The following is a 71,566-nucleotide window of genomic DNA, read 5'->3' as shown; positions in this document are numbered from 1 at the left end:
CACAAATATTTGTAATTTTTAATTGTCAAATCATTTTGTTACTATTTATATATTTTTTATATTCTACAAGCCATAGTTTAATTTGGTGCCATTTTTTGGGGATTTGTCATTTGCTTGAAAGCTGTGACTTTTGTAACAAGGATATAAGGTTCTAATCCCTTTAATTCATAATCCAGAAGGCTGCTACTTTGCTACTTACCTATTTTATTTAAAGCCTCTCAACTTTGTTTTTCCTTTACCATGTCTTCGAGGAGATTAGTTGCTGCATCGGATTGTTGCATTTTAACAAAGACTGTTGATTCATTAAGCAGGCCGAGCATCCTTTTTTCTTGTTGATTAGATTAGTTTATTTAATTTGTCCTTTTGTATGTTTTAGGTGTTCCATGGACTGAGGAAGAACATAGATTGTTCTTGGTTGGTCTCCAAAAGCTAGGCAAAGGAGACTGGCGAGGGATAGCACGTAATTTTGTTGTGTCAAGGACCCCTACTCAAGTAGCAAGTCATGCACAAAAGTACTTTATCCGACAGAGTAATGCTACCAGGAGGAAGAGACGTTCCAGTCTTTTCGACATGGCTCCTGATGTGGTCAGTATTCATTCATTCATCATTTCTAATTGAGCAATCTTCATGCAGACACATACGTATGTCTGCTACATATATATTGTCTGATAGAGAGTGAAAGTGTCCTCCTATCCTTATTAACACCAGTACACCAGCTTATAAGCAATATATATGTTATCATCACTACCATAACATATTTTTTATCTATGTTTTGAGAAAATACCTTGGTGTGTTTGGCTTGAATCCATATAAACAGAGTACAGTTATAAACTAGACTACTAGAGAAATCTGTTGAGATAGTCTTTCATATTTATCAGAGCATGATGATGCCTTGACTCTGTTGAGTTTCTCAACAATAGTTCTTGCTTCGTAAGACAAAAGATTATTTTTTTTTTAATTATAGTGACACATTTACTGAAGCCTTTATTTGCTAATTACCATAAACGGGTTCATCCTCGTTGTAACTGGATATTGAATTTTTTATTATGAGTTATGTTTGTTGAGTATTATGTAGTCATTTTCCTATCTTATTAACTTTTTTATTTTTTGAAATGATATGTCAGTGTCCAGATTCAACTTCGATGCCAGAAGAGCAAATACTACTTCCACCTTCTGAGAACTCACAACCTTGTAATGGAAAATCACAACCATCACTAAATCTGTCTCTCAAGTCAGAATATGAACCAATGGAAGCTACATCTGAAGAAAATGTAGAAGAGGCCAATGAGACTACAATGGGATCAAATGGATTCACACCAATGACGCAAGGATTCTTCCCACCTTATTTACCTGCCTCATTTTCCATATGGCCATCAATTGGAGCTCCCTTTGAAGAAGTCAACAAAGGAGAGACATCGTATCATCAGGTCCTCAAGCCAATACCAGTCATTCCAAAGGAACCTGTCAATGTTGATGAACTTGTGGGAATGTCTCATCTGAGCATTGGGGAAACACAGGCTCTTGATAGAGAGCCTTCCCCCCTTTCCTTGAAGTTGTTAGGAGAGCCCTCAAGGCAATCAGCATTCCATGCAAATGCTCCAGTTAGCGGTTCTGATCTAAACAGTGGCAAGAACAACGCCATTCAAGCAGTTTGAGGCTTTCAAAGTATGGTGAAGACAGTAGTAACTAAGCCTTCTTTTGGCCATCTTTCATTTGTGCTATAATATATAACTTTTTTTTTTGTTTTCTCTAAGCCATAGTGTTTAACTTCTAAGTAGTAAGAAGTCACATGGTGTTATGTAGCTCAGGTTAGATCAATTCTTGGCAAATATTTATTCTTTCTAACTGTAAACAAAAATCAAGTTTAAATAATCAAATATAGCCAAGAGGTCCATGTTCCTCTCGGTTTGGCTATAATTGTTGGCTGCCCAACACCATGTATTCTTTCTTCCTGCAACGTCCTCCTGGATGATGCCCCGTTCAGTTGATATTCTCAAAATCAAATCAGCAGATGACTAAATCAAAACGACACTCTTAATTTCCCCATCTTCTTCTATAGTTGTATAATTGGGCTAACCAAGCCCATATATCCTCGGTAAGTCACATGAGTCCAATTTGTACCCATAGTTAACTGGGTTGGATCAGCGTTGGGCTGCCTCTTCTCAGTCGATCCGGGTTGGTTGCCCCCGGGAGAGACAGGGTGGCAAAAAATGAGTATGTTAGAAGAAATGTGAGATGAGATCAGTACTCCTGTAGTTTGGTTTATGAGAAGATGAATAAGTGATTAGCTTCATCTAGAGAAAATAATATAATTGATTAGCATATATATTGTAAATACCCGCTTCTCTGATTCAAAGTAATTGTCATTTTAGTGGATTAAATTTGTATCCAATCATTTATCATTTTAAAAAATGTTCATTATTACTATTTAATCTCATGCAAAATATTAAACAAAGAGATGATATCCTCTCAAAAAAAATAAAAATAATGAGGGGGGGTGATATGTTTCAACAAAAAAGCATCAGATGAGATTACTGCCAAAAGTGAATGAGGTTTTGGAATTTACATAAGTCTGTACAATCTTCTAACGAAACCCAGTTTGCGAAACTTGATTACCCCCAAGGTGCTTGCTTTGTTAATCATCATGATTCTGATTTATGAAATATCAAAGCTTGCCAATCATTTGCATTATCTGTATGACTGTGACAGAGTATAGATATCTAATCTAATGTTTGCTTTATTCAAAAAAAGAAGAAAATATCTAATGTTAACAATATAGGACCGTATCGCATCGACCTCTTTCGTATCTTTTGAAAATGCAAACTATTACATGCATTTGGATGCAAAACACAGACAGAGACACAAAAAGGATGCAACAGGATTAGGATATATCCTCTATCAAAAGGTTCATTGAATGTTACTTTTGTTGGTTAGGAGTGTTGTTTGTATCATCAATCATCATGTCTATGCTGGTGCCCCAATTATTATTATTATTTGGTCATTTCGTTTTCCAGGTTTGCAAACAAGGGATCAATGCATTTGGATAAAATTTTGATGGACACAACAAAAGTTGGGTTTAGTGGGCAATGATAGATAGCTGCTTTCAATAAAATCAGTGGATACTTTCTGAAGATGATGATTATTAGTAGAAGAATTGATGCTGCCAGTGCCAGAAAAGAAGAATAACACATAAATGTCTCTTGTTAGTGAGAAAGCAGCCTCAACTAACCCCTCCATGCATGAATGCATCAATTCCCACAGGCTTCGTGTCAGAGCATATTACTTGATGAGGAATGGAAAAGGAAGGGACAGAGATACTTTTTTTAGCAGCTAATTCTATAACGTGTAATCCATCTGATGGACTCTGCATATCACTCATGTCCCTTTCAATGTTATTAGATCTTCTTTGCTTTTCCAAATGGGAGATGCAGACAGGTAGAGAATGTTTTCTGGTATTAAATTGAACATGAAATCACTTCAACATGTTAAGATTCTAAATTTGTGTTATGCTTTTTAGTTACTATACACTTGCAGTCTAATTTTCATATAACCACAGATATTTGTATAGATACTGTAGGAAGTAATATTCAGATGTAACACTATATTGATAAATGATTGAATGTTTGCGTAAAAACAATTATGCTTTCGGTGTATAGTTTTTTATACACCGAAAGCATAATTTTTTTTTACGCAAACATTCAATCATTTCTAGTTCTAAGACATCTAAAGCCTAAATGTCATCTTAATTAGATTGCCATGTGTTTTACTTGTTTTGTAAGTTTGTCTGTTCTTTTTAAGTTTGGTTATGTTGGTAATGAGTGGTTTTGCAAGGGAATTTGTTGTAAATTGTAATGATGCATAATAACATATATGACTGCTGCTAGGCTTGCTGATTCAAAGTTTACATGGATAGGCTAGGCTATCAGTTTCATGCAGGGGAATTCTTATCATAGTCCATGGTGGAATTCTTATCAACATGGGAGATATTGATAAGAGGGGAGAAAAGAAAATCTGAGTCTAGATAAAGACAGAGAAACCAGATTCTGATCCTTTTCCACCCACCTAAAACATTCTACATTCTTAACACGTTACAAAGGAGTACATGTGACCACATAGATATTAAAGAAATTTTATCATTGGAGAAAGGAGAGGGTGTGGTGTGGGAGATATGGACCCATGCACTTTAATATGGATACTTAACACGATACTGACACATATACATTGACATTTTAATGTAAACACTGAGACCCAATACATATTTATTTACTTATTATAACTAAATAAAATGTCAAAATAATCTATAAAATATATTAGTTGAGAATCAAAATATATATATATATGGGATTTGCTAGAACACACCCACTAGTTTTTATGTGGGAGTGTTTTAGCAAAGCTACACCTTAGGGTGTATTTAACCACTTTTTAGTTATTCACTTGCTAAAATATTCCTTCTAAAAAGTAAGTGGGTGTATCCTAGCAAACCCCTATAGGATTTGCTAGAACACACCCACTTGTTTTTGTTAGAAGGTGTGTTATAGCAACATACACCTTAAGGTGTATTTATTAACTTTTTAGTTATAACTTGCTAAAACACTTCCACATAAAAATTAGTGGGTGTGTTCTAGCAAACCCCTATATATATATATGCATTTAAATTGATCAATTTGTTTCATTACCAAAATATTTCTAAAACAAGATATGATAATCTTTCATCTTTGTTCATCTATCTACTACCAAAAAGAAAACAAAATGATGTAATGTCTTTAACCTAATAGATGCATTGAGAAATGTTCAATGAGTATCTAAGGTGCGTTTTGAAGACCCTTAGTAGAAAAAGAAAAATGTTTTTGCGACACTTATTTGAGTTTTCGAACATTGGCGCATGTCAGACATGGAGACGCGGCTAGTCCAATAGGTGTCTGTTATTCATAGTGTGGGAGAGAGTTAGTTAAGCTGTGCTTCAGATATAATACTTTCTTGTCTTGTCACTTCACTATGGCAGCATAAGAATTAGGAATAAAGGAAAGAATGCATAAAGAATCTCTTGTGCAACACTTCTTTCTCCTGTGATAGGAGCCAAATACACTTGTTTCTGTGATTGCATAGAAAGAAATGACGAGGACCACTGAGATGCAGTGCAAAATTCTTATGTCAATCATTGAAAATTTTCCCTCTTATATATATTTTTTTCCCTCTTTTGGTTACATGATTGATTATTCCCCTCTTTTGTTATTCTATGTGCACCATATCTTACTACAGTTTCTAGAGTTAAAATTTTTCAAGAATGTAGCACTTGAGGAAGTGTCGCATGTAATTGAAGTTGTACTAAATTATGAGGTTAACTTAAATATAATTGGCCATGCAATTGGGAAGTTAAGAACCATCACTTTTTCCTTCATTAATTTCCTCTCAATAAAGAGATGTTGATAACTATTAATCCGATCCTTTTTATAATTAACATAAGTTGATGTATTTTATCTATAATATTCGAACTAAATATATCAAATTTTGTTGACTCATATTCTCTTGTAAAAAATATCGAAGTTAGTATATAGTGTTAAAACAGCAAAACCACTAACAACCGAAAATGAAAGAAAATGGACACGATCGATCTTTGTTAACGCAGTTCGGTCAATGATACCTATCTCCGCAACTATAGAGCAACTACAATTACGTTTGTATTACTTGATGAATTAGGGTTTGAGTTTACAATATTACCTATAACGTCTTATATACATGAGTCACACTCAATATACAACACCAACACTTTAGATTGAAGGTTTTGCTAGGTGTTATTTTTTCAAAATATTAGTCTGTTAAGGTTGGCGTTGTGTTTTATTTATGTGCGTGTCAGTCTCAATGGTTCATGGTCGATAACTAAATGGATAAGCAATATCAAAGCAATCTATTAAAGAACATGCATGTTGCAAAAACAAGGCCATCATAGTTCCGCCATCATACAACTTGGTTAATGAACCAATATTGTTCCGTTCCATTCCATGTAAATCATAGACAGTTCGACACATGTCCAGTGAAAAGTTAAGGGGTTGACTTTGTTATTAGAAAATGGGTAAGAGGGAACTGTTCTGTTTACGGTCAAAATCAGTTGTGACCACTCTCTCTTATTCAGTTATTTGTTATTTCCCTTTGCCACTCTTTATTAAGCTTCATCCTTATTTCATTCCCACTCAATTTCATTTAATTTCTTTCTACCAAGAGAAATTCTTGCATGGTCTCTCACCTAACACCTCATATTTAGTCTCAACCAATGAAAATAGGACACATCATTTAAATTTAATGGAGGTGCACTTTCAGTTGCATATCTTGGTAATGGTAACCGCTTGAAAAAATGGTTGAACATGATCTAGAGAGACAACAAAAAAGAAATTGATTTTTTTTTATTTTACAGTTTTTTATATTTAAATGAGAATGTTACAGTGCATATTAAATAGTTTTGCTTTAATTTCTCTATAATTTTTTTCTATAATAATCTTAAATATGAATTATTAATGATTTTGTTGTAAAAAGTATATGGAGAATGTTATTCCAATGATTAATGAGTTTTTTAGTGTACGCAGTGCATCCAAAATCTCAAAGACGACCATATTCATTCGTCATAAAATTGCATTTTCAGAAAACAATAATAGACATGTAAAGACACGATAATTTGGATGTAAAATGATATGCAGTGTGAAGTAAAGAGAACCAAACAAGTTAGAAAGTAAAGAGAACCAAACAAGGTAGAAACAAGAATATTGAAAAGCGGGATTTAAATTTTAATCACACATAGGTTAAAAAAACATCTATCTATATATAAAAGTTAACCCATGCCAATTTTGAAGCCCTAATTTTTCCTAAACCCTAGCTATAATTACTGTTTTACCCTAACTAAATCGTTAATTATGAAAACAAAAAGAAAAAGAGCCGCACAATTCAACTAAGCTTCTTGCTTTCTTCAAATTCTAACTTTTCTATCTCTCTGAATTTCTATCTCTCTGAATTTTCTATCGTCTTCACAAATTAGGGTTTTTGCGAATCTCTTCCAAAAATCAAATCCCAACTGGTTTCCGATTCAATTGCCGCCGTTCCGATTCCTTCCGCCGCTAACACCAAGAACCCAAAAATCAAATCCCAACTGTTCAGCCATGGTTTCCGATTCAATCGCCGCCGTTCCGATTCCTTCCGCCGCTAACACCAAGAACCCTGGCAAAAACAAGAGTTCTTAATGCAAGGAATATCAATAGGACCCGAAAACCACAAATAACATTCTCTAAAACGGTGACTTTTCTTCTTCACTCCTTCTTCTTCGATTTCCTTTTTTATATACTTACTTTTATGTTGTTTTTGCTTCTATTGTTTTTGTCTGATCAATGAAATTGTGTTTTGTAGATAGATTTTTGGGTTTGCGGCTGCAATAGTGAATTTGCATAAGGTTTGTGATATACTTCATTTGTTTATATTTGGTTACCTTTTGTTTTTGTATTTTTTTCCTTTCAAACCCTAATTTCAATTTTTCTTTACCAATCTTTTTCGTGTCACAATTTCAGATTTCTAATTATATTCATTAATGGAGAGGAAAGGAGCTTTCTACATGCACAAGAAGGAGATTTTTCTATTTTATGGTAAGAATACTTCTTCCTTCACATTTTCCTCTAACTATGTGTTGTTGTTTTATTCACAAAATAATCAACATGCCTTTACTGGGAATGTCTCTAAATTGTATCCTTATAGTTACTTAATGCAATGATACAAGTATTATTTTTCCAAAAGGGGAAATTTTTTAGTACAAACGACTGACTTTGAATATTTGTATCATCAAAAAGTATTATTTTTCTAATATGAATGTTATGTTATGCTTCTCCCATATTTATTTTTCTAATTTATGTCCCTAACCTACTTCTTCATTGCTTTAGATATGAATGGTTGTGAGTGCTTTACAAGCGGTGTTGAATTGATGTTATTGTTGTAAAGGTAATGTTTCAGAATTATGATTATAACAAAAGTATTTGAGGCTCTTAAAAATCATATTGTACTCCTATGTGCAAATTACTACACGTAATTATGAACCTTTAATATTATTAGAGGATTGTTAGGCATTGTTGGAAACAACAAAGTTTGTGAAAACATATTTGCAATTTGCAGCCAAAAATGCAGAAAATGGATGATTACCATGATATCAAGCATCAAAATGAGAAAATAAGCAGGATCTCATAGTTGTCTCAAGCTCAAAATTAACTTAACAAATTCTAAAAACAAAGTGCTAATTATACTTTCAAAAGCAGAAGACAAATTTTTAAGAGTAATCTTTCAATTTTGGAAGTGATAAAATATTGACATGTATTGCTTGCTGCCACAAATAAAATGAACTTGATGTCATAATCATAATCGAACTATCGACTATATGTGATCCTCATACATCAATCTGCATATTTGTAAGCATAACCGGTAACCATAATTCTAAATTGAGAAAATGACGACAATAGTTGTGGTAAGGTTGCTACAGAAAATGTTTCAATTTATTTTTCTCTTTTGCAATAGTTGGTGGTGAGGAAATTATAGTTTATGTCCAATGTACTTCTGTTCATTCTGAGGTTTTGTCCTTTACTGTGTGATCTTTCTCTTTTGAAATAGTTTTTGTCCATTTTGAGAGTTTATTTTACTCATAAAATTCGGTTCTAATTTTTCACTATTATCCTTTAGTTGAGATTGTTATTGACTAAAATGAGATATATGTGTTTGTAGAAGTTGAAGAATAGATGGCAACAAAGTTTGTATTCTAATTACTTCAAGCCCTTCAAGAAAAGTTTTCGCAAAACCCATATTAGTAGATCTCTTAAGAACGAGGTTTATTTGAAAGGTGGTTATAGATATAAGACTTGCCGCAGTGACCATAACTTGCGACGAACTTACACTTTCATTTTCAATTTTCTTTTACAAATCAAGGAAATGATGATTGTTGATGTTTAGTTTGTTTGTCAATTTAGGAATTTTCATATCAAAGTCCGACTAACTTATTTGTAACCATCTTTCCTATTGATTTTGTTTTTAATTTATTCAGTGATTTGTTGTTAAAATTGTGTAGTTTGTTGGTTTTTTTTGTTGAAGAAATGTAGTTTGTTGGTTTAGTCTTGAATTCCTTAGGTTTGCTTATCCCATTATCTTCCATGAATTTTTTTTCCATAACCTGCATTCATATCTTTTGTAGGACTAATATACTATGGTTTTTACTTCACTCTTATATTGCATGAATGTTGGAATCAATAAGTATTTATACTGCCTAATACTCTCCAACCATGAAGAATGGTGAAATAAGTTCTTATTTTTTGGGAGATCATATTAATTAGGATAGTAAAAACTGACAGGAGTATTTGTTAGATCTATGAAGATGAATTTGTAATTGTAATTTACCAGTTTTCTAAGTAAAACAAAAATTAGCGTTCTTTAAAAGGTATGTTTGAAGTAGGGACTTTGGTTCGGGTTTTTTTTCTTTTCCGGGGGCTTCTGTAGCAGTTAGTTGCTGCTGTTGTATGCCTTCGGTTGTGCAGCAGTTGTTTCCTGTGCTTTGGTTGGGGAGGATACCATTTGGAGCGCCTGTGCACCTTGGTGTCCTTGCTTTTTCTTAGCTTTTTTCCCTGCTGTGTTCAGGTTTTCAGGGCCTGTTTTTGTTCCCCTTCTTGCCCTGTCATTCTCTTCTTGAGAGGATTTGATTGCTTTAATAAACTGAACTGAGATGATGAGTGATAAACTTGAAAAAAAAACTTGGCCACTCATCCAAATTTTATAATTATCAATTTGAATTTTTTTTATTATGTGATTATTACTCTTCTCTATATTTGCTATTAATTCCAAACTCTTTCTATCTTATGCTTTGTGAATTACATTGAGCCACCATCTTACATTGTATCTTTGCATTTTTTTTATATACTTCTTTGAGATATTAGTTTCTATTTTTTTGGTTTTAAAAGCTTTATTGACTTTATCTGAATATTAGAGATTATTTAGTGAAACTAATGAACTACATTTTATTATCTTACTGTTTCATATTTATCATAACTGTAATTTTAGTTGAACCCAACTGGACATGGTCATTCTCCACAGTTTTTATCATTATGCCACGCAAGTTTTGGTTAAATTAACTTTTAAAATATATATTCACGACACTAATCTTTCATTAATTACACCTTATCAGCAAACCTCTAAAACCGCCGCCCACTTCTTATCCCAACTTTTTCACTTTCCATAAACTTTAATTTTATCTTACGCTTATCATTTTTGGTTCTTAAATATTGTTTCAAACAATTGTTTATATGAGTTGAAATTAAATAATTAAATAGTTATTCCAGCTCATAAAACCCGTGCGGCGCAAGAGTTCTTAATGCATTGAGTGAAACAATTTCTAAAAAGAAGTTCAGGCATCCAATTTTATCAATTGTTTCTAGAGTTCTTAATGTGAGTTTTTTTTTTCTTATTTTTTTTCTTTTTGTGATCTCCCCTTATCTGTTTCTTTTTCTTCAACAAGTATTTTATGCTTCAGCAGAAATCTGTATGGTTTTCAGTTTGTTGGCTGAGTAGACCTTTGTAATATTACTTCATTGGCAAAGCCCATTTTGCTTTGCTTTTGCTTTATACTACTACCAATGTAGGATACAACTATTTTTTTTTCTTTGCTCTTGCTTTATACTACTACTACCAATGTAGGATACAACTATTTTTTTGTGGTATATGCTGACGGTGATGACAAGAAATCGGGATGGCTTACACAAATTTATTAATTATTTGATGAACACAGTTCTATATTTATTAACATTAGCTCGGTTGGAATATAGTTTGCTGTAAATTATCTTGATTGTACTGATATGGTCTCTTTGATACCTAACACTAGACTATTTATTATTGAAAGCTGTAAGAATTATTTAGTTGATGCATTAGTTAGAGTTTATGTGAGTTTTTTTAGTGTAATTTAATTGACTCAGATGTCACTTCATCACTAGGATTTTTAGTGTAATTTTGTCTACATATTTGTTCCTGTTATATTATATAAGTTGAAGTTATTGGTCATGACTTTTTATTTGCAAAAATGACTAAAGTAGATAACATTGCTATTCTTTCCCTCTTAACTTTTAAGCATGTTTACTACATTCAAATTGTTTATTTCAGTTGTTCTTTATGAAGGAATGTAATCAAATTTGAAGGCTATTAAAGGAGGAGTTGAGGAGCGCACCACATGATGATGTTACATGTTAAGTAAACAATGTTAAGAGCTTAAATTGGTATAGTTTCTGTCCTTTTTTTTTTCTTCCTTCTTGCGGTGGTTTGATACCTTCTCAATATTAATTGTAACTATATTGATTCTATAAATTAAAGGAACCTTGAAATTAACTTGAAAGTTGATAGAGTTGGATCAAAATACCCTGTTTTATGAGGAACCATTGAGTGAAACAATTTCTAAAAAGAAGTTCAGGCATCCAGTTTTATCAATTGTTTCTAGAGTTCTTAATGTGAGTTTTTTTTCTTATTTTTTTTCTTTTTGTGATCTCCCCTTATCTGTTTCTTTTTCTTCAACAAGTATTTTATGCTTCAACAGAAATCTGTATGGTTTTCAGTTTGTTGGCTGAGTAGACCTTTGTAATATTACTTCATTGGCAAAACCCATTTTGCTTTGCTTTTGCTTTTGCTTTATACTACTACCAATGTAGGATACAACTATTTTTTTCTTTGCTCTTGCTTTATACTACTACTACTACCAATGTAGGATACAACTATTTTTTTGTGGTATATGCTGACGGTGATGACAAGAAATCGGGATGGCTTACACAAATTTATTAATTAGTTGAAAGTAATTTATTTGATGAACATAGTTCTATATTTGTTAACATTAGCTCGGTTGGAATATAGTTTACTGTAAATTATCTTGATTGTACTGATATGGTCTCTTTAATACCTAACACTAGAGTATTTATTGAAAGCTGTAAGAATTATTTAGTTGATGCATTAGTTAGAGTTTCTTGAAACTACGGTTCTAATCTTGGTTTCTCAGCTGATCATCAAGACACAAATTGATTTTCATGTATCCTTTTTGTGATGCTTATGTCCCACATATTTGCATAGGTGTCCAGTGTTCATGAGACAGTACTCTTTTATGGATGGATGATCTTGCCACTTACGGCAGGTATGATTCTATTTTGATGATGGGAATAGATTGTGCTATTGAAAGTTGAGAATTTATTCTGATTTTGATGTGGATGTATTGCCCAGAATATCAAAATTTTGCCCTGGAACATTACAGGATAAGTTTCAAGAGCTTATATTTTAATTATCTTTTGCTAAAATTATAATTTGAACGTGATATATGTTATTCATTTTCTTATATCTATACAATGGAAATGTAAGGGGTTCTTACTTATTTATGTCTAAGAATCACTAATGATAGATATCTTTTGCCATGAAAATTCTATTGACAGATGAAGATGGCAATTGTATGAATACTCTACATCAAATGTTGTTTATAAAGAAGTCTTCCGCAATTTGTGATGAGTCTTGCTGTCTGACTGCTATGCTACTTTGTCAATGAAATAGGTAATTGCTGAACCAATAATAAACAGAATTTGACATTGTTATTGTTTTTCTCCAAGGCTGCAAATTATAATTTTAGTAGCTGATGTGTTTTTCCAGGTCAAGTTCAGTATGTACCAGAAGTTCTTGGTTGTTTGTGCGTCATTCAGAATCAAATATCTAAGGTACCTTATCTAAGTCCAATGGTAGATATTGAATGGCATATTACTTATTGTTTTTTTAGGACAGATTGCATATTCAAGCATGTTAATGTTAATGGTTAATTAGGTGTGTTGTTGTAGATGCCATTGCCTCTAATTGGATTTCCCTTTGGTTGTTGTTGTATTGCAGATGAATTGGAAACTAATTGACAGGACTTTCATGCCACTGTTGTTACAAGACAAATCCCACAGCTTATTAAATTGCTATATGTTTAATGGCTTTGAAAATATAAGGAGGTACTTCGCAATGTGTGATATTCAATACCTGATAGTAGCTTGACGATGGAATCAATTACAGGTGATATTTCCATAACGCATTTTTCCTGTATGAATAACTATATGTTGTCAATTTAGTTTGTTTATCATATACTAAGTGTGTATATTAATACGCATGTTTTTGATTTATGGCATTGCTTCACAAAACTCTGGTGTACACCTTAAACATGAGTTGAAATACAATTTTCAGATGAGATATCATCTTTTTCTTGAAGAATGGTAAGTTTTGTAATAATATTCACTGTTACTAATTGAGGCCGATGAACTGCAACTGAATTACTGCCACTTTATGTTTTTTCAGAGTATTTTCAGTATCATCCAATTTTTTTGGCAGTTTTTTCACCATTTTTACAACGGAGGAACAGTCATGGCTGCATTGTTCTGTTGTCAATCTAAAGAAGAATTGTCATCATTGGTATGTTCAGCTATCCTATTCATATTTAAGTTTCCACCAATTTTAATTCAAGTCATGTCTGCTAAAATCCACACTCACCCCTGACAAACTTTCTGACTTTTTTATTCCTTTTCAGATTGTTCGTCATCTGGAGCTGTTTTTTGTTTGTAATCCTTTCATAATATGCGTTGTTACATTGTTCAAGACTTAATGTATGCTCTTTCTCATTCTGCTTATGGCTACTACAACTAATGCCATCATACACTTAGACCAATCAGGCCTAACATTTACAACAACAAGGAGTCCCAGTCTTTTTGGGTTATATATGTAATGCCATTGTTGATGCATTGGTATGTGCTCATTTTGGTGATTGTCTATGTTTGCTGTTTTCAAACACCTTATTAACATTTACATATTCATTTTATTTTATTAAACCGCGTCAACATGATTCGAGATGATATTTTGTTAGGTCAACGTCCTTTATAATACAATTTATGTCTTATATAGATCAAGTAGTTCATGGTTCTTACTATATATGACCCGTGCGGTAGCACGGGTGAAAAGTCTAGTTATCATAATAATCCAAGTGATTATTTTCAAATGTTTAATGAACTCCATGATGAATTGTTGGGGATAACTCCAAATTACTAGGGCTGACACGACTACTAAGTATAACCATCAATTTCAATTTATTTGGGCCACCAAAATTACAAGTAAATTTATATTGGAGTCAATTTTATTTTTTGTTGACAGAAATCAAATTAACTCATTTCATTTATAATATCATTCTCAATATAAGATGACACATGATCATGATAATGAGGACTAACTTAAGACAATGACGTCCTTGCCAACAAAAATTTATCTTGAAGTTTGGTAAAAGTGAAAATGAAGCTTTACAGTAATTTAAAATAGCTTCTAATTCAAAGTTGGTACCAATGTTGTTGGAGATGTCGTCCACCACTTGCTTACATTCGAGTTCTATAGACATCGCTGCTAAACCTCGATGACAAAGCCAAATTATCTATTCTTTTAGACCACATGCTTGTGTTTCTTGCGGTTGTGGAATGCCTTAAAACCAAGTTGTTTATGCTTAACGGTTAGGATGGGAATAGGCCAGACCAAACTTTGAAAGGCATAAGTCTGGCCTATAAAAAAATTTAGAAGCCTGAGCTTGGCCTATGGCCTATCATAGGTCGTTTTTCTTGGTCTGGCCTGACCGATTTAAAAGTCTGAATTGGCATGAAAGCCTATTTCAAAGCCTATTTTACATTAAGGTCATCAAATAGTTCATTTAACCTACTAAATAGGCTAAACAAGCCTTAAAACCTTCTTAAAATCCTATTTCACTGCAAGCAAATTTTAACAAAATTAAAGCTTACTATAAAGCCTACAACAACAAACCTTATAAAGGGACTGATATATAGAGAAAATGATGTTTATATTTTTAACGCATCCAATTAGCAGGCCATGTCATAGGCCCTTGTAGGTCGGCCTGACCTATTCCCAACACTAATAGCAGTCAATTTGTATAGGCTCCTGTCCCTTGAATTTCAGTCAATTTATAACTATAGCTATTTGGAAGGCAAAACAAATCCCCAACGCTTAAAAACTCTCACTTATATAATCTCTCTAAGACAAAAAAAATCAAAAAACTAAATCCGGCCTCTAGGCTCTAACTTATTTATGAAAATATGATATTTTTTTTAAATATAATTATTTTTCCCAAAAAGTAAATTATTATTTTGAAAAGAAATTTAATTTTTGAAAAATCTAATTCTTTTCCCAATTTAATTTTAAAAATTTAAATTATTTTTATACATAAAGTTACCTCAAAATATCGGCACCATGAATCCCTAAACCTAGATCCACAAAACAATAATGACATAATAAAATGAGGTCAAAATGAAGTTCTCTAAATAAGAGACCCATGTTTAAGGGAATAGAAGGCTTAATAAGTGAGACTTAGAGATTTAGGATTTATTTAACAGCTCTTTTAGCGGTGTGGTGCGTATAACACCCTCCAAAAGTTATTTTTAATTATAAGAAATATTTTTCGAACTTGGATAGTGTGTAAAAATTATCAAAATTGAACTAAATATATTTAAGTTTCTATCTCTTAACACGAGGAAGAAAATGATAGTTTATTCTATTTTAGTAGCAATTAATTAATATAATTGCTAAATGTTTACGTTTCTATCTCTTAACACGAGGAATAAAACGATATGTTATTATCATATATTTATTCTATTTTAGTAGCAATATATAATTGCTAAATGTTTGACAATTTTCTTAATTATATTACTTTATCTGTATCATGGCAATTCTTAAAACTTCTTGTGATAATATCTTTTATTTCACAAACGGTGTGAGAACTTGGGTAAAGATCATGGATTAAAGTTGTGATGAATGAAAATATGATTCTTTTTTATATATTTAAAAAATGTTAGATTTAAGAAAAAGATAGAACTTCAAAAAAGAAAAGAGAGAATACATACGTAATATTGATGATATATTTTAATGCGGAATCGATCGTTTGATTTGTAGGTGAATCTAATCTTACATATATCAATGAGTAAAGTCTAAAAACGCAGAAAGAAAAATTAATTTTGTGATAAATTAGGTTGTTTGTACAATACTTTTTCATTCTTAGTTCTAGAATTGATTAAAATGAAAAATATATAAAGATTGACAGACAGTATCCCAATTAAATCATGGCAAATGTCTTTTCATGGAATCAAGTATCAACAACATTCTCAGCTTTTTACTAAGTAACTAGTAAGTTCTTCCAGCCATAAACCTTTTTTCATTTCTTTTTATGAAACAGTAAAACACGAACATTACTTAAAACACGTAGTGCATGCAATATCCATGATGATTGAAGTTAGAGACTATTTTATGTTCCGTCTCATTTTAATTGTCGCTTTAAAGTTTCTTAAAAAATATATTTAATTGAATTGATTTTAATGGTAAAATTATTATCATTTACTAAAATACTTTATTAATTGTAATTAGTATAATAATTAAGTGGAGTTATTTACTATAATCAAATACATGGTTATTTTTTCTCCCGTTTGCTCGCACATGCGAGACATCCTCCTCACATATGTAAAGCAGGAGGAGGGAACCAACCGGAGAAGATCCAGATCCAAACAAATCCTTGTTACAGTAACAACAGAAGAAAAATGATACCATAAAGCATTACATCAATAGTAAATAATTCTAGTTTAGTAAAATTATCATGTCTTTTAATACCATTATTTCTTAATTTGTGTAAACAACACTTATTTTAAAACGGATGGAGTATTTTTTTTCCCTACGACAAGACGGTGGAAATTATAAGATTAAGCATCGTAAGCATGCTTTTACTTTAGGGTCCATCATGAAGATAAATTCTTTGTCTCATGCGATGCCCAATAATATTGTTTTTGGAATTTCTTTAAGTTAATTTTTCTTTCGGTTGCAATCAACTAAATTGAGTTGAGACTAGATAGCGCTGGGCATATGCTAATTTTGGTATATGTTTGTCTCCTTTTGTTATTCATTTTATTTTATAAAAAAGGGAAAGAATTTCACTCCTAATTATTCTTACTTTTCTAGTTTTCTTTCTATGCATCCGTATAGCAGAGATGGAATATGTTAATGCATCTTCATCTGCCGTCTATAAACTTTCTAATTTATCTCATTTTTAGAGAGGATGGTTTGCTTTGCATTTGAGTGGTGTGACACAGTGATCACATTATAGTGGGTTCGTAAATATGAGATGATTATGTGACCTTCCAATTTCCATTAAACTTGTAATAGTTAATTAACTTTTTTTCGAATAAATTTTTCGGGTTAAACTTTATCTATCTTTCGACTAAACTTTCAATTAAAAAAGATGTCAAACAATGCCAAACAAAATATTAATTCACTTCTCATCTTAAATGCTAAACGATGCCAAACGAAATTTAATTAAAAGAAGTCATAAGTTAGTGTCAACTCTTTTTTTGTTGTTGTTATAAACGTCGCAAACATGCCCACGTTTAAATTTGAAGCAAAAATATTAAATCAAAATAGACTCGTGTTATCTCATCCGATTTTTTTTGGATTTTGTTTATGTGTGTGTTTGTTTTTTTCTCTAAATAATATTTTCCACAACAAACAGGAAGCTCTAAGAAAGGTCCCATGTTCCGTACAAGTGCTGTGTCCATAGCTAATGGTGCTAGTTAAAGTATTAAACCCTTTTCCCTGCTTAATTGATTGCGCACATATGGTTATATATTTAATTGTTTACATCGGAAATGCTTGTTAAAGCGAATAATTGCTTCACCAGGATTTCCAGAAAACGTGGCAAACTAATTGCCTTTAGATCTCTGTTTTACTCCCTCCGTCCCTATATCTAACCATCCATTTGACTTTATTTTTGTCCCTAATTCTAAACCCCTTTTCAAATTACTAGATGCATTTATTATTATTTTCCTAAACATACCCCTAATTAATACTACTAACTTATCTTGAAATTTAAAAAGTCAAATTTAATACATATACAAACAAAGGACAATATGGTAATATTAACACACAAAACAGACGTAATAATTACACTGACAACTTTTCTTAAGAAATGTGAAAAAAGTAAAGGGAAATTACATTAAGGGACGAAGGGAGTATTAGATTTCGGTTTCATCAAAAAATGTATATAAGACCCACCACCCATGATTTCCGGCCAAAGAGAGATTTAATTGGCTAACATTAATTTCAGGACAATTTCTTGATAAAATCTTTCTTGATATATAACATTGCTCTTGTTCACATATATACTTTAGTGGAATGGACCTTTCTGTTTGAATGTGACACTAAATTCCTTTCTACAATAAAATACTTGGATAAAATATGTTCTAAGGGACAAATGAACAGGGTAATTTGAGACAAATCTTTATATAATACAAAAGCTTACATCTTTGAGCAAAAGTACACATGGCATCTTCATACTCCCCATTTCATTTAATGTTTTTCCATTAACCAATCAAAATGAATCTTGACTCATTCATTTTCTATTAGCCAATCAAAATTGAATCATGACTCACTTATTTTTCACCAACCAATCAAAATTGATCATGATATGATTTTTTCCCTATATATAGACAATTTGATTTTTTATTATTTTCATCTACATCTTCCTCCCATAAAAAATCACTGCTTTCAACCTCATTATCTTTTTGTTTTATTTTTTATTGTTTTATTGTTTATTTAACATTTCTTATTGTTATGTTCCTTTTTATGTGATGTCTTAGGTTGATGTTTCTTATTCATATTTTCTTTTCAATTTTCTTTTGGTGTTTATATGTTCTTTGTTTTTGTTCGGATCTTTATTTTGGACATGGAAGCCAATCAAGAGAAAAGAAGAAATGCATCACAGATAAATTAGAATATATACGAAGGATTTCTATTACCACGTTCAAATATAATCACTTTCATCCCCCTTTTGTTTTATTTTAATCCCTCAATACTCACAACTTTTTCTATCTATCTATTCTTTTTTGTTTAATTTTTCTTATGTTTCTTATGTTGTTATTTTACTTTTAATATCTTGCTCTTTTATATGTTATTTTGGTTTTTGATTTTTTTTTTTGCTACTTTATGCTTGAGATGGAAACCAGTCAATAGACAAGAAGAAATGCATCCTATTTTCAAAAAATTGATTGAATCGATAACTTTGGAGTGAAAAAGATGAGAAATACATAATAGAAAATCGATTTTATGACACCTTTGATTTTTGTTTTTTGAGTCAAAAAGTTCCTTTTTCTTTAACTAAAAGGGAGCAAGGTGCTACCCTATAATTTTAAGTGCATTTTCAAAAAAAATAGTAAACCATACAATCATTTATATTTTATTTCCTTCATCCTAATTAAATATTTAAATGAGTTTATACTATTTTTAAAATTAATATCCTAATTAAAGATTATTAAATTATTTTGTTTTTTAAGTGAAAAAATATTATGTTTTATTCAACGTCATATTTTTGTATCCATCATTCATTCTATTATTAAAATTAATAATCACATATGCTTTAAAACTGCATTAATATTTTTATTAATTACCTTATTTATAAGTGGAAAGTTGTAAAAGTCTTATAATGACAAAACTAAATGAATTTTTGATTTCTTATTAATATCGTTCAATGGCACTTTTCCCCCTAAAAAAAACATGTTTCAATGACAACCATCAAATTATTATCATTGTTTGATTTCTCAACCAATCAAATGGATTCATCCATCCTTTGTCTTAATTTTTGACCAATTAGATTTAACAAAATCATGAAAGGTTTCAATCATACACGTATTTTTTAACAATAAGCTAAGTATAATTTTTTTTTCCAACAAATATAATTCTTATAACAAGCAAATTGTATGTTTTTCCACTCAACTTTCAACCATAACATAGTATGTTCACATGACATTTTTTTCTTTTATTTTTCTACAAAAGATACAAAACCATGCAAGAATTTAATGTTATATCAATTGTCTAATTCAATTAATTTTGTTTCGGGAAAGAAAAAAATCTAACAACTAATTACAAACATTTGATATTAAAAAAGCATTTGTTTTATAGGATATCTTTTTTCTTAATTAAATATATAACTTTTAAACTATGATAATCAATAAAATCTTATGTCTTTCATTTTAAATAGTATTCAAGACATTTTGCTAATTCCCTAAAAAAAAGACATTTTGCAAATTAAAAATAGAAAATAATTGTCATTTTAAGGATCTACACTAACAAGTTTTTTTAAGATAAAAATAAAATTTATGGAGAAAAAAAAAGTAGGGGACGTAAATCTAACCCGATAAAAAATTAGGGACATAAATCGAATCCAAAAAAAGAGCCAACACGGTCTTTTCTATTCATTTCAGTGATAGTCTTTGTCCCAATTGTTGTTTTTATCATCTTGAATTTCATTTGAAAATATTATGACATTTAATCAAATGAACTTTGTTCATTGATATGACCACATATGCTAAAATTAATTTGTGATAAAATATTTTTAAGTATACAACAATGCCTTAAACTTTTGTAAAAAAATGTCTTAATTTTTTTACTAAAGCCTTAAATATTATACTATATACATTAACTTTTTTCAGCTTATTATAGACGTTTCTTATTCATAGCACCATCATCACTAATTATAATTTACAATTTTTTGTCTTGGACCATGAGAATTGCTAAAAATAAAATTAAGCAAATTTATTGCTAATTTTTAAAAAGTTACTTTGAAATTAAACCAAGATTGGATTCCCATTCGGTCAAAAAAAAAAAAATTGGATTCCCATTTTTTATTAATATGGAATTTATATTTATATTGTTAATATATTTCATGCAGTGACCTTTAACCACATAAATATGATTAATACCGGTATTCAATTGAAATTAAATTGAAATTATAAACATTTGTGAAGTAATTAATTTTTTACCTCTCAAAATAGGAATTTTTTTCTTTGTTAAAAAAAATATTTTTGTTGTAAAGGACTCTTTGTATACGGAGTTTGATCGAGAGATTGTTCTACTGAAAAATCAAACTCGGGTTTCCTGATTAATTTGGAACTCACTAACCACTTGAGTTCAATCACATTACAATCAATGCTTTTTTAGTAAAAATATTTCAAATAATTCTAATTTCATAATTCATATTAATGCTCAAATAAATTTTACAGTCCTATAATTGCAACTCGGTTGGAAGCTTCATTGATATTGATATGCATGTGTCAATGTTCAAACTTATACCCCTCATTGTGTGAATTTAACCGCTGAAGTACTTGAGAGAAAAAATACAAAATATCTCATGAGTATATTTTTCTAATTGCTCTAATTTATGTAAATGGAAAGGATATTCTCTCCAAAAAAAAATGGAAACGATATATTATAAAAACCATTTTTTTTGAAAGAATTATAAAAACCATTTTTAAATATGAATGTCATGAGTGTTGTATGTTTTAGGAGTTTATGAAAATAGAAAGAAAATGCTAATACCAATATTGAATAAATAAATGTTAATTTTTTTAGAGGATAAATAAATGTTGATTAGTAATTGTTGTAGATTAAAACAAAATCACCACGATGTTAAATTAAAAAATTAAATAAATAAAACAAGAAATTTTGTTCATGTGGTCAATTAGCTCCATCAACGACGAATTATTATGGTGAACATGAGTTTGATTCTAGGTTGAACAGTTAATGGTCAAACTTTACTAATCTCCCGACTTAACTTAAGATTACTAGGACCTTTTTAGCTTTAAAGTCATAGGGCTAACACCATAATAAACAATGGTGGGCCTAATAGAGAATAATGTTTATGAAACGACTCTCTTCACTTTTATACAGATCTAATTAAATAAATTATTTTAAAATAAATAAGTGTTGTTGGAATATAACAATATAGTTATTTGTGGAACTCATTTGTTGAAGAAATTACATTCTTATTAAGTATTATTATTAAAAGATAAATGAGTAACGTGTATAAGCGACTCATTCAAAATCTCAAATTGGCGAGAGCTTTTATTCATACAAATTTAATTCATGTTTCATTTAAAATTAATGTTTGAGAGAATGAATTAAGAATTATTTGAAAGAAGTACATGACATCTAAAAACTTAAAAAAAAAAAAAATAGTTCATAATTTTCTTACTACCGGGGATCATACATTTAGTTTAATCATCACTTTAGACTAAAAGGAACCACAAAAGTGATATTGACACCACATCATCACCCTAAATCTTAAGACATTAGATATATTATGTTGCTCAATATCTACTCTTGAATTCAATGTTGAACTTTTACTCACATTTGACACAATAACAACTCTCCCACCCGCGCTCCCGCTACAAAGTCGAACCGAGTTTTGTTACGACCGTTGAAATTTATGGGGGAACTCACGGTGGTGTGGATCGATCCATTGGAGCTAGAGCAATCATCCAAGTGAGAATGATATTACATTTTCACCGAATATTTAAGGTATTAAGTATATGAGTCTTCCAACTTATATGTTGTCCAACCTCCACTCTTTTATTCAATGTTGAAATGTAACTTACACTTGATACATACAACATTTTTTCACTTAAGTATGATTGAATCTAGCCCGTGTTTGGCACGGGGATCCATACTAGTGATAAATATTTAAGTTTCTTAACAATTTGGTTGATCCGAATTCACGCTCATGAAAAAATATATCTTAAAGATATCATCTCATGAATGAATCTTGGTTATTTAGAGGGATAAAAATTAATTTATGTAGTTGTGCATAAAATACCTTGATTTTTTCCTTTCTAAATGTGTCTAACCATTCAAGTTAGGTCTCACACACTATATTTGTGTTGTTTATGCCTTCAAATTGTGAAGTTGGAGAAACTTGCAATCGTGACACGATTTAGCAAACGTGTCACGATTTTGGCTATGCCGAAAGCATGTTTTGCTGGTGTATAATCGTGGCACGATTTTGGGAAAACGTGACACGATTTTCGGCTTGCTGGGCACGTTTTCAGGATAAGGTTGGTCGTACCTTGGGTCGTACGTATCAAACGTGTCACGATTTGGACAAACGTGACACGATTTTGACAGCTGAAGACTGCTATATAAGTGTTTCTTTGCAGTTTTTGAAGGAGAGCTTGAAGAGAGAGAAACTTGGGACTGCAAAGGAGGGAACTTTAGGGTTGAGTGTCTTTGTAGTGAGGTTCTCTTGGGTTGGGAAACATTGTAAACACCTTGGGTGAGTGAAAATCATTGAGTGTCTTGTTCATTGGTGAGATTGGGAAAATGGGTAGAAATTAGGGTTGTTCTTTGTGAGCTTGTTGAAGCTAATTTCTTGTAACCCATTTGTATCTCTTTGTAAGAGCTCATTGATAGTGGATTGGAGAGGTCAATCTCTCCCCCAGAGTAGGTCAAGTTGGACCGAACTGGGTAATCATCTCTTGGTGTGTTTGTTGTTTTCTTTCTTGCTTTCATATGCTTGTGGTTTTGAGCTTTTCACTTTGATTCCTAGATTAGATCTAGGTGTTGTTATTGTTGTTATTGCTTGTGTTTACTTTGATATTGGTTACTACTTTCCTTTGCTCCACACATCATAGTTTGTATTGGTGTGATTTTGAGTCCGAATTCACAACAATTTGTTAAGAGTCTCATATCAAATATGAGATGACCTGATAATGTGTTTATAAGTGGGGGTAATCCTCACTTCAAAAGTCGGTTTTGTAGGGTTGTGTTAGGCCCAACCCCGATTTCTAAGATGGTATGAGAGTCTCATCCAAGATCCATCACCTACTATCAGGTTTCCGTTATCGGACCAACCATCATTTATGTCCACGCTCCAGATGTCCAGTCCTGGACGTAAGGGGGTGTGTTAAGAGTCCCAAACAATGTGTTTATAAGTGGGGACAATACTCACTTCACAAGCCGGTTTTATGGAGTTTTGTGGGCTCAACCAAGATTTCTAATAATATTTTAATAAAATTTTAGCGAATAAAACTTTACATAAGATTTTTTACATGAATTTGAACTTGTTTATATTTATTAATCAATACAAAATTATCTGTAAATATTGTGAATATATTAATTAAGGATGTAATAAGTCGATGGAGTGTTTTGGTTATTCCTTTCTAATTTACAGATCATGGTTTCACATTTCACTCCCCCTAGTACTAGTAGTGCCATGTATAGAAGTGACAAATTTTACATGATTGAATCACATTCACATTCACTAGATTCTCTTACACATGATGTATAGCATAAAAAGGAAAGGACAGAACATTTTTTGAGTGCTATAAAAACCCTGCCACACCCTCACTTCAAAATCATGTATTTTAATTCCAACTACAACTAATTTTACACAACATTGTTCATTCCCTTATTTTATTCTTTCCTTGTCCATTCAGCTTCTTCTAATCATCAATATATCATGGACAGAAACAATTCTCGCATGCAACTTGCTGCAATGAAACAGTCCCTCTTTGATCAGGTAGGTTCCTTAATTGTCACTTGCTAGCTAGCATTTTCCTAAGTTACCACATATATCATACATGAATGTGTCTTCATTGAAGGGCAGATAACTCATCAAATACTTTTGGCCATATCCAGGGACATCTTGATGAACAGTTTATCCAACTTGAAGAATTGCAAGATGATGCTAATCCTAATTTTGTTGAGGAAATTGTCACTCTTTACTACCGCGATTCATCTAGGCTTATCTCTAGCTTGGAACAAACACTGTAAGTTAATTACATTAATTTCAAAATATTTTGTATTTTCTTTAAATTAATTCTCCATTGTTTTGTTAAATTTTAAACTAAGCTGGTGTCATTTTTGTGCTTATGACAGGGAGAGGAGTCCATTGGATTTCAACAAGCTGGACACAATCATGCACCAGTTTAAAGGAAGCAGCTCAAGGTATATAGTCAATAGTTAAAAAAAAAAAAACGGTAAAAACTCCTAAAAAAAAAATAACAGTAATTTGGATTGAGTAAATTATTATATATTATATTTCATCAGGTACACACTATGTTGCTTTACATATTTTAGTAATATATTTTTGCTTTATTATGGTTTGCAGCATTGGAGCCAAAAAGGTGAAAGCAGAATCAACTCTAATTAGGGAATATTGCAGGACAGGAAATGCAGAAGGGTAATTTATCTTGCATTAATCTCTGTTCATTAACAAACCATGTGGCATTTATTCAAGGAATATAAATATATCAGTCTTCTTCTTCTTTTCTATGTAGGAAGAGTTTTGAAAATATATCTATGAAAAAGTTCAATAAGAAAGTTTTGAAAATTTGTGATATTTATTTTTCTATGTATCCTAAATAATATGCAGATGTAGGAAGAGCTTTCAACAAATGAAGAAAGAATATGTAGCATTGAGAAAGAGACTTGAAACTTATTTTCAGCTTGCTAGGCAAGCTGGACCAATGGATAGAGCATGTCGCCCTAAGTAAAGACCTTATAGAGATATATATGAATTTAATGAAGGCATGCAAAATGTAATTGGTGAATTTTGCAACTAAAGAAAGAAAAAAAAAACATGTTAAGTATTCACCACTAGAATTGGAAAGGAGAAATGGCCTGTTTGGTAGGTCACATGAGTTCAATTTGTTCCCATACTCAAAAGCGTTGTTAATTAGGCTGCCGCTATTCAGTCAAATGACTAGTTTTGTAGTTTGTGTATGAGAAGCCTCATGATTCCATGAATAAGTGATTGGCTTTTGTCCAAAGAAAATAATATAATTGAATAGCATATGTGATTGTAATACCCTTTCCCTTTTTTCTAATATGCGTGTAAAAACCATAAACGACATTTATTTTAAAAATATAGAATATTAATTTTTTGGTATCAGCTTTGTGTGGAATGAAAGAGTATTCATGGAGTGAAAGAGTATTAATGGAGTGCGAAGAATATTCAATCAAAATCAGTTTATATTGTTAAAAGCTTATTATTATCTCCGTCCCTAATTATAAGATCCTTTTGAGAGAAAAAATTGTCCCTTTTTATAAGACCTCTTTGTTATTTTCAATTATATTAATTATTTCTTTACCAACATACCCTTATTTATTTTGCATCTTTTTCTTCAATCAACAATAAATACTAAGTTGAAAACATAAACCGATTCTCCCTCTCTTAATGATAAAATTGTAAAAACAATAGTAATTATATACAAATTTAATACTACTAACAACTTTCTTAATTCCCGTGATTTTGATTAAAGGATCCTATATTTAGGGACAAAGGTAATATATTTTAATGAATTTTTAATCTCATGCAAAATCTTAAACAACCCATTTGGGATTGGCCTGCTGGTTGACTTCGGATCTTGGAGTTTGCTCCTCTCAAGGTCTAGGTTCGATTCCCATGGTGCCAATTTCGGTGGGCAAGTCCATACAGAGTTTTGCTCTGACTTTAAATGGGGCCCCGCAGGTGGACGGTGGGATTGGTCCCTTCGAATTAGTCGGTTCTTTGATCGGATACCGAGTTTTAAAAAAAAGGATGATAAATATTGAGTGGGTGGGATGTTTCAACCACAAAACATGATGTAATTTTGGAATTTACACAAGTCTGCACAGTCTTCATAACAATCCTAGTTAGCAAAACAAGGATCTTGTCTCATGCATTTAGATAAAATTTTGGCGGCCATAACAAAAGTTGGGATTAGTGGGAAATGATAGCTAGCTGCTTTCAATAAAATCAGTGGATTCTATGTGAAGATGATGATGAGTAGAAGAATTGATGCTGCCAATGCCCGAAAAAAAGAATAACACATAAATGTCACTTGTGAATGAGAAAGCAACCACAACTAACCCCAATTCCGATTAAAAACTCGCACCAATAAACTTAGATGTGTGGAATAAAAGGAAAGTAGTAACGAATATCAAAGTAGACTTAAGCAACAACAACAATAACAGACCTAAATTTAATCTACTAACCTAGTGTAAAACACAAACCACAAGCAACATACAAAGAGAAAAGAGAAACAAACACATCAAAATTTGTTCACCAAGTTCGGCCCAACAATGACTTACGTATGGAGGAGAAATATCTCTCCATTTCACAATCAACGAGTTTTTTTACAAAGAGATACACAAGGGTTACAAGAAATTAACTTCAAAAAGTTCTCCAATTAGAACAAACCTAATTTCTACCATTTTCCCGAATCTCTACACGTGATCAAGGGACTCAATGATTTCAATCTCACAAAATGTTTACAATTGTTTCTCAACCCAAGAATCTCACCAAAAGACACTCAACTCATGGCTTCTAAGTTCCCTACTTTGGCTACATGAGATTACCGAAAATATATGAATGAAGACGGCAAAATTGGGTCACAATTTGCCCAGATCTTGTCACGATTTGGAGCTCGTACAACACTGTACTAAAAACCTAATCCAAAATTGTGTCATGATTTCAAAATCGTGCAATGATTTTTTGACAGATCAACCTCCAAATTGCTTAACCAAAATCGTGCCACGATTTTCTTCCAGAACCACAACAAAATTTTGAGTCAATTTTCTAACTCTTAATGTTAGAGTATTTTACTTGATGAGGAAAGGCAAAGGAAAGAATAGAGATACTTTTTTTATTAGCTAGGCACTTTGCATTTCAATCATGTCCCTTTCAATGTTATTAGATCTTCCGCTCACTTTTTGAAATAGTAGATGCAGACGGATAGACAATGTTTTTGGTATAAAATTGAACTTGAAATCACTTCAACATGTAAAGATTCTAATTTTGTGCTATGCTTTTTAGTTACTATGCACGAACGGTGTAAGAATGTTCTGCACATACGCTTAATCTTCTATTAAGTAGATATTATAGGAAGTACTAATATTGAAATGTAACTAGCTTTTCATATATATAAATTATAACCATGTTATAGATACGAAGTATCCACCGTCTTTTAACAATGACTAATTTCGAGAAATTTGTTGGGTGGTGGGCACACACGATTAGTAGTTCTCCCCTTCTAACTAGTTTTTCTCTATACGCAAGAGTGAGTAATTGAACCATTGACCACATACTCAATGTGTCCATATCCTTTACCACTTGAATCAACTATTATTGGTATGGAAAAAATTAGAGTAAAAATTGTACATGGATTCGCTAGGTTATAGTTTGATGCAGAGGAATTCTTATCACATACCACGGTGGAATTCTTATCAACAGGAGATATTGATACGAGAGGTAGAAGAAAAAAAAAATCTGAGTCAAGAAAAAGGCAGAGAAACCAGATTCTGATCCTCTTCCAAATTTTTAGGTGTGTGACCATATAGATATTAAAGAAATTATAGCATTGGAAGAAGGAGAGAGTATGGTCTATTGTCTTTGACACTTCACTGTGGCATAAGCATTAGGAATAAAGGAAAGAGTACACAGAGAAAGAAATGACGAGGACCGTTGAAAATTTTCCCTCCTCTTTATATATGGTCACATGATTGATGATATTCTCTTTGTTATTGTATGTTCACCATATCTTAATACAGTTTCTAGAGTTAAAAATTGTCAAGAATGGAGTACTTCATGTAGGACTTGAGGAAGTGTTGCATGTAGTTGAAGTTCTACTAAATTATGAGGTTAACTTACATACAACTGGTCATGCAAATGTTGATAAACTACATAGGATTAATGCATATGGTGTGTCTGTCCGATTCTTGTTAGGGTCTATTTTAATATATTATCGATGTCGGCATGTTAGTGTCAATGTTTCATAGTTGATAACCTATGAAGCTAGAATATGTAGTACGTGTGAAATACACTATCGTGATGCAAATATTTTAAAATTCAAGATATGATACAATCTAGATACATCAAAATGTTTATTAAAAAAAATACTTGTAAAGAACAAGACATTGTTCATTCTTTGTTAATAAATAATTATAATGATAAAAAATTACAACAAATAGAAACATATATTATAAGCCCACTATATTAGGATATCAACAAAAACATAATTAAAATAAGGGTCTTGCTAACAAGTGCCTTTAGGGCACTTGTTAAGGATGCAAAAATAAAAATAATTGATAAATTTAAAGTATAAAAAGTTACTTTTTAAAGTTTCCATGCATTGAATGCACCATTTCCAAGACAAAATTTCTTTTTTGGTCTTCTTAACAAGTATAAAAATTTTGTTAGGGCAAAATTTCTTTTGCCCTAACACTTGTTAGCATTTCCCTTAAAATAATGAAACAAGTATTGTCTCAATACACAATCAAAATTATTTTTAATAAATTACAGTCTAATGTTACCTGATTAAGTCCCTTCTCCATTTTTACCATCACTCATAAAAAACACGGGTTCTAACCCTGAATCAACAAGAGACACCTCTACAAATTCAAGATTTCAAGTATCATATTTCTTCAAGTGAACATGTACATTTATATTGATGTCTCACAATCTTCTCTTATATTTTTGGCTTAATTAATGATTTGGTCCCTTAAGTTATTTGTTGATTACATTTTGGTCTCATAAGTTATTAACGTTACAATTTGGTCCCTTAAGTTAATTAGTATATGTTAGTCAAATAAATTTTCATCGTCAGTCTTTGGCCAAAACGTTAAATAGGCACATGTGAACGGTGACGTGACAACTTGCAATATGTATCCACCTTAGACATTGGCTTAACGGTTTTGACGGCGGGAATTTATTTGGTTGGCGGAAGATGACTTAAAGGGACCAAATTGTAACGTTAATAACTTATGGGACTAAAATGTAACCAACAAATAACTTAAGGGACCACATCATTAATTAAGCCTATATTTTTTATACCCTTAATCTTTTCTATAATATGTATTTGTATGTATCCGTCAGGGTCGGTCCTAAGATTTTTGGTGCCCTGGGCGAAACAATAAAATTATGCCCTTTTAATTATTTCAATAGTTTTCCTCTTATATTTTTTGTTGCAAAAGATTTGTTTATAATCAAAGTTTTCTAAAAATATATTTTCAACATAATTAATCAAACCGAATCAAAACGATATATATGTATATAGTACTAACTATTAAGTAAAAATAATAATTTTGACGCCCCTAAAATAATGGTGTCCTGAGCTGCCGCCCCTTCCGCCCCCCTCAAGACCATCCCTAGTATCCGTGAAGTATTTCATATTTAAACAGAAAATATTGAAAAAATAGATAATTTGAATATTTTTAAAGCATGTATCCGTGAAATATTAGTGTCTGATACATTTTTGATAAGGACACTATCCCAATTTTAAAATATCTAGCCGTCATATAGTTGATAACTAAATGGATAAGTAATATCAAAGTAGTCTATTTAAGTAGAAAAAGACAGTGACATTCATGGTTGCAATCATACAACTTGGCTAACAAGTCACTATTGTTCCATTCCATGTAAATCATTCACAGATCGACACATGTCCAGTAGAAAGCAGCATCAACTAACCCCTCGATGCATCAATTCCTACAGGCTTCGTGTCGGAGCATATTACTTGATAAGGAAAGGAAATGGAAAGAATAGAGAGATACTTTTTTTAGAAGCTAATTCTATGACGTGTAACCCATCTGGGGCACCCTTTCTATGTTATCAAATCTTCTTTGCTTTACCATATAGGAGATGCAGACAGGTTGGCAAACGTTTTGTTTTCTGGTACAAAATTGAACATGCAAGCACTTCAACATGTCAAGATTCAAATTTTATGTTATGCTTTTTAGCGTGTTCTCAAACTAAATTCTAGTGTTAACTCGTAAATTTGTCCGACTTACATTTTTAGGTGTGAGCTTCTTGCAATAAAATCGGTGAAATCGGATAAACTCTTTCGAATTTAAGCGAGTTTGTGATTTTAATTTTAAAACAGCTTTTTATTGTGGCTCAATTTTTTTTCCTTGCCCATTTAACTTGTTTTTTTGGATTGTCTATTGAATGTTTTTATGATTTTGTGTATACACGGGTGAACATGACGATTTATTTTAAAAATTAGGTATATTTTAGCTTTATAATTAAGTTAATATTTTGAATTATTGACTTATTTAGAATTATATTGTATGTATATGTCATGCATATAATAATTTCAATTTAAGGTACTCGAACGATTTTACCTAGAGAAAACAAATTGAGGTGAAAACTCGAGTATCACATCCTTGCTTTTTATTTACTACTATACACTAAAAGTGTAAATATCTATAACCACATAATGATATGAAGTAATATATCTTTAAAAAATGAAGCAATATTATTATATTAAGATGTAACATTATTGTTTAAGAAAATAAAAATTAAGATGTAACATTATATTGAGATATGAATTATGATTGGTCGCTTGCGTAAATTGTTTTGTCTATGTATAGTTATTAAATTCATTCTTTCTAAAAAAAAAGATTTATTAAATTTATTCAAATTTCTTTCATTTTGGTGCTAATTTCTTTCATTTTGGTGCTATGATTTTAATATACTGTCTTTGAAATAAATTTATAGTTCAAAGATATTTACAGACCAAATGTCATCTTAGCTAGGTTGCCATGTGTTATCCTTGTTTTCTAAATTTGTCTATTCTTATTTCTTTAGGTTATGTTCGTAATGAATGTTTCTGAGTGGAATTTGTTGTAAAATTATAACAGTACATACCCCATTTGGCTCGAAAAAAATTACTAACATATACGATTCTTGGGCAGTCTGAGAGCATAAAGAGTAACTATCTTAATCACAAATTTTAAAACATTAGATATATGAGCACGTATATCTTTCACACGCTTCCCAACTACACTATTGGGAAAACTTTTAACACAAGGATTCACTCTTGCGGCTTCCGACTGCACGGTCAGAGAAGACTTTTGATGCAATGATCAAATACACCTTGATCGACTCTCTCTCTCCCACTCCCCAACCAAACCAAATCAAGACTTTGATAACAGTTGGGAAGTGCAAGCACCGGAAGCTATAACATGTTACTAATTAAATAAAAGACTTTGACACCACATCTTTACTCAAAAACCTTAAAGTGATAGGTCTATAGGTCACCTCTCTTATATCGCTCAAATAATCCGTTGCTAGTTGACGTAGGACAAACCACTCACACTTAAATTCCATTCCAACAATGACTACTAGTCTTGATGCAATATTTTACATGGAACCGCTAGGTTTTCATTTTCATGCAGAGGAATTATCATAGTCCAGGGTGGAATTCTTATCAACATAGGAGTTATCGATAAGAGGGGGAGAAAAAAATCTGAGTATAGAAAAAAAGACAGAGAAACAAGATTCTGATCCTATTCCACCACCTAAAACATTCCACTTCTTTAATTTGTTACAAAGGAGTAGATGTGACCACATAGATATTAAAGAAATTAATTATATCATTGGAGGAATGAGAGGGTTAGTTAAATTGTGCTGCAGATTAGAATACTCCCTGGTCTTGTCACTTCCATGTGGTAGCATAAGCATTAGGACAAAAGGAAAGAATTAATGCATAAAGAATCTCTTGTGCAACACTTCTTTCTCCTGTGATAGGAGCCAAATACACTTGTTTCTGTGATTGCTTAGAAAGAAATGACGAGGACCACTGAGATGCAGTGTAAAATTCTTATGTCAATCATTGAAAGTTTTCCCTCTTATATTTTTTTTCCCTCTTTTGGTTACATGATTGATTATTCCCCTCTTTGTTATTCTATGTGCACCAATGCACCATATCTTGCTATAGTTTATAGAGTTAAAAATAATCAAAAACGGAGTGCAGTTGAATTACTTCATGTAGCACTCGAGAAAGTGCTGCATGTAGTTCGAGCTCTGCTAAATTATGAGGTTTTTTTACTTTTTTCTCCTTCATAAAAATTTTAACATTAATTTGTTTAGCAAAGCTTCTATTAATTGAAGGCTTGTTCGATGACCAACAGATGTATGTCCATTTTTTAAATATAGTTAACGTCAGCGGGTCAGTGTCAGTATCGTCTATATAGTGACAGTGCGTCATAGTTGATTACTAAATGGGTAAGTAATATCAAAGTAATTTTTTTAAGAACAAAGTTGAAATGGACACCGATATTCATGGTTGCCATCAACATGGCCATTGTACAACTTGGCTAGTATTGTTCCATTGCATGTAAATCATAAAGTGAGACACATGTCAAATGAAAAGTTGATTTTGTTAACAAATTGATAAGAGGGAACTGTTATGTAAACGGTCAAAATCAGTTGTGACCACTATATTTTTTTGTCACTTCCTTGGCCTTCATCCTTATTTCTTCATTCCCACTCAATTTCATTTAATTTCTTCCTACCAATCAATGACATAGGTTCCATATTTTTAAAAGAAGTAAGTGTCCACAAGATGGTGGTGGTGACATGAAAGATAAGATTCAAAAGTGCAGTGATACCGTTAGAAAATTATACATTTTCCTTTGTATTTCTAGAAATTGTGTTTTCAGTATCAACTAGTTATCAGCCCGTGCTTCGCACGGGGTGGATTGCTTTTTTTCGGATAATTTTGTTGGCAAACACATTTGTTAACGCTTAAAAGTGAACTGATTGCGAACATAGATATTACATGCATATAAATATAAAAAGCCATGATCCATAACATACCAAATCCTAGATAGGTCTACCATAAAAGAAACCAAAACAAAAGTTATACAACATAGATTTTGAAGTAGTTGTGTTTGATGGATTACAAAGTTAAATTTCCAAAACTCCCAAAAGTAAGCACTACCTTTCATTGTTTACTGGCCGCGGATGTGTCTGACATACATTTTTGTTGGTGGATCTTCCAAATCAAAGATCAACCTGTCACTCTCTTGTAAGTCGTGGTCTCTGACGAAGTTAGATCATTCACCACCCAAAGATTTCTCAGCATTCCCCCCTGCCAGCAGTTGTTACCTTGCAATTATATGTCTTGTGTGTCTCTACATCCTCTAAAGTCATCCTTAGATACTTCCTCTTCAAGACTCTTTTGGATATTTGATTAGGAAAATGCTATATGAAATCAAAAATGAAAGTGTAAAAGCACATAGATAGCTTGAGCAGAAACTACTTCTTTAAGGCTGATGTTGTGAGACGCTAATATATTACAGTTATAACACCATCTAAATCTAATGTAACAACAGAGGATATGTGGTATGTTATCTCTTTTCAATTGTTTTATTCATTTGCTACATTTGTCTGCATTTTTTGATAGTCAGCAAGTTTTCATAACTTTATTTTTTGTAGAATATATAGAAATATATTGGAGAAAAACAAAATAATATAGATTGAAATATTTATTTCACAATAGCAGATGATGCTAGATTTATTAAAAATAGCTTTTTACATACCAAGGCTTGGGGTCTTTCAATGAAGGCCAAAGCTGCTGTCACATTCTTCTGAAAGTGATGATAATGCACCGCATTAGTTCTTTGCAAATTGTTGACAGCACCTACATTTGGCTGAATTTCATTTTCAGTTCCTGCTTCATCCTTACCATTCATTTGTTCAGTGTCAGCGTCATCGTCTGAAATAATTTCAATAGGTTCTTCTTTAACTTGCACGGGGAAAACATTTGGAATGTGAAATGGTCCTAGTTGTGTCAGCTTATACATATTCTTGTTGCCCTCGTAGTCGAGCCTAATCTTGGTTGGAACCAAGAATCCAAACTCTTTAGCAATTTTGATTCCATTACCCATGTACACCCCTATCTCATCCATGCCAAAGTGTGTGACATAGTTAATCCCTTCATCATAAAGAAGCAATCTAGGAGACTCGAATTTTTTGATGATGTATCTCAGATAAATTTTGACTATTCTCACCTCTGAACTTCCCTAGATTAAACTTTTTGGCCTTTCAACCAAGTAATTTTACGATTTGAATATTGTTGAAATATTAACATTCTTTTTGGAGCGCAGAAAAAATCGAAACAAAATGGAATCATTCATTTTCAGACTAACTTTCTATACCTAGAATATACATCTATTCATTCTTTAGCTAGAAAGAGTATATCTCCGTACGCCTAGATAAATTATGTATGATGATCAAGACCACTAAAAAATATGTATCTATTAACAAATTTATTAAAATTTGGGAATAGATACTCATAGAAATGAATCGCCGGGAACCAGATTTGAACTGGTGACACGAGGATTTTTAGTCCTCTGCTCTACCGGTTGAGCTATCCTGACCATTCTTGACACACCACCCTAATTTTAGGAAATTACTTGAGTCTATGTCAACTAAATAAAAATAAATACTTTTTGTTTTGAATTTTAATTAAAAAAAAGGATATAGGATAAAAATTTAGCGAATTAAATGGGCTTTTGGGGATAGAGGGACTTGAACCCTCACGATTTCTAAAGTCGACGGATTTTCCTCTTACTAAAAATTTCATTAATGTCGGTATTGACATGTAGAATGAGACTCTATCTTTATTCTCGTCTGATTAATCCGTTATTCAAAAGATCCATCAGACTATGGTGGAGTGACTGATTTGATCAATCAATATTATTCCATTGAAAGAGTAAATGTTGTCAACTCCATTTGTTAGAACAACTTCCATTGAGTCTCTGCACCTATCCTGTTTTGATTTTAACTTTCTGAACTTTTATTTATTTGAAAAAAGGGTTTTTGAAGAACGTTATTCTGTTCAACACCACTCTTATGAGTTCCATAACATTTTCTTAGGGTTCAATAACGTTCTTCTGTTCCTTTCTTTCCTTTCCCTCAATTTAGGTTCAATAGAAAGAAAACATAATAAGATTTTGTCAAAGAAAAGAAAGATTATGATAACTTTGGGAGAGAAATTCCAATTAGTCAAAGTAATCTTCGCACGGGTTGAATAACATATTTTTTCAAAAATTTAGCTCTGAAGGAGAAATGTTCAAATTACGGAAAATTGCTGGCCTTCATAAATGTGAAAATCAAAGCCGCACAAACCAAAATTTTTAATTTAGATAAATTTCCCTACTTTATGATTCCCTTCAAAGAAATAACAACTACATTTTCAATTCTTTCTCTAAAAAATATATGCATCAAGCAGAATTAGTGCATTTGTTTATTTTTCCAAAAGGTACATACTCTTTTACTTGGACTATATACACAAGGAGCACCGACCAAATTTGGATAGGGGACAAGGAGTAGGTAATGTAAATATGATTGAAAGACTAATTAATAATAATTTGCATTTCATAAACTTATTCAAATGTAAGGATTAATATGAAAACTGTAGTCACGGATCCATGCTCCTTCCGAACCCATCCATTCTTCATAGGTTTCTTTCACATTTGTTTCTTCTCTCAAATTGGCCATCAGAACCTACACTCACCAATATAAGCAACAATGAAATTTCAATTAGGTAATGGTCATATAAAAGATAAAATTAAACAAATCATAAAGCTATGGTCCCATAAGGAAGATAAAAAACAAATTGCTTTTGTTGCTTCTCATCTATGGTTTTATTGGTATTTGAGAAATGATCATTCCATTCAAACAATGATGAAATTTCAAATCACACCACAATCCTAATTATTTCACACAATTGTAATCAAATGTGGCCTAAATTGTTGCTACATAAACGTTAAAAAACTGGATTTGGATTTGAGAAATGATATTTAAACATCCATTTAGTGACAACTTTTGCAACAACTTTCTCTCTCATACTCACATTACTTTTTACTTTATCTCTCTATTGATATGGTTTTCGTGCCAATACCACTTTTTTCTTTGTAAAATATGGTTGTCAAATAAGTTGTCACCAAATTGGTCGTTCAAATAACACTTCTCTTTGGATTCATATAAATTTGTGACATAATTATTGATCTTGGTTGTTTTATTTCAAATCAATGGTGAAGATTGTTTAAAAGTTACTATTTAGTAAAGATCAAATGTGAACCGAATGATCTTAAATCAACATGAACAAATGCTTAGTGTTTTTTTTTTGGTAGAAGGTGAATGCTTAGTGTAACAAAGCACATGTCTGTTTCATACATGCACTACTTTGGCAAAAGAATAACATGCACAATTTCACTCAACTGGCAAATTCCATTCATTAAGAAGCAAAACCCCCAAATAGCTCACTAATCATTTTAGTTCTTTGACAGTGTGATTTCAACAGCCATACAAAGACACAAACTACAATTAAAACAGAAGTCTAAAATAGAAAAGGAGGAAAAAAGATGGATCCTAGTAGTTCTTATTTTTAAGGAAGGATCCAGATTTTCTTCACATGTTTTATTCACTACCTAAACCACCTTAAGCTATTTCTTACATATATTGAACTACTGGAAATGAGTTAGACTTCATGTGTAGTGTGTATCGGAAGGGATGTCTTCAATGAATCAGCAATGCTTCTAACTTCAGCAATCATGGCCACCACGTCATTTAGTTTGTTAACTGCAGAGCCAACACCCTGCGATTCCGAAATACATCGAACCAGTCAATGATCAATAACTTGCCACCAGAAAGGTATAGTAAGTTTATCATTATGATTTCTAATTTACAATAAAAAAATTATTGGGAGGAAATCCTTACCACACCAGAAGCTCCAGCAGTGATAGCCATAGGTGTTGTTACAGCACTTGGCCCGGATGAACACATGACAGGTATCTTAACAGCTCGTGATATAGAATATGCAGCAGCTAAAGTTGGTGTTGCCTACAATAATAAGTGAACAGAATTTTGATAATTTAATGAAGGGTTTGTCAAATGCAATCATTATCTAGCAATTAAAAGGATTCTCTATGTCAAAGTTTTGCGTTGAGAAGTTAAAGTTGTCGTAACATTGTGTTGAGAAGTTAAATGGTCTCTACTTAATTTGCAAAATTACTCGTCATTAAGGCTCATGATATGAATGCGTTTTGAACCAAATTTTACCTCTTCAATTCTGGTTTTTTTGTTACAACTGTTGGCCACTTGGTGAAATAAAATCTTTAAGAAAAATGATGTCTAATGAGCATAATTCTTTTATCTGCTTTTTTTTTTCTTTCTATTAGTAAGCGATTTTTGAACTGAATTTGTGAATTTGGTGATCTTAAATTAAGCTAACCAAAACAAATATTCGGACTCTTCATATGAATCCTTCAAAGTGGACATAAAAAATTCTTAGGTCTACCTTTATAGTTTTATCAAATTCTTGTTATTCCTTTAGGACCAAAATCAATCTATAGATTGTTTCAATGAAAAATATAAATGAGGGTCAAAAATCATAATAATTAAGATGAAACTAATTGGAACCATTGAAGGAATGAATAATTTGAAAATTATGATTACATATTAGCTAAAATTATAAAAGCGAGCGCTACTGTCATAGAGTTACCAAAAAGGGATTAACACCAATATTTACATCACAAAAAATGAAATAACTTTGACAGTTTCTATTCCAATATTCTCAAGAAAAATGAGGATTCCCATGATATGGAAATGAACTTGTAATGTATTTTCTAGCTTCATTATACACTTCATTATATGTATATTGATTGACACACGTTTTCCAAAAGCGCACAAACAAAATTTCTATAACAATGGGAAGCTATTCAGTTCTCCAAAAGCACACAGGTTAATTTGTTTATAGGTAAATAATATAGAATTATTAATGTGATAATAACATAATATCATGAGAGTTGACAACACGACTTCTCCTTAAAAAAAACCGAGTTTTATTTTTACAAAAAATATGTCTTACCACTAACTCGAGAAATAGTTTCATAATGGACCCAAAAAGCCAAAAACATGAGAATTCCTTGGGAAGCATATTGGGGTCAAATATCCTAATTACAAAGGATTTAAAAAAAATTAAGAGTTTTTTTTTTTAGGGCAAAAGAGTTAATTAAGGTGCCAAATTTTTAACTAAAGCCCCAAGGTTGAAGAGTGAATAATGCAGCCAAGTGATCAATTGGGAAATTGGCAGTGAGACCTATCAGTAAAAAAACAAATATTAAGGTACATGGTTTTTTTTCTTTCAAGGTACATGGTTTGAAATATATATCTTATTATTGAATCAATGCCATCAATAAAAAACTATTAATGGGTGATATGTTCATTTAACATATTCACTTAAATATCAAAAATAGTTTCATGTGCATTTGTTTGACGATAAGTGTTTGCATAGTATTCTTAAAAAAAAGTGTGTGTATGGTTATATTTTAGCTTATTCTAGATATTGTCCTATTTTAATTATTTATTTTATAAATAATTATCCTAATATATTGTTAACATTTTACGTCTCCATTTTAGTCATAAAAGTGTTAAAAATGAGGTATCCATTCAAAAATGAATATATTTTAATTGTATGACCATTAAAATATTACTAACCATTCATCTTAAAATATTTTGTTAAAAGATTTATATTATTTAAATCTTTGACATTTCTTAGAAATATGAGTGCTATATACACTTGCTATTTTCTATGTATGTGCATATTTTTCCAGTTTCCAATCTGAGCATATTTTTGAACCATTGTACAGAAGATTTTGGTATCCTAGTAAGATTGTTTTTGAAATCCACATAGTAGAGCCCAAAGCGTACTGTATATCCCATCTTCCACTCCCAATTATTAAGTAATGACCACACAAAGTAACCCCTCACATTGCAACCATCTTCCCTGCATTGAGTTCATATTATCTCCGGATCAAGGGAGTTACCAATTAATCTTATATAGTAACATAATCTAGATTCAAGAATTCAAAGACTAATGAATTTGCAATAATAATGAATACCTTATAGCAGCTGATAGATTTGAGAGATAGTCCCTATTATATCTTATCCTCTTGTCATCATCTAATGCCTTTTGTAAGGTCATCAAGGGTCTACTTGGATCATCCATTCCTGCAGTCAAAAATATAATAAAAACGTTAAAAAAATAAAATCTGAGCACTGAGATGGATCTAATATAAATGGACTTATAGCGCACGGACACAAACCACCACATTGACGCTGACATGTTGACACGTATTATAGTTTACGAAAATTGAAAGCACGTGTGTCGGTGTCTTACACGCCTTCAATATGAGGTGTCGGTACTACATAGTAGTTATTAAACTCAATCAAGACTAACTTCATCGCACGAAACTACTAACCGTTCTCGGTTGTGATCACTGGTGTGTTTTCATATTTACTTTTCACATGTTTCATTAATTTTCTGATTCCCCATGGGACTATGTGTAGCCAACTTGAAGCTGCCTACAAAAATGAAATTGGTGTTGATTTAATAGCATGAAGTGTATTTGTAAATTTTAGCAATGGTGGTTTAATTTCTGAGCATACCTTATCTCCAATTGTAGCTCCTCTTTTGTATGCTAAATATCAGAAACTTCCATTCAGCTTAAGGCCATGAATTGATGAAATGAACCAAAGGTTTTACAATTTGCTTCAATAGTAGCTTACCTGTTGTAATAACAGCAACATCAGATATAGCATCTTGCATAATCAGTTTATGAATCCGAGTCCTGTCGTTTCGAGTATTCAATGAGGTGTAATGGTTTATACCAACAAAAACCAATGATCCCACAAGCAAGTTTGAGGTTGCATCAGTAATCTCTGGCTATAGTGATCAACCAAACAAAAAAATGAAACATATTAAATATCTATAATCAAAGGATTCTATTGGCGCCGTCAAGCACCCCTTTTTTTATCAACCAAACAAAGGAATAGATTTAGTGTATACCTTTGTGCAGTCATAGCAAGTGGCACAATGACCACAAGGAACAAATAAACAGTTGCGATGTTCATCATAACAAATTATACATAACTTTTCATCATATAACTCCTCTGACACATCTGAATTTGTTTCTTCCTTTTCATGAAAAATGTTTGTTCCATATGTCACTGGATTAGGCTGCATCAGAGGTTCGGTTTCAGTTACTTGCGCTTCAACGACATTGTGAATTTTGCCATAATCAGCTCCAAGGCATTTCAATATCATAAAAATCACAATCATGAAAAGTCCTTCAAAATGAAAAAGGTAAAAGTCACATAGATATAAAAAAAATGTAACATAGGAAACAAAGTTTTCATAAAATAATAATAGTTTAATTTAAGGTACCTAGTAGGATTATATATGTAGGAAAATTATACAATAAGATGATATGAATAATAGCACTGATTACGTAGTCTTACATTTTTTGGTGTTGTTGGAACTAAATACTATGTGATAGGGAAAAAAGGGTCAAGTTTGCACGATCCATTCCGAGTCAATCACTTATTCGTGGCTTTCGTAGTATCATATGTCTTTGCAGAAACATTGATATGCAAAGTCAAGACTATGTTCCTAGAATTCATCTTTAGAATCCCAATTTGGTACCTATCATCTTCCTCAACAATGTATTCAGATTGTTTACCTGCCAATTATAGTAATTAATCAGAACACAATTTCAACACAAGCACACTACATTTTTCAAATTTTCTAATGTTATTAAAAGATTATGTTAATGTCACTTTTTTCATAAGCATATGTGAAGAAATTTATCTAAGTCAGCTGTTATCGAAATTTGAGTTGCGACATAAATGTTTATTGTTAACGCAACTATGCAGTTGCGATTGAGGCCATATTTTACTGCTTTCTACCACAAAATTATACATTACAAAGCAACCACTATTTAAAATTAAAATCTTGGTCATGCAGCAAAGATAAAAGAGTAAAAGATAGAACCAATGGTACTAACCTCAAACTTGATGTTTGCTCAAATTGATTGAAAGTTTCTCTTGTATAACTTGTACCACTACCAATAGCATCTTGTTCTCCTTGTCAGCCATTTTCTCAAAATAATACCAACAATGCACTTACACTGTTATTATGCAAATTTCACTTTAGTCCCTCTAAATTTTTTCAATAATTGACAATAATGTATTAATAACATGTCAGCATAGGGTAAATACATACCTTCAATGGCCTTCCCCAAGTTTTGCCATGTTCCCATCGTAAGTAGGGATAAAGGTGTCACTGGCTACTGAAACCATAAAATCTGAGGCTGCCATCTGCGATGAGTGATTCTGGAACTGCTACAAATCATCACTGTCAGCAGCATTTCCTTTTTCACCTGAAATTGCAAACGCAGAAAGTCAGATGTGGCACAACAGAATAATTTCAAATTCAAAGACTGAAAATGAGGATCATTGAGAGAAAATGCATCTTTCAGATCAGGTCCAACCATTAATTAGCGCAAGAGCAACTTTCAACAGTTGTGCGATGTCCCAAATAATGAGCAGAAAAATGGAAGGAGGTTAAAATGTTGACAAACTCACAATTTGGGGAAATGCTGCTCTGAGTTGTGCAAGCCTACGTTCACCGCCATAAATCTCACCAGCTGCAATATATATCGGTGTCTCCCTACCAAAACTTAAGGCTCGAAGAACTAAGGCCGCCTCTTCTGGTGTCAAAGGACATAGACCTTGTGATATCCTCTCTTCAGAAATTATCTCCTTTTCTCTCCACCAAGGGAATGCATACCTGAATTACACAAAGGGACAAAGTGTAATCAAAGTGTAACTCATGTGATACATAACCACTACTCTCATATCCAAAAGGTTTCTCTATCAAAGCACAAGTAACTATCATTTACTAAATGATAGAATATGTTGAAGCATTTCACAGTAACCAACTTCAAGAAACATAGTAACTATCATTTATTAATGACAGAAGCAAGAATGAATTAGAAGCCGATACATAGAGCCAAACATGAAACATAAAAATACCTCAATCTTTTGAGCTCTTCGGCTTCTTTCTCTGAGCAACCCTGGGTACAACTTGAGAAAGCCAACATGTCCATCTCATATCTAAGATGAAGTGCCACAAAAGATCCCTTCTCGTGAAGCATCTGAATCAATTTTCGTCCTAAGTTCTCAATTTGAGGAGTGAATTTAATAGCCTGGCAATTGACACGACACCTGAGTTTCTGTAGATCAAGTGGGAGATCATTATTTGCTAGACGTGCATCAGTTCTGTTGAAGTGTAACACCTTGTGCTTTCCATAAAGTGGCAGAATCTGCAGTGTAGAGTCAATGGCGTTGGATTAAACAAAATGTATGAACTTCTCAAAGTTAGAGAAAAAAAACGTTATATCTTATTATACTTTTAAACACTCAGTGAAGTGCTACTCTTTGGAACCTATGTTGGCTATCCTACACCAAAAGCAACTCATGCAACTGATTCATAATTATCTTTGACTGAATCCACTGGTGTTACTGCCTCAATTTATATGTCATCAACCTAACTAAATATTACATGCACAAATTCATGCATCAACAATTTTATGTCATCAACTAAACAAAAATTACTTAATTCATGAAAAAAGGGTCTCAAAGGCAAAAACATAACCACACCAAATAACATGCCAAGATGATAAATATCAGTGTGCCTATTAAACCACAGAATCAAACCCTCAATTAAAACCAAAAAAAGAAACCTGAGCTTTCGCCTTTGCAAGCTTGCTTATCTCGTCAGAATGATCAACACAGTACTGCATATGTTCCTTCAACTTTGGCATGTGCAGAGAGGTTGACACATGAGCCAAAATATAAATAGTCTACCAGATTAAACTCCAAAAGTTTAGAGCAGAAAATTAGTACCCAAACTCCTTGTTAAGGCAATTGGGAGGATCTGTAGAAGCCTTTTCACCACCATATTTTGACACAAAATCATCCTTGACACGCTCTCGAAAGGTCATAGCTTCCAGTTGATTCATCATTCCATTCCAAATTCTGCATCAGAAGTCTATATCAGTTTTTCACACCTTAGACACAACAAAATCATGATTCAATAGCAAACAAAAACAACACAAACAGCAACCAAACATCATACTTAACTCATCTAAAAAATTGAAGATTCTTTTTTGCCCTGTACACAATGACAAAATAAATTTTATGACAGGAAACTTGTTTCCAACACCCTTGAAGCAAATCAAAGTTCTGAGCAATCCCATATCTTAGAGAACACCAATACAACAAAAAATATCAATACACAAAAAACCATAGTTCAAATAAACCAAAATCTTTTTACTTGCTATTTTAAATCAAAACAAATTCTCAAAAATAGCTTAATCAAAGCTTATTGCTTTTATCTCAGGATTCTGGAATTGTCTCAAACACAAACCCAATAATATATAAATCAATTTTAATAAACATTACTCAACATCTACTAAAACGACACAAATAGAGGAAAATCACTCAAAAAAAAAAACAAAAATAACAATAAAATATTGACATAAACAATACCAACTCCCAAAATCACAGTACCTTATGCTTGATGACCAAGAAACCTACAATAAAGAGTAAAAAAAAACTCAGCTTAAACCCAAAATGATGAAAAACAAATAACAGAACAGAAAAATTAAAAACATCCAACAAAAACATAACATGCAAAGCAATCCAAAACAAAATACAAACCTTTACACTTGATAACAATGAAACCTGAAAAAGAAGATTAAAAACAAAGTTAGAACAAAACCAAAGCAATAAAAAACAAACAAAACACAAAAACAGAACAAAATCAAGATAAAATCAAAGAAATTGATCAAAAAAAGAACATGCAAAGCAATCTTAAAAAAAGCACTGAACTTCAAAATTGATAGAAAAGGAACCTGAGGAAGAAGATGAATTAGAAACTCATAACAAAGGCAAAACACAAAAGAAATACAACAAAAAAATAACATGCAAAACGATGAAGATGATGAAGGAACCGGACCAGAACCTGAAATTGAGAACCGGACTCAAGTTATTGTGAGAGACATGAATAAGAAGATAGTGGGAGGAAATGAACGAAATGAAATAGTGGGAGGGAATGAATTGAAATTGCACCTCCCTTCTTCTCCTCTCCCTCGACCTCCCTTCTTTTCCCGTTTTCCCGTTCTGCTCACCTCTCTTCTTCTCTGTCCCCGATCTGTTTTCCTTTTTTTTTTTTTTTTTGCTTCACATATATATAGTGGGGAGATGCTTATTTACTAATTTACAAAATTGCCCCTCTAAGGGGCAAAATGGTAAAATGCACGGACATGGATTTTCCTATTTAGTTTAGATGATTTTTTTAGATAGATCATTTAGGGGAGGGAGAGAGAGGGAGAGATTTCCACATGCAATGATGGAGGGCACCCAAGAAGGCCAAGGGTAAGGCCACCGAAAGGAAATGCCTTTAGACCTCCAGAAATATTAAGTTTTATTTAATAAAAACAAAAATACCTCATATTCTCTTATTTTCAAAACTAAAATTAATAAAATCTTATCTAAAATTAATATTTATCACAACAAAGATCAAATCAAATCGAATTTATTATGAATGGAAAAAAAAACTAAATTACATAAATTTAATTAATCAAACCAAAATTGAGTCTAGTGGTCTTGCTTGGGGCCGTATAGTGTGTCGTTCTCGATGTCTTAACTTGGTTTATTTAAAAAAAAATAACATTCAAACCAAAATTTAGTAATTTCAATAAAAACACTATTATGAGTTTTTTTTTTTTGTCAGACTATTATGGGCAAAATAAGCCCTTATATTTAAAATTTCCTTAAGCTTCTATATGTGATGGGTCGACCTTGTTAACACTTCTCAAAAGTTATTTCAAGTATAAGGTAGATTTTTTGGATTTGTATTCTCTCATTTGTTTTATACGTAGAAATATACTCTTCTCTCCCGACAAAACCTTGAATTATACTTCTATCTTAAGTTTTTTTTGTTTTGAAAAAACTACTATCTTAAGTTAAAAATACACACTCCGCCCTTAAAAAATAAATATATATACTCCTTTATGAATTAAATATCTATTACACTTTAATCAATTTTTTGATAAATAAATATGCATTAGAAGTTTGAATACATTAAATCCTTCAAAAAAAAAAAGTTTGAATACATTAAAATGGATTAAAAAAATGGATAGTGTTTATCAAGGGTTTATCACAAAATATTGGTTATGGGTGATTTCTTGCCTTTGGAATATGAGAAAGTACACTTGGTGAATTTTAACTTAGGTTTTACGTAGAATTGGGAATTCTATGGGAGAAAAAAAATCATCAAGTTGCACCATGTATAAAAAAAACTATGAAGCAGTAAGTTAGAACGAAAGGCAGAATAGAAGGTTCTAACACTTCTTCGAAAGTTGATATTGAGTTAAAATTAAAGGGAGTGTCTCTTGAAAATTTACCTCATGATGATCAAGTGAATTCAAATAATAGTGATTAATAATAATAAAACTTAGGTTTTACCTAGAGTTAGGAATTCTATGGGAGGAAAGAATCGTCAGTTACACCATGTAAAAAAAAAAAAAAAAAAAAAAACTATGAAGGAGTAAGCTAGAGCGATAGATAAAATAAGGGGTTCTAACACTTTTTTAAAAGTTGATACTGGGTAAAAATGAAAGGGTGCACCGCTTGAAAACTCACTAAAATTGATAGTGGAGGAGCCATTGTTGGTGATCTCGTTGTAGTTATGGTGGGTCCATTGTACCTGATACTCCCTTTTTTTTTTAGAATAATCAATAGGGTAATACATTTTCTAACATGTGTACTGCTGGTAGGGGTGGGCATGGTTCGATTAACCATATTAACCAAACTGAACCAAACCAAAGTGTTGAAAATGGTTTGGAAAAACTGAACTGAACCGTTTAAAGTTTGGAAGTAACCAAACTGAACCAAAGTTATGGTTCGGTTAACCATTTGCTTACCTATTAACCGAACTGAACAAAAACAAATATTTTTTATCCAATGAATAAAACCACTTATTCACCTTGAAAAAGGTGAATTCTAGCCACCAGGCTACTTGACCAAAAAAAAAAACCAATTTATTAAAAAAAATAACAAATTAAAATTAAAAGCTAGAATAGTTTATTTCTTCAAAACAACTTATTACGTTCTCTTTTTTTTTAAAAAAAAATAGCTTATTCAAAACAGCTTATTTTATGCAAAACTTTTTATTCAAAACAACTTATTTTAAAACAACTTATTTTATGCAAAACAACTTATTTTAAAAAAACAGCTTATTCGAAACAGCTTATTTTTGCAAAACAGCTTATTTTAAAATACAGCTTATTCAAAAAAGCTTATTTTATGAAAAACAACTTATTACGATCACTTTTTAAAAATAGTTTATTCAAAACAATTTATTTTATGCAAAACAACTTATTTTAAAATACAACTTATTTTAAAACAACTTATTTTATGCAAAATAACTTATTTTAAAAAACAACTTATTTTAAAAAACAACTTATTTTATAAAAACAGCTTATTTTAAAAAACAACTTATTCAAAAGATCATATTTTAAAAAACAGCTTATTTTATGCAAAACTTCTTATTTTTAAAAACGGCTTATTCAAAACAGCTTATTTTAAAACAACTTATTTTATGCAAAACAATTTTTTTGTTAAAGCAGCTTATTTTGGCAAAACAGCTTATTTTAAAAAATAGCTTATTCAAAAAAGCTTTTGTATACAGTATAGCCATTTTCAATTAGTGTGATCCGTTTGATTTTAAAAATAAACTTTTTTTTATAAGCTGAACCCTTAAAGATATCAAATGTGGTAGGATTAATAAGATATCAAATGTGATCCATTTATTTGGTTTGCATTCAATAGGATGCAAGACACTTATTAATAAGGAGTGTCACAAATACTATATGCCTGCCTATATAATACACTTTTCGAACACGCGCATTTTGTATTTAGTTTTAAAATCAAACGGATCACACTAACTGAAAATGGATATTAGTCTATACTAAAACAAGTTTTCTTTAGCTTATACAGTACTAGCTATTCAACACATTTTGTATTTCAGCAATAAGTTTTTTTTTTTTTTTTTAAATAAGTTGTTTTCATAAAACAAGTTGTTTTGAATAAGCTGTTTTTTAAAATAAGTTGTTTTGCATAAAATAAGTTGTTTTGAATAAGTTGTTTTTTAAAATAAGTTGTTTTTAAAATAGATATGGTTAATGGTTCGGTTTGGTTCGAATAATTGTGGTTACTAACGGTTCAGTTCGGTTCGAGAATTGGTTAAATGGTTCAGTTAATTTTGATATGGTTCGGTTCGGTTAACTGGTTCGAATTGGGTTTTGGTTGTTTTTGCCCACCCCAAATTGCTGGTTCTTATAGTGATGTAGTGATATAGAATGACTATATTCGAGATTATAGGAATGAGATCCCTATGTAATAGGAGGATATTTTTTTATTTCTTATTTGTTGTCTTTTTTTTCTTTCTACTGGGTTAGATTTATGTTCCTCGTGTTTTTTGTTTTTCTTTTTCATAAATGAGTTTGTTTTTATTTTTCATAAATAAAGCTCTAGCTTATAAAAAAAAAAAGAGTATAGATTTTAAAATAAAGAGTAAATTACAATCCTTTTCTATGAAAGATACTTGAATTACACTCATCTCCTCTTTTATGTTAAAATATACACTCCCCTCTTGCAGGGGCGGATCGGGACTCAAAATATTAGTGGGGCAACTTTTTTTTTTTGTCAAATAATTAAATAATATTGTATTTAATAAGAAGTTATATTAAAAATAGTTGTAGCAACCAAAATTACAAAGAAAATAATCTATTTTCCATTTGTTGAAACTAAACTAAAATTATATCATTACTAATTGTTCTAAGAACATCTCTTTCTATATAGGTTACAAGAGATGAATCGAATGCTCTAGCATGATACCCGTGCATACGGGCGGGTGAGCGTGTTGCGCTCTTTTTTTAAAGCAAGCGCAATTGCGTAAAAATTATAAAAATATAGATATATGTACAAATTGTACAAAAATTTATTTCCATATTAAATATGAGTAAAAATATAGAGACGTGTATAAATTAAAAAAAAAATATGTCCTCATGTAAATATATAAGTTTAAATATAGACACTTGTATAAATTAAAAAAATAGGTCATCTTATTAATATACGAGTAAAAATATAGACACATGTATAAATTACAAAAAAATATGTCTTCGTATTAATATATAAGTAAAAATATAGACACATGTCTAAACATAAAAAAATTAAGTTTGTATTAACATATGAATACAATTATACAATGAACCAGTAAAAATTAATAAAAAAAAAAGAAAAAAAGGGGGGACCTAGGCTGGTGGCACTTGCCACACTGTGCCTTGAAGAGGTCCGCCACTGCCCTCTTGTGAAAAACATATTAGAAAAAATTGATCTCTCATTCCCTAAGAAAAACTTGAATTACATTTTTCACCCCTCTTATGTTAAAATCTAAACTTTCCTCCCTTAGTATTTTTTTTATTTCTAATAATCTAATAATTTTTCACCCCTCTTATGTTAAAATCTAAACTTTCCTCCCTTAGTATTTTTTTTTATTTTTAATAATCTAATAACAATAGTCTAATACACAAAATGCAAAGAAAAATAGTATTATGGGTCCATTTCAATATAATAAAAATTTGAATGCATTTTTTTCTCTACTTTTGATTCACAATAATTAATATTTTAAACCATATTAAAATATGAAGAAAAAACATAAAATAAAATTGAAATATGTGAAAAGTTACTAAAGCCGATAACATATGGTTGTTTAAAAATGGATTTTATATTCTAAATTATAAAATTATAATCAAATATTTAAATTTAATTATTATTGACATTGAAATTATAAATAAATGGATTTTTTTTAAATTGTGGATCAAAGTTAGTAGATATATCAAAGTTAGAGGGAGATATGTAATTCAAACATCTCATATGGGAGGAAAATATAATTTACTCAAGGTTTTTACTTCTCATTGGAGGGGAATTATGCATATTTTAATATAAGATGAAAGATGAGTGTAATCCAAACATCTATCGAATATGGGGATGTAATTTACTCTAACATAAAAGAGGAGGGTGTATTAATTCAACTATCTCTCAAGAAAGTAATGATTCTCTTAACATTTATTGCATATCAAATGAAGAAAATGTATACTTCTGAACTCGGGAGAGAAAGATATATAGTGGAGGAAGTTATGATGAATGAAAAATATGATTCATTGATGTATTTAAAATATAAATAAAAAAATGAGGATACATACGTAATAATGATGATATATATTCTAATATTCTAATTATCTAATATGGAATCGAACGCTTGATTTGTAGGTGAATATAATCTTACATATATCAATGAGAAAAGTCTGAAAACGCAGGAAAAAAAAATTATTTTGTGTTTGTTCGTACAGCAACATTCATTCTGGTTCTAGAATTGATGAAAAGAAAAATATATAAACTAAGTATCCCACTTTAATCATGGCAAATGTCTTTTCATGGAATCAACAACATTCTCAACTTTTCATTACTAGTAAGTTCTTCCAGCCATAAACCTTACTTACCTTTTTTTATGAAACATAAACCTTATTCTTTAATAACAAGGTTGCAATCAATGTATGCGATATGTATCATGATTGAAAGAGATTAACACTTACATTTTTTTGTTGAGAGGAGATTAACATTTTATACATGATTTCCAATGAAAATTTATTTATATATGTATTCAATTAGATGACATCGTAATGTTACTTTCTTAGATTAGTTTTTTAAAAATATTTTACGTTGTGATATGAATAAAAATATTTACACTACCATTTCATAAAAACAAATCCTTGAACCTCTCAAAAAAAACCTTGAGATTCTTTTATTTTTAGTTTGAACGAGTCGAATTGAAAACACAACACAACGGAAGATATTCGGTCTAACAATATTGATATTAACGATTATATTAGGGTTACGGATAATCCAATCAATAAAGTTATTGTAGCATCAAAAATGGTTTTTTTTTCTTCTTTTGTTATGACATTACGGTGTAAATTATCATATTAGGCGCCGTAAGCAGGGTCCCTTTTGAGGACAAATTCTTTGTCTCATGTGATGCCCAATAATAATGTTTTTGGAATTTCTTTAAGTTAATTTATCTTTTGAGTTGAGACTAGAGAGCGCAGGCCATACGCTATAATTGGTTATGTTTGTCTCCTTTTATTTATTCATTTTACATATAAAAAAGGGAATGAATTTCTCACTTAACTATTCATACTTTTATTTTTATGCATCTGTCCGTATAGCAGAGATGGAATATGTTAATGTTAATGCATATGCATCTTCATCTGCCGTCAATAACCTTTCTTTATCTCATTTTTAGACAGGATAGATAGTTCGCATTTGAGTGGTGTCACACATTGGTGAGCTAACATGATATTAGAGTTTATAATGATTAAAGAGTGATATGTGAGATAATCATTTTAAAGATAAATTTCGAATCACTAACTATTTGGTAAAAAAATTGAATCTACATTTTTACCTAAAAAATAGAATCTATTTTAGGACTAAAAAAACCTAAGGAGTCGCGTCCTAACATTATTCTACAAATATTATTGGATGTCATATGAAATGATCACGCGATATTTCATTAAACATATAATATATGAAACATGACTAGAACAATCTTTAACTAGATTTAAGTTGCCTCTTAACCTAATGAGAGATTGCCTAAACTCCCTTCTCCTATAAATCGGATGGTTAAGACAAAAACATAGATTTTAGAGGGATGGCAATAAAATTGTTTTGGTACAAAAGAAATAACTTTTTATAGAAACAAAGACTAAATTTCATCTTTGCAGGTCAAAAGAAAACTAAATTTGACGATTTATAGGTATAAAAAACACTGAAGTATTTCAATTATCAGGTGTCACTCATGGCACATATGACAAAGTTCAAAGTTTACATACTTAGTGCATCATAGATTCAAAATAAACATGAGGTTTTCCGTTCAAAAAAATGAGGATTTGCTTAAAAAATAAACACGAGGATTAATTTAGCATTAGTATTTCTCTTGTATTCTAATATTTTACAGCTAAATATTATCAAGTATATTAAAAAATGTTTTAAACGAAGATTTGACATTATCTTAAAATAGAACCAAATTTTTATCAAAAAATAAATTAAAATAAAACCAATTTGAAAATAATATTTTTTTAGAAATTATTAATGTAGCGTTCATCTTTTTTTTGACAAAAGCAAAATTAACTATTATCATTAATCAACCAATGTTCAATACAAAAAGGATAAGAATTAAAAATACGGTGACTAGCCCAAGAACAAGCCGCCCTACCTAAACTATGAGCAACCATGTTCGCTTGTCTCCTAACAAACTTCACCTCGAAGTTGGAATATAAAGATAACTGATAAATAATACTAGAAATAATAGCATAGAATTCCGAATCACCATGGTCCGGAGACGATAGAGCTTGCACTAGAGTAGATGAGTCGGACTCGAACACAACCCGATCCCATTTGTTCGCATCAGCAAAGTGAAGGGCCTCGAGTAAGGCTACTGCCTCCCCCTCCAAAACTGTCATATTTGCCCGCTGCCATTTTGTTTGAGCCCGAATAAATTGCCCGCTGGAGTCTCTAACACAACACGCATAAGATGTAATATGGTTACGGTCATGGAACGCAGCATCCACATTGCACTTCAACCACGTATCGCTAGGTTTCTCCCAAACTGGGTTGTTACCTTGCACTCTACTATGTCCGTGTTGTACAACCGGTGGTGACGGATGTTTATGAACCTCTTGCCATTGTTGCCAAGCATCTAGTGCTGATCTCCCAATGTAGCGTTCATCTTAAAATAAAACCAATTTGTAAATTTTTTTTGTCAAAGTATTTGTCATTTTAAAAGCTAAAAGATGCCAAATAATGTTTGATTTGAAAGAAGTCATTCATCTTCTTTACCTATATGTTCAATGTTCTCTAACATCACAAGAAGCAGGAACCTCAAAGGATGTCCCCGATGGTCCGTACATGTACTGTGTCCACGGCTGTTAATGGTGTTAATTAAAGTATTAAACCTTTTTCCCCTGTTTAATTGATTGCACATATATTTACATATAATACTTTGGTGGAATAAGACTTTCTGTTTGAATGTGACACTAAATTCCTTTCTATAATAAAATATCAATCTACAAGCTACACATACTTTTCTCAAAAAAAAATTGAGATGCTTTTGGTTGAAGGTTCGATCTCTTATTGATGTGTATTTATCACGTATGTCGGATGATGTCAACTTCTTAAAAAAATTTCAATTTATGCGTCTATATTTTAATAAAACTTTAGCCGATGAAACTTTACTTAGGATTTGACATATGTGGAATTTGAATCTTGTTAGTATTTTTTTAATCAATAAAAAAATTTGTAAAGTTTGTGAATAAATTAAAGATATTAATTTACAAATCATGGTTTCACTCCCCAAGTGATCCATTTTACATGATTAAATCACAGTCACTAGATTCTCTTACACATATATACAGCATAAATATTAAGCATAGGACAGGACATCTTTTGGGTGCTATAAAAACCCTCCCACCCCACCTTCAAAAATCATGCATTCCAATTCCAACTACAATTACATTGTTCATTCCTTTCCTTTATTCTTTCTTCTTCTTCTTCTTCTTCTTCTTCTAATCATCAATATATCATGGACAGAAACAATTCTCGCAGGCAACTTGCTGCAATGAAACAGTCCCTCTTTGATCAGGTAGCTTCCTTAATTTTCACTTGCTAGCATTTTCTTTTCATTGCCAATCATTAAAATATTGCTGGCTAATGCTAATTGATAAGCACTAATTCAAACATGCATTTTCCTAAGTTACCAAATGAATGTGTCTTCATTGAAGGGTACATAACTAATCAAATACTTTTGGCCATATTCAGGGACATCTTGATGAACAGTTTATTCAACTTGAAGAATTGCAAGATGATGCTAATCCTAATTTTGTTGAAGAAATTGTCACTCTTTACTACCGCGATTCATCTAGGCTTATCTCTAGCTTGGAACAAACACTGTAAGTTATTAATTATATTAATTTCATTATACTTTGTATTTTCTATACATTAATATTTAAAAATTAATTTGGTGTCATTTTTGTGATTGTGGCAGGGAGAGAAATCCATTGGATTTCAACAAGCTTGACACAATTATGCACCAGTTTAAAGGAAGCAGCTCAAGGCATATATTTACATATAAGTTTGGATTGAGTGAATTATTATATATAGTATATGATAAAGTGAACTCTATGTTACTTTACATATTTCAGCTATGAATTTAATATATTTTGCTTGATTATGATTTGCAGCATTGGGGCCAAAAAGGTGAAAGCAGAATCTACTCTAATTAGGGAATATTGCAGGACAGGAAATGCAGAAGGGTAATCTATCTTGCATTAAATCTATGTTCATTAGTACACTGTCATTTCATCAAGGAATATGATTCTTCTTTTTATTTAAAAATAAAAATAAAAATTAAGCTTATATAAAAAAATAAAAAATAAGAGACTTTTTGTAAAATTTGAGAAAGAGTTGTTTGAAAAAACCATTATTATTACAAACTTGTTTTAATATTTCCTTGTGTGAAAATGCAGATGCAGGAAGAGCTTTCAACAAATGAAGAGAGAGTATGCAGCATTGAGAAAGAGACTTGAAACTTATTTTCAACTGGCTAGGCAAGCTGGGCCAATGGATAGATAGAGCATGTCGCCCTAAGTAAAGACCTTATAAAGATATATATGCATTTAATGAAGACATGCAAAATGTAATTGGTGAATTTTGTAACTATTAAGGGAAAAAGAAAAAGAAAAAAAAAACATGTTAAGTATTCACCACTAGAATTGGAAATGCAATATGGCCTCTTTGAAAGCATTGTGCTGCCAAATGTATATCAGGTCTATCCTATGTTTTTTTTTAATAAAAAAGGGCTATAGGAATCCTGCTATGAAGCATTATAGTTTGTACTATCACTATAAAGGAAATTATGTTACACCTTGTTACAAGTACCATCATTGTGACTCTCTCAGTCTCTCTTATTGCCTCAACTATAAAAACTGTTTTCATTTTTTTTCTTGCTCAAAATGATTTTAAATTGTGGCTGTGATCTTGATATTAGTCACTGTGATTGCAGACATTGCAGTTGTTGCAATGTGTATTGCAGTCTTTGTGATGTGAATTTATTTTTAATTTGTACCAAATGTAATAATTTATTACTTATATTAGAAGTCACAAATATTATATTTTCTCTCTACAATCTCATATCAATCTCATTATCATCTTTTTGTTACTGTAAAATATCTCCAGTCCTTTAAAATGCCCTTTAATTATTGATTTAAAGAAAAAGGAAGTTAGAAAAATAATCTGTGTAAGTACCATATATAGTCTGTTGCGGTCTAATGTAGGCGTTGTATGTATAAACAACTTGATATTTTAAGTGGTTTTTAGATTTTTTATATAGGAGAATCTTAACGATAAGTATGTTTTGTAGAAGCTTGTCCATATAAAGTGAATTATGTTATTTGATAGCAGTTAATATCCTCTAACTAGAATTGAATGATAATTTTGTGACATATTCATTACTGATAAATACTTTTGGTAAAGACATAGACCGTTCACACATTTCAATCATGAAAAGCTATGTTTCATCCTCAAAACCTCGGGAAATTTTCGGCATACATGTTAATACTAGCACTGGGAGAGATAAACTTAACTATTTTATTTATTTAAACTTTCGTCATGGTAGCTGTCAATGGATGATATATAATATGAATTATGATGAAAATGACTAAAATGGCCAGTATCATTGGGGTGTCTGTAGCAAAATTTTAAAAATGTTTTACTAACAACATAATGATTTTGTTTATAAATTATCCCCTATAACATTGTTTTCAAACTGAACAACGCAACTTTTTAGCATAATAACTTCAAATATAAATGAGCACAACTTTGTTTGTCACGAGAAAAGGTAATTTACATTTAAACGGGTGATAATCAAACGCGATTAAATTATAAGTATGTAAAGCAGCACAGTTATCTCTATATTTTACTCATTTCCACGCTTTCATCCACCTCGGTCATACAAATTGTTTCAACAGACAGTTACATTAATCTCAACACTTAATCTCCATAGTTATGAATGGTCAATTGTTTCAATGGACTTTAACTTAACATCTAGAATCATGTAATAATCGACTCAACTAATTGCTATAAATACAAACCAGTAAGAGTTACAACCATAGATATTTACAAGCAATAATCGACTCAACCAGTGCAAAATTTTTGAAAATTTTCTTTGGGTGAAAACAACGCTCAGAATCGTTTCCAATAGCTTGGAATCGGGTAGCTGGTGTTAAACTTCAGAAACGAAGACTCCTAGATGAGGCAATCGATGCCCTGTCAAATAGTCGTGCAAATATGAGTAAAAGAAACAAACATAACAGTTCACTGCAACAGATAGAAAATTAAAGGTTCCTGGAAATTCTGAAGTACTGACCATGCTTGCCGGCATTTGACAGCTTCATTGCGAACAGATCTCTTTGTATCATCAAGACACTTAAATATTGCTTGCAGAACCTAATATAATCAGCGTGAATAACATTAAGAATAAAAAATAGGCACTCAAATGTTTCCAAAAATGAAAATACAAAGGTTAACAATATGCAAAATTATGAAACTGTTTATTCATAGCATTGAACAATCAGCACATATTGGACATCAACGAATCAAGTATTTGAACGAATGCAACTAAAAGCTTGACAAACCTGTGTTCTCAACGGATAGATACGCACATGAGGAAGCTCAGACAATGCAACAAGACATTGAATAGCTGTCTCCCGAACAAGCTGCACAGGGGGAGAAAAAGAAATCCACCATCAATATCATTATTAATTTTGATTGCTTTAAACAATTAAGATTGCAACAAAGTTATGAGGGATTTAAAGGTTTTGGCAGGAATTCTTGAGCGCAAAACCATCACTGAATAAGTTTGAGAAACCTAAGCTCTTTTGAAGCAGCTTGTTTTTTAATTGGGACAAGATTTTGTACTGTCTAAGTTACTGCCAAAAATAACCAGGAGTTCAGCCATGTTTTTCTGGCCCTAATGTAGCTCAGAACAGCAAATATGTCTAGATTATTCAAACTGACAAAATGTTAGGCAATGAAGTTCCTTTATAATACAACTAAAGTCAGCATGTTTTAGCAGTAAATAAATTATACAAGGAAGTCTGATACCGTCTTATGAGGGTAGTCCACAAGCTTAGTTAGACCATTGATGATAATATGTGCATTCTCAATGACTGCTTCTTGTCCTGCATGCAACATGGTTTACGTAAGACAACATCTACAAGTCATTCTTTCTTGCCAAAAATTACATGATTGTCATCATCTTCATCCCGACACAATTATGACTAGAATGCTAATACTTTGCTGAAGCACAAGTAGAATCTACATAAAGTATCGAGTGTGCCAGCAAGGAACACACACTAGTATTTGCAAATAACAAAAATTGCACCATAATAATCTAGCAACGGATGCAGTGGCAAATGATTGTGAAAATCCGTACTAACATTGAAACTGATCCTTCTAGTGGGGCTCAGTTTCTTTCACACAAGGAAATAATAAAAAGAAACTAAAAAGAAAAATAAATAGAACTGCAGTGCGACAACGTCAAATTCACAACAAACTACAACCTTAAAAAACAGGTAAGTTAAGTACTACAGCCATCGTAATTACCATTTTTCTCTGTCAACATCCCAGATAAAACTAGCAACAGACCATACAAGATATCTTTATCTTGGATATCTTCGGTCAACATAGACAAGCAATCCAGAAGAACTGGTATGAGCTGCAAATTTTACAAGTGAATTTTTAAAAGAAAAACAAAATTAATTAATAGTCAGATAAATGTAAGATAAGTAATTACTGATAGTTCAAAATTTCTCAAACTAACCTTTTTAGCTTCATTCAGTATAACAATCAGTGGAGTGTCAGACATGACATGTGCAAAGGCTCGTAACAATAAAGATCTGAAATTGTAGAAATAGAAGTTTAGATATTTGTGAGGCAAAGGGAGACAATATAGCACAACTCCAAGTAAAAATAGCTGCTACAGCTCATTGTCAATTTAGTAATACTGCATTCTTTGAGTGTACGGAGACTTAAGACAATGGACACAGACTAGTTACAGTTAAAAAGGTATCAATCAAAGATATATATATATATATATATATATATATATATATATATATATATATAAGCTACTCACAAATGCCACTACGAGGGAAAATAGTTTTTGTTTGAGAGAGCGCATTACATCTTACCTGGACAATAAAGAATCAGATCTTGAGATCAATTGCAGAAAGATGGGCATCATGGAAGAGAAAAACCTCTGCTTATATAGAGGCCGTACTGTGGCATGAAATTTTCGGTTCAAACAATCTTCAGCATCACTCATAAGAACATGAAAAGCTTCCGTGGCACATTTCCTTGCCAGAGGATCACATTTCTGCTCTTCAGTATTTTCAAGTGAGCCTTCAACTAAAGGCACGGAAGTCTTTCTTCTGTCTGATATTAAGCACTCTATAAATATCATTGTGATATCTTTAATCTTTTCATGACCACGCAACAGCAAACCTTTTCCAATCCATGAGAGCCCACAAATGGCATTGGTTTGAAGCAATCTATCATTTGCGATGCCGAGACATAAATCAGTAAGAACAATTTCGCTCCCATTACTTGATCCATTACCTATCTGTAACATATTATTAGAAGAAAACCATAATTTTGTGTTGAATATAATATCAAGAGCTTCTTCCAAGGTAAGTTCATCAGACTTCTCTGCACCATTGGATTTCGAAGTGAGTTTGTTGAGCATAGAGCCCAAAGCCTGTGCAACTGGAACAACACCCTTGAGGAGGGTTATTATTAAAAGATGCAGAAGCCCTCTTATATTTGGAATGTGTGTTTTGGGGCGAAGTGCAATAATTACTGATGCAAATAATAAAAGTACCCCTTCATCCTTAGGGGAAATGTCATATTTTCCAGAAGTTAATGTCAATCTTCCTACATCATTAAGCCGAAACTTGGTATGTGAAGACAGTATACTGTAAGCTTTTTGAATTATAACATTTTGACTCTCTACAGAGCAACACCCAACAGAAACTTTCATCGCTTTCATCATTGCATCAAGTAGACTCTGCAGAACAAGCAGGAAAAATCACTATTACTACCGGGATTATCTACTTAGTTGCATTTATATAATAATAAGTACAGGATTTTAACAATGTTCTTATAGGGAAGATTAATACATAAGTGCGACTGTTAGATTTACCTTTTCCTCAAATGGAGAATTAAAATCCATGCAATTTCCTGCTTGGTTCCAAATATCCACAGCAAATTGCACCACGAAATCCTCTGCACCTCCATTTTCAAGGATCCTGCCCATATTCAATTCAAAAATATCAGATACATCAGAAACTGCCAGTTTCTGAATAGCATAATGTTGCGAACAGTTCATTAACTGAAAGCACGATTAGTCTATCCGTTACTTCTAATCCAAAACATCAGCTATAATAAAGAAAGTTCATATAGTCACAATAAAGTGAAAATAATATGTAAGCTCTGAAAACTGAATACCATGGAAGTAGCTTGCAAGAATAGCACTCCAAAAGCTGAACAGCAGTTTCATGAGACGTTAAATTTCTTTGGACCTAGATAAACAAAAACCAGAAAGTTAAAATAATATCCAAATAAGTAAAAACACAACATTATTCACCAACAACCAAGTATCCCACTAAGTGGGGTCGACTTCACAACATTATAGTAAAAACAAAAGGCCGGCAGTGACAAAATAAGCCCAACAACTTTCTAAAAGTGAGATGACATATTCCATGATGCCTTGGACGACAGATAAGATGATGAAATTATTATATAAACATACACAGACCTCGGATAAATTGGTAAATATAGCTCCTTCCATCGCTTGAAGAATTGTAAGCATATTTTTCATACCGGTCATGCCGATATCATATAATGCTTCTACTTTGAGTGAAAAAGGTAGAACAATATCATCAAGAGACAGCATTTCCATAATTTTGTCTACAACAAAACTCTTGTAGCTCATAGCCTTTTCAGACTCGCTGAATTTTTGAACAAAGGAGCCAATATGAAATAATGCTTTCAATGTGGCATTCCATAGTACTGTTTGGCCAAAATCTTCTATGATAATTGACATGAATTTCTTCAAAATATTCTCAAATGTTGATTTTGGTATTGGAAAAACATCTAAATGAAACGTTGCTAGAATCTGCAAGCCCTTCGCTGTATATCAGCACCAAAAGCAAAACAGAAATCAGCGATGTGTCTTGGTGTGCATCAAACACACTTGTAGTATTATTAAAAAATTAGCGACTGCAGAAATGTAAAAGATAGTTCTAATTTGGTGGTTCCCTCTGGAACCAGCAATGACTATATACTCCTAAACCAAAGAGTAACAATTTGACATCAAAATTTCTCAGATTTCTAAAGTATTATCAATACAATCTAATTGTAACTTATACGTTCTGACTGCAGTATGTCAACAGTATACACCAATTAAACTGTGTATAGTGACAAGAAATCTCGGTCTCGCCACAAGTATTTGAGAGTTTGGATTGAGAAAAAGGAATTATATGAAAACACGCCAAAAGAATCCGAACGCCTGATTGATTTGAGGAAAAAAAATATTTGCATTTCATGTTTTAACTTTTAGTTACAAAATTGTCACCTTGTTTTCATCATTTCAAGAACAAATCATTTAAAACAAGAAATAGAGAGCAAATAAGGTGGCAGTTTTGTAATTAAAAGGGAAAACTTGAAAATTAAATTTTTGCTCAAACCAAATATACCCTAGGATTCTTTTGGTGTGTTTTGCAAAAGTCCCTTTTCCAATACATGACTCAGTATATCAGAGTCTTCTCCTTGACAACCTCAGGAAAATCTAAAACTATGGCGTGACTCATGAGTTCATGATCAACTATTGAAGAGGAGTACCACTTAACAAAATACAATTAAAATTCTTGTCGATGAAAATGTTAAACTAAATAAAAAAAGAGCAATCACCTCCAATGTATATATCAGGATCAGAGGGGCATCTGTCAGCAGTTACAGCTAAGACTGAACCAAAGGCATTAAATAAGACAGCTGAGGAACTATGAAGTATGGTGCAATATTTCTCATGCTTTTCCTCAGACAGAATAACCAATTCCCTGCATCCTGAGAGTAGTTCTATACAGAGATAAAGGAATCCGAAATTAACACTTTGTGAGGCCAAAATACCGCCATTTTGCAAGCCATCAATGTTGCTAACAGAAAATCCCAATTTATCCATCATTCTTAAGAAAAAACTTTGGAACACAGCATTGCAGGAAGGAATGGAAGTCTTGGCAGAAATATATAAAATGCGACCAATAGCATGTAGTTTCTTCTTTTCTTGCACAGAAATAGTGTCGTACATCTCATAAGATGCAATGCTGTTGGTAATGAAGTTGACATCCACATCATCAATTATCAAGCTAACTAACTGACTACTATTTTGCACAATAAGCTGCTGAAGCAGGGAGAGAGCTTCAACTACAACTTCGTTCTTTGGAAAGTTAATACCATCTGTGGGTGCTAGAGTAAAAGAGAAATCTGGCTCCCCCAAATAAGTATATAAAGTGTCTTTTAATGAAGACCAAATAGCCCCAGTATATTTTGCGATTCTCTCTGCTCCATACTTGGAGGAGCACACTCTAAGATATTGTAAGGAATCAATCTGAATGCATAGAAAACCAACACACAGGAAACTATAAATGGTTAAGTTTTTTTTAAAAAAAAAAAGGTATGATGGTAATTACACAAATATTTGGAAAGAAATATATAATCATATTAAAGAAACACCAACCTTTGCTGAATGTAGTGAAGAAGAAAGTTTCTGAAGAAGGAGAGGAATGACAAATGGCTCAAAAACGGGTGTAGAAGAAAATGCAGACTGCAGAAAATTAAAATATGTAGATTCCATATTAAAAAATAGAACTTGATTAACATATACTCACGATTTCTATATGTAAAATATACAATATCATATCAGATTACAATTGCATTTGAGAAAGATGAAACATGCTCTTCCATTTATTGAGGATAGTAAGCCTGAACAACATGAAATGAATCCTATACACACAAACATGTATATTTGCATTTTGCTTCCTTTATTAGGTAAAGGAAGCAGAATATGAGGAGAATGGATCAACCTAAAAAAGACAACAATATGCAACAAAGTTTTTCAACCCAAGCAAATCTATCTAATATATATGTCACTCCTAAATCTAGGTGGTGCAGAAGGCCACTAATAAACGCAAAAGCTAATCCAGGGCAATAAAGTTAAAAGCAGTTGACAAGTTTAAGATGCTATATGCTCAAAAGCTGACTAATTATTGGTTGTACAGTTGCTTCTAAATCAATGTACCTTTCAATAAAAGAAACGCTCATGGCTACTGATATTTGAAATTTCCCAGAGTACTCGCTACACCATATGAAACAAGTGTGTGGATGCTAACTTACACTATATATAACTTTTACATACAAAAAATCTGGGTAAACATAACATTTGAATGGTACTCAGTATTGCATGGTTCTCCCCCTCTATCTTCCACCAAAACACAGAAAATGCAATCCAAGACATGAAGTTCCATCAGGGAAAAGCACTTCGAATGAGAAGACAGAACATAGATGGGGATAATAAAATCTAACCTAAAGAAAGCAACATAACTGTATGTGGATGTTGGTAATCAATAGAAAATCTCTTAAAATAAATATTCAACTTGAATCCCAGCAATTTCTTTCTATCTCCAGAACTTTGTGAGGTTTTCAGCCAACTACTGTCTATGTTCAAAAAGAAATGAAGAGCAAAGAAACCATAAAACTGTTCTGCTCTAACCTTCTACTTCGTATCCTGACTGTTCTGCTCTAATCGTTAATGACTGAAGAAAGTACAACGACTATAACATGGTTTAAAATCAACAGTTGGAATGAAAATTGAATAACATCATTTAAATTTCAGACAAGGACTTAAGCACCATAATTTCAGACAACGAATTAAGAGGTTCTCATCAATGACTGAATGACTAATTATAAGAAAGTACAACAACTTAAGCACCACAAAATCTGGACAAAAGTTCCACGTACCATCAGAGTCCTTGATAGGTCATCTCGTTGCACATGAGTATCCCCACTGGTTTGCTGGTAAAGAAACAAAGATTGCAAATAAATAACAGAGTGAAAATGGATATTTTCAGGAAGAAACAAAGATTGCAAACAAATAACCGTGAGAATGGATATTTTCAGAGAAAATCTCATATTTCATAGTCTTCCAGCATCAGTACTCAATATAAAATGGCATAGCCACATAGGTGGAAAACAGGGAGATATGCATTCATACAAATCAGATTATTAGTGTGTGGATCATATATGGTCATTGGCTAACTGATGTATAGCAATCAGAATTCATAAATGGAAGATGTTCAATGGAGAAATATATGTGAAACATTGAGCTTACATGTGTAAAGTGAATCGGAAAGTAAGGTTCTAAAAGATCAAAAACATCTCTAGCAAAGCTTGCAAGTAGACCAGATGGATCAGGATATAATCGTGCCAAAGACTCGACAATATGAAAAGCAAGCATTAAACATTCTGGATCTTTTTCTGCATCTATGGCTTCACAAATTCCAAAAATAAGGTCCTCCTCCTACAAGAGAGTCAAGAACAAACGTGTTATAAGATTTCCAAAAAAAAAAAAAATAATTGACCCTACCGGTGTCACAGAGAGCCATAAGCAGTAAACTTGAAACAAATAAGTATGATTACAAACCGGCTTCATAAAACACGCCTTTGGGATTGCAGATTGTAAGTCATACATTGACCATTATATTTTTGTTCCATTTAGTTGGATAACTTCCCCCTCTGCTCATTTTTTTTTTTTTGGAGAGGCATTTTCCCTCTGCTCTTATACTTTATTACTATGTCATATTCATAACAATATTTATTTGCATATTTAAAAAAAAAAAAAAAAATAGATTGAGTAAATCCTGATATCTCTATGCAAAAGTGGAAAGATAAGTTCTTATTTTCAAATACTAAATAAAAGTCTCTTAATATTTATAGAATTCGGATTTTTAAAACATATCAGTTGCTTTTGGGAATAAGTATATATGTGCAGCTACACAGAACCCAATTGATAATAATCTAGTTTGTTTTAAAGTTAAACAACCAAGAAAAGAAAAGGAATGTATTATTGAAGCGGATAAGATATTTTACTCAACATAGACAAGGTACATGGTAATATAAATAGTTAAATATTCATGCAATAAACTATGAGATACCATGGCACTAATCAATGGGCTATACTATACCCAGTCCAGCCTATAGTTGCTTCATAATCATAACTATGTTGCCTTCATTTAAAAGCCATACTAATCATTTAAAAGCCATACTAAGAACTGATTGGTAATAAATTGTATAAACAGGGAAGTGGAAGCCTGAGGGAAAAGGGAATGGTGCTTATATGTTAAACAAATCATTCATATCATCGGCCATAATAATAGTATATTCAGGAAATCTATTTTTGTTTTACTTTATTCATTGGTATATAGAAGTTGAGGGAAGTAAGGACTACCAATGAGGCAATTGAATCGGCATGATGTTCTAGCAGGTAATCAAGCAGTTCAAAGCATAGCTGCAGTATTAAAACAGAGAAATTAAAGGTGAGATCTTTAGTGAGTATAGCTTACATAAACTTAGAGGTGGGGAGAGGACAACTACATAATAACTGCATCATGTGTTCAACTCCCCCCACTAAGAAAAATAACAGATAACAACTAACATTTGTTATTTCAAAAAAAAAAAGAAAAAAGAAAAAAACATAAATGCATAAAAATATTTACTAAGAAGGACCGATCAACTATCAGACTGATAAATTAAGCCAATATATAATAATGTCAAGTGTTCATTTTTACTTTGAATGCAAGTCTTTTCAAAATGAGACAATTCTACCTTACAGCAGAAGCATAAAATTTTATTGCCTTTTGACAACAAAAATAATTTTACCTTCCTGTCATGCAGTCCTAAAGATTGAACCTGCAAGTGTTGTAGAAAAGATTGAGTAATGGATTTGGCATCACTACCCGTTACCGTACCCACAACACTTTTCCTCCTTATCAGTGCCAAGCAACCAACGAGTGCACCTCGTACTGCTTTCCAATCTGCCTGATTATAAATAATATTAGAAAATATCATCGGAAAATTATACATCATCAAAGTGGTTACAAATCATCAATCGCAAAACTGGGTGAACTCAAAATGAACAACAATCCACAATCCAGTTTAATCAGCAATGCTAAAGGTTCAAGCACAAGAATTTCATAAAATATCAAAACTTTGGACAATTAAGAAAACTACATGACTTCATGTAATGCAACAGAGATTGAGTTTTTTTTCTTTTCAAAATGATAAATGGGATAGAGTTAGGATTGAGTATCACAGCGCACAGACTTGGTATATTATGTGTATGGAAGGGTTGTACTTTGTTTGTAGTAAATATAAAGCTTATAGTTACATGAATGAAATCTCTGTAACATGGATTTTAGAAAAGGAATTGTGAGAATAAAGAGAAGGAATCAGAAATCCATCATAACAAACGAACTAGAATAAAAAATTTAAAACTCTCCAAAAAAAAAATAACTTAAAAAAGTAAGCATGTAGCAGAATAAATAAATATATATACTGACCATTCTTTCCTTGAAGAACCCAACCAAGCTATGTATAGTTTTACTGTCTAGAGATATTGAGTTAATACGAGTAAGCACCTCTGCCAGAAGAAGAATTCCTGAAGAAGTTTATCCAGTAGACATTCACTAATAAGAACATGATCTAAAACAAAATACATACTATAAAAATTTACAATCATGCACAAATAGGCATGTGAATGGTATCTGTATGCGATTGCTATCGGTAGTTCTTTTTATGAGCAGGATTTGCTATACCCGGTATGCCCATATAGATAGTAACCTTTCACATCCACACAAGTACATATAACTCTTAAATGTTAATTTGTGCAAAATTTTAGCATACAAATCAAGCTTCAATCAAATGCCAGAAAAAGAATTCCTGAAGAAGTTTACCCAGTAGACATTAACTAATATGATAATATATACATCCATGCATACACAAATACGCATGCGAATAGCATCCGTATGCTATCTATATACATAAATAGACGGTACGACCACCCGCCCACATGCATACAAGTACATATGAATTGTTAATTTGTACAAAGTTTTAGCATACAAATCAGGCTAAAGAGAATACAATTGATTGCGTATTGGTTGTGTGACGTACAAAGTTTTAGCATACAAATCAGGCTAAAGAGAATACAGTTGAATGCGTATTGGTTGTGTAATGTGGTTCGAATAACAGTATCTGTTGAAGTTTGCAAAATAAACAAAAACATACCTCTTGATCGAATAACTGTATCTGTTGAAGTCAAATACATATCCAACTCTCTAACCTAAATTTCAAAACAGGAAAAACAACTCAAGTCAATAAAAAAAAAAAACACAAATTAAGCAAGCATGAATTAAAACATATGAAGAAAAAAAATCAATTTTTGTTTTTTGCTTAAAAATTTAAAACACACACAAGTGCTTCAAGAGTTAAAGCATTGGTCTTTATCAATAACCCAATTGCATCCAAGCTTGCAACCTGCAATACATAAGCATTAATAACAGAGAAACAGTGAATTGAAGAAAAAAATCAAAATTGAATTGGGGGTGGGAGTGAACCTGGTGAGATGGAGTTGAAGAGGAGTCAACGTAGGACTCAATGTGACGAGTCAATTGAGTGGTTTCCGCCATTGATCGATGATGATTGAAGAGAATTTAGGGTTTTAGAAATTGTAGTTACGGGGAACAGAGAGTGCAGTGTTTTAGGGTTTAAGCATATTCGGTATTGTAGTGGAGATTGAGAATGTGTGTGTTTGGATGCGAAAGAAAAATAAGTGGAAAGAAAGTAGAAATAGAGAGATTGTTGAAAATTTGATATTTTCTAGTTTTTTAGTAAAGAGATTCTTTTTTTTTAAAGATGGTAAAGAGAAATTAAATGGTGAGGTTTTTTTTTTTTTGTAACCAAAAAAAAAAGGTGAGGTTTTGGAGAACTAAATTTATATTTTTATTATATATTTGTTAATTTTTTTTGGGGAAACATGTATTTTTGCTATTTTTAAAAAATTAAAATATATGTTAAAATATAAACTTAACCCTCTAGAAATTTCCTCCAAAACATAACTTGCATACACACTCACAAGAAAATAGCAATGTTGTACCATGTGAGACAAAGGAGTCACAAAAATATATAAAAAGTGTAAGTAACAAGTATCACACACAGAGTCATTGAATATAAAAAGTTAAGTTTACAAATTCAATTTTACATCTCCATGTTTACTCTCACCAATCATATTATATCACTGAGTGTGTGCATTCAAGTCCAGCAGAGGCAACAAAGTCGTTGGTTCATGATCCATGTGGTTTCAAAAATAGCTTCCGCAAAAGGATTGTGATTCATTATTGATCAAGCAATGAGGCTCGTGGCAATGGCTTTCGCAAAGGAAATTAGCAGTTGGTTATTGATACATGTGGTATAAATAATGGATTTTGAAAAAGAGTTTTCTCAAGTCAAGAATTGGGAGAAATGGATAGTGAGGAAGAAGGAAATCTTTGGTTTGCAAAGAGTGTCAAAAAAATATCAAAAGATGCATCCAAAGTGAAGAAGATATGGCTTCTTGCGAGAAATTGTGAATCTTAAAAGGCTTCTTCCATCATAATCATAGACTCTTCTACCTAAAATGTGGAAAGGAAAAAAAAAAGACGTTAAAAGTTATAAACAAAGCTCACGGTGGAGTTGTTTTGAGCAAAGCTCAAATAGAAGCTGAAGAAGAAAGATGTGGTCGGGAAAACAACATAAAGACAAGGGGAAACTGAAAGAAATATGATAAAAAAAAATTTTAAAAAAAAAAACTTTCATGAAGAAAAATGCCCAATGACGTGTGTTTTCTGCCAATATTCGATTAAAAACTTAGTTAAAGTTTCCTCGTATGTTCTTAATGTGTGACATGTTGGGTTTAGTGGTATTGACTTTAAACTTTGGAGTCAGACATTAAGAACATACGAGTAAACTTTAACTAAGTTTTTAATCGAATATTGACAGAAAGAGCAATGCTAAGGACAGTCACTTTTACACTCTCCATTAGACACTCTCTCACATATTGGGCCACGTGGCACACAATACACTTTTCTTAAATTTCAGTTACTTGTTTACCGATTCTACACGTTTATTACTTTGTTATATTTTTATTTTATTTTATTAAGTGCAGATCAAAGGTCTTGGACACCGAAATGTTTGAAATCTCAGACACCATGCTCAACTATTTCATAGCTGATAATATACTCTTCAAAAACACCAGAAAGTAAGAAGGATGAGGTTTAAGAGTATTTGGAGTGTTGTGACTAAGATCCAATATCTCCAAACATTGCTCATGTGACATTACAGCAAGATGAAATTTCATACCCAACCTTCAATTTTCAGCATCCAAATCAACTAGTTAACAAAAACGATTTGATTAATCAAAACGACGACATTGGTAGAGTATAACCTGAAGAAAACGACAAGAAGAAGAAGAACAACGATTTTAACACAAAATTTCGGGTCACACGTTGCTTCCTCTGTCTGTGTTTCTAGTTTGAAATATCTATTAACAAAAACTAAAAATCAAATCTTTTTTCAAAATTCATAAAGGGCCAAGTCAAATTATTCCAGACAACAGAAATTTTATGATAAAAAGCTATGTAGGAACGATTCCCTTCTTCATGCCTCCAATAAATTGAAATAATTTGCAACAATTTTTTGTGAAACAAAACAAAACTTATCAACACTCCGAGAAAAGAAAAAACAAAATAAGATATGGCTTGATTCTTTCTTGTGTTGTTATAGATCTACGTTCGTCCATTTCGTTTACAGCAACAATGAAGATTTTTCATTGGGGTTTTTTTTAAGATATGCCTACGATAGAAAAGTGGGAACAATTTTCGAGATTATTATTATTAAAATGAAAACGTTAATTATCTCAGGAACCTATTCAACCGGTTACCCATATGTGAGAGAGAGTTGTGGGCCACGTGGCCCAATATGTGAGAGAGTGTATAATGGAGAGTGCAAAAGTGACTGTCTTTAGCATTGCTCTTGGCAGAAAACACACGTCATTGGGCATTTGTCCTTATGACATTTGTTAAAAGAATAAAAATAGAAAAACCGTATTGAAAATTGGTGAACTCAAACTCAACTTATCAATATTATCTTCTTTTTTTTTTGTTACAAGGTTAAGAAAAAAGAAAAAAGCGACAAAAAGAGAAAAAAGAAAGCCTAAGCTCTAGGGAAGAAAATTTTCATGGCGTCATTCCTGATCAAAGGGAAAAGGTCGATTGGAGGAGAAACTTATCAATATTATCAAATGCATAAATTATTTAATAAACATTTTTTTAAAAAAATATTTAATAACCATAAAAATGGTTTTTTTCTTCTTTCAAAAAACAATGACCGGAGGGAGTATTTGTAATTTTCAACGCAAAATTATCACCAAGACATTTACTAGGAAGACCTTTTATTTTTTTTACAAAACCTTTAATTTTAAATAAAAATCTAAATTAGTTTACCATAAAAAATCTAGTAAAGTTAACGAGAAAAGAAGTCACGTGTGTCCGTGTGGTGGGCCATAGCATTGGCAAAAGTTATGTTATCCGTTATCGCCTGATGAACTTGGTCCGAATTTCCATCTAGGTGGAAGAAACACTAATCAAACTCTAATCAGAACCACCATTGCCGATACCACCACTTTCAACTTCCCAAACATGTCCACACAACTAGAAAACGCGTTGGTAGAAATCCAAATCCCCGAACAAAAGCTTCTCCCAAACGGAACCCCATTCCCAGCAATCGTAACTCCACGTACACTCCCTCTAAACGCAACACACACAATCAAAACCCACAAACCTTATCTCGAATCCCTCCTCCACCACTCCGGCGCAATCCTCCTCCGTAACTTCCCTCTCCAAACCGCCTCTCACTTCAACTCCCTCGTCGAAGCCTTTGATTACGCTGAACTCCCCTACATCGGCGGCGCTGCACCACGCACCAACGTCGTCGGCCGTGTCTTCACTGCCAATGAATCTCCACCTGATCAGAAAATCCCTTTTCATCATGAAATGGCTCAGGTTCCGGAATTTCCGTCGAAGTTGTTCTTTTTCTGTGAAGTTGAGCCGAAGAATGGTGGTGAAACGCCGATTGTTCTTAGTCATGTTGTTTATGATAGGATGAAGGATCGTTATCCGGAATTTGTGGAGAAGCTTGAGAAGTTTGGGTTGTTGTATGTTAGAGTTTTGGGTGAAGATGATAATCCTAATTCTCCTATTGGTAGAGGCTGGAAATCAACCTTTTTAACCCAAGACAAGAACATTGCTCAACAAAGGTTATATTCATATTCAGTTTAATTTAATTTTATGTTCATTTTTTATTTATTATAGAAAAAAAAAATGCATATTGAAATGATTGAGCTAAATTGGTTATTAAGGTTTCGAAAAGACGAGTAACCAAGCTTGAGCAACCATTTACTGAACTTCGGATTATCGGACCCTTATGAGATGAATCTTCATCTCTTTGATGTGTGATATGTAACCAAAAAAGTGCATGCTATGTTGATTTGGACAAGGTTTTGAATTATGTCAAACCTTGTGGTACTCGGCTCGAAACTTAGCACCTAAAAAGAAGGTTTTAAATGATGTTAGGTTACAATTGTAATCACGGTCAAATACGGTTTCTGTTGAGCTATAATGTTGCAGCTCAGATTATAGTTGCAAACTTTTTTTTAAAACTTTGATTGTGAATATTTGCAGGGCTAGTGAACTTGGTATGGAGCTGGAATGGTTGGAAGATGGAGTGAAGACAATCATGGGACCAATTCCTGCAGTAAAGTATGACGAGGTAAGAAAGCGCAAGATTTGGTTTAATAGCATGGTTGCTGCTTACACTGGTTGGAAAGACGAGAGAAACGATCCTGTTAAGGCAGTGACATTTGGGGATGGCAGCCCTTTACCTGCTGATGTAGTGTATGACTGTCTTAACATACTTGAGGAGGAATCTGTTGCTATTCCTTGGCGTAAAGGCGATGTTATGTTGCTCGATAATTGGGCTGTTCTTCATTCTCGAAGACCCTTTGATCCCCCTCGCAGGGTGCTGGCTTCTCTTGTCAAGTAGATTACCAATTCCTACATTGCACAGTAATAAGGACTTGAGGGTTGTTCTAGATTTCAGATACCTAAAATTCTGAGTTGTATTGGTAGTTTTGCAGCAATAACATGATATACAAGACACTTTTTTTTTGAGGAAGATATACAAGACACTTGTTGTGTATATATCCATAAAATGCCACTTAGTTGATCCGACCTAAAAGAAAGATTTAGCTTCTTAGTGACTATATTAATATATCAATCGTTACTTTTGGAGAGTAGATACTGTAGAATTTTATACTGAATAATATAGTCTTGCTTGAAATCTTGTTCTGTACATATGATAATGTCAAGACAATGTAGCAACGCATTTGCCAACATGAAGTACCTGAAAGACCAACTGCAGTTTATGGTATGGAACAAAGCAACATTTCTACAAGTAAAATGTGGCGGTAATCAAAGAATTCAAACATTTGTGGATTATGACGAAAAATAAAACGTGTTGATTATTGTCAGATTGGGAAGTTACGTGATATCAATGAGAATCGTGGCTGCAATTGAACAATAGCGAATATGCCAAGAAACATTG

General features: G+C 31.9%; 6 protein-coding genes, 1 long non-coding RNA gene, 1 other non-coding gene and 1 pseudogene across 14 annotated transcripts in view; 5 read left to right on the top strand and 4 right to left on the bottom strand.

The window, feature by feature from the left end:
- Positions 1-1,917, top strand: part of LOC146951264 (Homeodomain-like superfamily protein) — a 4,201-nt gene extending 2,284 nt beyond the window's left edge. Inside the window, exons 2-3 of the mRNA XM_085747230.1 lie at positions 377-585; positions 1,125-1,917. Coding sequence (XP_085603356.1) covers positions 377-585; positions 1,125-1,655 — 740 coding nt within the window. The 3' untranslated portion in view covers positions 1,656-1,917. The remainder of the gene's footprint in view (positions 1-376; positions 586-1,124) is intronic.
- Positions 1,918-6,974: 5,057 nt separating this feature from the next.
- Positions 6,975-13,909, top strand: LOC146951263 (uncharacterized). The gene is made up of 11 exons (XR_015025501.1): positions 6,975-7,278; positions 7,390-7,432; positions 7,548-7,622; positions 7,914-7,971; positions 11,173-11,270; positions 12,109-12,169; positions 12,462-12,576; positions 12,673-12,737; positions 12,904-13,268; positions 13,351-13,464; positions 13,580-13,909. It is a non-coding gene; the product is annotated as an uncharacterized LOC146951263 (long non-coding RNA).
- A 10,320-nt stretch (positions 13,910-24,229) lies between these two features.
- LOC146951262 (histidine-containing phosphotransfer protein 4-like) lies at positions 24,230-25,717 on the top strand. The gene is made up of 5 exons (XM_085747229.1): positions 24,230-24,427; positions 24,547-24,677; positions 24,787-24,855; positions 25,019-25,090; positions 25,283-25,717. Exons 1-5 carry the CDS (start codon positions 24,368-24,370, stop codon positions 25,401-25,403), a joined length of 453 nt encoding a protein of 150 aa, XP_085603355.1. The 5' UTR covers positions 24,230-24,367; the 3' UTR covers positions 25,404-25,717.
- Positions 25,718-34,982: 9,265 nt separating this feature from the next.
- Positions 34,983-35,055, bottom strand: TRNAF-AAA (transfer RNA phenylalanine (anticodon AAA)). Its single transcript has one exon. It is a non-coding gene; the product is annotated as a tRNA-Phe (tRNA).
- A 992-nt stretch (positions 35,056-36,047) lies between these two features.
- Positions 36,048-41,651, bottom strand: LOC146951260 (beta-glucosidase 25-like). Of its 5 annotated transcripts, XM_085747226.1 has the most exons (10): positions 41,527-41,649; positions 40,982-41,202; positions 40,530-40,810; positions 40,250-40,406; positions 40,130-40,161; positions 39,943-40,045; positions 39,583-39,691; positions 37,400-37,522; positions 37,137-37,277; positions 36,048-36,184 (listed from the first exon to the last, which is right to left on the bottom strand). In XM_085747226.1, exons 3-8 carry the CDS (start codon positions 40,800-40,802, stop codon positions 37,507-37,509), a joined length of 690 nt encoding a protein of 229 aa, XP_085603352.1. In that variant the 5' UTR covers positions 40,803-40,810; positions 40,982-41,202; positions 41,527-41,649; the 3' UTR covers positions 36,048-36,184; positions 37,137-37,277; positions 37,400-37,506. The 5 variants fall into 5 exon arrangements, with proteins under 5 accessions (XP_085603352.1, XP_085603351.1, XP_085603349.1 ...); XM_085747225.1 differs by lacking the exon at positions 36,048-36,184 and having other exon boundaries at positions 36,891-37,277; XM_085747223.1 differs by lacking the exons at positions 36,048-36,184; positions 37,137-37,277; positions 37,400-37,522 and adding an exon at positions 39,181-39,467.
- On the bottom strand, positions 41,525-44,854 carry LOC146951259 (rhamnogalacturonan I rhamnosyltransferase 1-like). The gene is made up of 8 exons (XM_085747228.1): positions 44,657-44,854; positions 44,246-44,549; positions 44,096-44,118; positions 43,267-43,561; positions 42,557-42,846; positions 42,107-42,311; positions 41,745-41,901; positions 41,525-41,649 (listed from the first exon to the last, which is right to left on the bottom strand). Exons 4-7 carry the CDS (start codon positions 43,345-43,347, stop codon positions 41,809-41,811), a joined length of 669 nt encoding a protein of 222 aa, XP_085603354.1. The 5' UTR covers positions 43,348-43,561; positions 44,096-44,118; positions 44,246-44,549; positions 44,657-44,854; the 3' UTR covers positions 41,525-41,649; positions 41,745-41,808.
- Positions 44,855-53,193: 8,339 nt separating this feature from the next.
- On the top strand, positions 53,194-54,525 carry LOC146951258 (histidine-containing phosphotransfer protein 4-like; annotated as a pseudogene). Its single transcript, XR_015027844.1, has 5 exons — positions 53,194-53,348; positions 53,525-53,655; positions 53,751-53,819; positions 53,947-54,018; positions 54,232-54,525. The product of XR_015027844.1 is annotated as a histidine-containing phosphotransfer protein 4-like (transcript).
- A 1,117-nt stretch (positions 54,526-55,642) lies between these two features.
- Positions 55,643-66,686, bottom strand: MET18 (ARM repeat superfamily protein). Of its 2 annotated transcripts, none has more exons than XM_085747221.1 (20): positions 66,487-66,686; positions 66,344-66,406; positions 66,158-66,212; positions 65,434-65,531; positions 64,754-64,912; positions 64,323-64,382; positions 63,207-63,395; positions 62,837-62,890; positions 61,557-61,643; positions 60,734-61,427; positions 59,580-59,953; positions 59,270-59,343; positions 58,965-59,070; positions 57,955-58,829; positions 57,585-57,660; positions 57,368-57,479; positions 56,867-56,943; positions 56,398-56,478; positions 56,130-56,209; positions 55,643-56,029 (listed from the first exon to the last, which is right to left on the bottom strand). In XM_085747221.1, the coding sequence occupies exons 1-20, from the start codon at positions 66,556-66,558 to the stop codon at positions 55,993-55,995; spliced, it is 3,423 nt and encodes a 1,140-aa protein (XP_085603347.1). In that variant the 5' UTR covers positions 66,559-66,686; the 3' UTR covers positions 55,643-55,992. The 2 variants fall into 2 exon arrangements, with proteins under 2 accessions (XP_085603347.1, XP_085603348.1); XM_085747222.1 differs by having other exon boundaries at positions 64,754-64,908.
- Positions 66,687-69,453: 2,767 nt separating this feature from the next.
- LOC146951256 (2-oxoglutarate (2OG) and Fe(II)-dependent oxygenase superfamily protein) lies at positions 69,454-71,258 on the top strand. Its single transcript, XM_085747220.1, has 2 exons — positions 69,454-70,220; positions 70,645-71,258. The coding sequence occupies exons 1-2, from the start codon at positions 69,604-69,606 to the stop codon at positions 71,003-71,005; spliced, it is 978 nt and encodes a 325-aa protein (XP_085603346.1). The 5' UTR covers positions 69,454-69,603; the 3' UTR covers positions 71,006-71,258.
- The last annotated feature ends 308 nt before the right edge of the window (positions 71,259-71,566 follow it).

The sequence above is a fragment of the Medicago sativa genome, chromosome 2 (assembly GCF_051527215.1).
Source record: "Medicago sativa cultivar Bolivia chromosome 2, Bolivia_mono, whole genome shotgun sequence".
Lineage (NCBI taxonomy): Eukaryota > Viridiplantae > Streptophyta > Magnoliopsida > Fabales > Fabaceae > Medicago > Medicago sativa.
This window is presented reverse-complemented; position numbering and strand designations above follow the sequence as displayed.

Coding starts and splice junctions, on each gene's coding strand:
- LOC146951262 (XM_085747229.1), top strand. CDS start 24,368: ATGGACAGAAACAATTCTCGCATGCAACTTGCTGCAATGAAACAGTCC. Junction 24,678..24,786: donor TCTAGCTTGGAACAAACACT/GTAAGTTAATTA, acceptor TGCTTATGACAG/GGAGAGGAGTCCATTGGATT. Junction 24,856..25,018: donor TTTAAAGGAAGCAGCTCAAG/GTATATAGTCAA, acceptor TATGGTTTGCAG/CATTGGAGCCAAAAAGGTGA.
- LOC146951260 (XM_085747224.1), bottom strand. CDS start 40,802: ATGATTGTGATTTTTATGATATTGAAATGCCTTGGAGCTGATTATGGC. Junction 40,407..40,529: donor CTTGCTATGACTGCACAAAG/GTATACACTAAA, acceptor TGATCACTATAG/CCAGAGATTACTGATGCAAC. Junction 40,046..40,129: donor GAGCTACAATTGGAGATAAG/GTATGCTCAGAA, acceptor TCATTTTTGTAG/GCAGCTTCAAGTTGGCTACA.
- LOC146951259 (XM_085747228.1), bottom strand. CDS start 43,347: ATGCCAAAGTTGAAGGAACATATGCAGTACTGTGTTGATCATTCTGAC. Junction 42,847..43,266: donor TTGCAAAGGCGAAAGCTCAG/GTTTCTTTTTTT, acceptor TCTACACTGCAG/ATTCTGCCACTTTATGGAAA. Junction 42,312..42,556: donor GAAGAGCTCAAAAGATTGAG/GTATTTTTATGT, acceptor TGTGTAATTCAG/GTATGCATTCCCTTGGTGGA.
- MET18 (XM_085747221.1), bottom strand. CDS start 66,558: ATGGCGGAAACCACTCAATTGACTCGTCACATTGAGTCCTACGTTGAC. Junction 65,532..66,157: donor TACAGTTATTCGATCAAGAG/GTATGTTTTTGT, acceptor AAACTTCTTCAG/GAATTCTTCTTCTGGCAGAG. Junction 57,661..57,954: donor TCTGATTCTTTATTGTCCAG/GTAAGATGTAAT, acceptor CTACAATTTCAG/ATCTTTATTGTTACGAGCCT.
- LOC146951256 (XM_085747220.1), top strand. CDS start 69,604: ATGTCCACACAACTAGAAAACGCGTTGGTAGAAATCCAAATCCCCGAA. Junction 70,221..70,644: donor AAGAACATTGCTCAACAAAG/GTTATATTCATA, acceptor GAATATTTGCAG/GGCTAGTGAACTTGGTATGG.